Source organism: Pistacia vera, unplaced genomic scaffold, assembly GCF_008641045.1.
Source record: "Pistacia vera cultivar Batoury unplaced genomic scaffold, PisVer_v2 Contig1078, whole genome shotgun sequence".
Lineage (NCBI taxonomy): Eukaryota > Viridiplantae > Streptophyta > Magnoliopsida > Sapindales > Anacardiaceae > Pistacia > Pistacia vera.
Genome location: NW_022195113.1, coordinates 319305 through 391393, shown reverse-complemented (window position 1 = coordinate 391393; position 72089 = coordinate 319305). Strand labels below are relative to the sequence as shown.

The 72089-nt window shown below is 35.5% G+C and overlaps 5 protein-coding genes across 5 annotated transcripts; 3 read left to right on the top strand and 2 right to left on the bottom strand.

Annotated features, from left to right (window-relative positions):
* The first annotated feature begins 31338 nt into the window (after positions 1-31338).
* LOC116133202 lies at positions 31339-39017 on the top strand. Its single transcript, XM_031418889.1, has 16 exons — positions 31339-31458; positions 32109-32159; positions 32236-32472; positions 32877-32975; positions 33061-33116; positions 33748-33859; positions 34147-34314; positions 34557-34823; positions 35837-36049; positions 36128-36331; positions 36429-36551; positions 36644-36946; positions 37060-37158; positions 37240-37628; positions 37729-37761; positions 38628-39017. Coding segments are annotated over exons 1-16 (2475 nt in total). The 3' UTR covers positions 38629-39017.
* Positions 39018-39560: 543 nt separating this feature from the next.
* LOC116133299 (GRF1-interacting factor 2-like) lies at positions 39561-41929 on the bottom strand. Its single transcript, XM_031419015.1, has 4 exons — positions 41819-41929; positions 41348-41424; positions 40157-40241; positions 39561-40024 (listed from the first exon to the last, which is right to left on the bottom strand). Exons 1-4 carry the CDS (start codon positions 41861-41863, stop codon positions 39767-39769), a joined length of 465 nt encoding a protein of 154 aa, XP_031274875.1. The 5' UTR covers positions 41864-41929; the 3' UTR covers positions 39561-39766.
* Positions 41930-43962: 2033 nt separating this feature from the next.
* Positions 43963-45471, top strand: LOC116133267. The gene is made up of 2 exons (XM_031418976.1): positions 43963-44090; positions 45032-45471. Exons 1-2 carry the CDS (start codon positions 43968-43970, stop codon positions 45125-45127), a joined length of 219 nt encoding a protein of 72 aa, XP_031274836.1. The 5' UTR covers positions 43963-43967; the 3' UTR covers positions 45128-45471.
* Positions 45472-56015: 10544 nt separating this feature from the next.
* Positions 56016-58326, top strand: LOC116133192. The gene is made up of 5 exons (XM_031418879.1): positions 56016-56138; positions 56355-56483; positions 56981-57210; positions 57435-57527; positions 57927-58326. The coding sequence occupies exons 1-5, from the start codon at positions 56016-56018 to the stop codon at positions 58324-58326; spliced, it is 975 nt and encodes a 324-aa protein (XP_031274739.1).
* Positions 58327-68170: 9844 nt separating this feature from the next.
* Positions 68171-69415, bottom strand: LOC116133173 (leucine-rich repeat receptor-like protein kinase PEPR2). The gene is made up of 2 exons (XM_031418843.1): positions 69332-69415; positions 68171-69031 (listed from the first exon to the last, which is right to left on the bottom strand). The coding sequence occupies exons 1-2, from the start codon at positions 69413-69415 to the stop codon at positions 68171-68173; spliced, it is 945 nt and encodes a 314-aa protein (XP_031274703.1).
* Between the last annotated feature and the right edge of the window lie 2674 nt (positions 69416-72089).

Here is a 72089-nt window from a genome sequence, read left to right as displayed (position 1 = left end):
GTGTAGTTTGACACTAGCCTACCGCAGTTCTTTTCAGAGCTGTCAATATGGTGGTGTTGGCTGCATCAAGGAGGTATCAAGCTATGGTAGATTGACAGAGGATTCATCACTCCCGGTATGGGAAAAGTTATCCACGACGCAATTCAGTATATGGCAATAACACTAAAACTGTGGCCACAGTGGATGGAGTATTTGCTCTATCCAGTTTATATACAGGTTATCGGTCTAGGAACTGAATAAATAATATCGAGAGTAACCGAAGGTTGACACTATTTCTATGCCTTCTTCTCGTCGAGATAACGTATGATGAAAGGATCGAATTGCACGATCCATATTGTTGACAGGTAGCTACTTTGCTGAATCCGAATCTATCGGTGGCCTGATGTCTTGCTAGGGCCAATCTTGGTCTGTGTATTAGTAGATGATTAAGTGTGTTAATCGCGATACTATACATTGCCGATATGATCAGGACCTATGGGTCACACACATGAAGACAATTTAAGATCCAAGAAGAAAGAGGCATTTTCGTCTTTTAAGGCGAAAGGGTATTTTGGTAATTTCATAGTGCAATTAAATTTGCTGGGTCGTAGCCTTTATTTAATTTGTTAGAAAAATTAAATAAGTAAATTACGTTAAATGTGTATTCGCACATATTTAATACATTATCATTATTGTTAAATGTTAATATTATTTGAATATATATATTAATTGATTTTAATTGAGATAATGATGGAAAATAAAATAAATCAATTGGGAGTGTTTGCAACATGGGCGTTTGGGTTGGAGCCAAGCCTATTACGTATGGGATAGGGCAAATTGATTAACTATAAAGGAAAAGTGTGTGTGTTAATTATTGAGGAATTGATTTCTTTCTAAAAGAAAAACCACACGCAGACCCTTTTGAATACACCTACGGCAGAAATTTTTTTTGCCTAAAAATCATTCAATTGATTTCCTTTCTTCTTTAATCTTGAAGCCAAAGAGGACTAGCATCCCTCTTTGTTTCTTTTGAGATTGTCTTCGTGGTGACTACGTGGGTTCGATCCTACACTTGGATCGGTAGCAAAAACATTCGTTAACAAATTTGGTGGAGCCTCCAACGTGCGTTTGTTTCTCTTAACTCATGTTTAATATTTCTGCAATTTTTATTATGATAAAATTGTAAAATTATACCTTTGTTCTTGGCTCATGTAAACAATCCCTGTTATATTTTTTGTTTTCGCTGCGTATACGGGACCGTTTACTGACAGTTTTCACAATCTACAACCAAATGGATACAATAAAACAATTTCCATTCTCAAATAAAATGACTAGGGAAAATGTTAACATTTATTGACACGTAAACATCTTGTATAAAATAATCTAACTGATACTCTTCAAATTCTTCAACTATTTGTCTTTGACCCTATAAAGTTCATGTAGAATATGAGAAAAAAAAACAAGTATAATTAATGAATTAAGAAAGGTTTTAGTGATACCAGCCTGATTTTGATTCAAAGCTAGGTTGAGCAAGTCCTTCATATGGTTCATTTCCATTTTGATCTCCGTTTGCTGTTGTGCCATTTTAGCTATAGGCTGTCCCTTTGAGCTATTTTGGACATTGTGTAAGAGTTACACCCTTTCCAAGTCCCTTCACATGTCCACCTTTACCAGGACCTAATACCTTTGTTATAGCAGATTCTCTCAAGTTTGTAGGAGTTGGCAACTTGAACCATTACCCAGTTGTTGTAATTTTTTCTATAAATGAAATACACAACATCAAGATTTTTCTAATTATAATATACCTATATATACAAAGTACTTACAATTGCTTCTACAGTCTTGGTGTTGATTGGCTCACCTTTCTTTTTCTGTGAGCTTCAATCCACACCTCAACTCTAGACATGACCCGCTCCCGTTTTCTTTTTCTATCAAAAAATGAAAATAATCATAAATGTTCTACTATTTTTCAATTTAAAACTACAATCACATAACAAAGAATGAGACATTACTATATCCTCAGTCATGCAAGCATAACCCCTTCGACCACCTGTGTAGGAATTTTGTTTTTTCCTCCTATTTTTCATTTCTTCACTTTTACCCGAAATGACCATATGCACTACATCAACAAACCATATGCATATATAATATTGACCATATTTGTCACTGTCATAATTACCTTAAAATTTGGCCCTAATTTTTCTCACAAACTTTTTCCATTCACTAATACTCTTGATGTTATTAGGTTTGAGGCCATTCTTTCCTCTTCATTTTTGGCCATCTTAATGTTACTCACCAGTCTAGACTTTGAGTTCTCCAAAGACACCCATCTCCTTCAACACATAGTGTTCTTGCCATTCCTGATCCAACTATATCTTGCCTAAGAGATATAAGTAAATTGTTAAAACAATCACCAAATATATGTATATTAATATATATATATATATATATATTTATATATATATATATATTATATAATATATATATATATATATATATATATATATATTATATCTATAATTCATACATAACTTGAACACATTTCCATAATTTCTCTCTCATGTCAGAAGGAAGCTTTCTTCAATCAGGAATTTAAAATTTCTCTCCCAAGAGGTCCCAAGAATGAAGATAGCTTAACAGATCTTCATCAATAGGCTGACCTTTGTCTGAACTTGATCTCAATCCGATTATCACCATCCAAACAATGGTCTTCATTTTAGTTGACCTATTTTTTCTTAGCACAGTAGTGGAATCCATAAGTACTTATCTTTGCCTCAAACCTGCTAACACATCAAAGAAAGTTAATTATTAAGAATCTAAAATAAACTTTAAATTACAATTAATTATTAAAAAATTAATAAATGCAAAAAGCCCCATTACCTATAAACAAGGCGCAACTACAATCACCGATATACAATAGTAAATGAATAGATAACTAGCTTCAATCCACAAAAAAAAGTAATAAACAATGTACTTAAAAGAATTGTAGTTCCGTTTAACTTAAATTTACAAAAGTAACTAAATCACACCAATAACCTTAACAATCCTCTCTCACGTAACTACTTCCTCACTATCATCATAAATGTTCATATTGCGTGTTGTAATATTCCGGCCTACTATTCAAATCCTCATCCTCATTATACATTTCCAACTCATAGTAACCTCTCGGTGGTGCCTTCAACACAACGTACCACTGTGAATCGATTCTCTAGAGTAAAACACTTGTTTTGCTTGAGATGCTAGGATAAATGGCTCCCTTACATACTGATTCTGACTTTGGTGCAAATTGACAAGTGTAAACCATCTTCAAACTTAACTCCATGTCCAGCATCGCCCAATGACACTTGAATATTGGAAGCTGAATTGATAGTAATCCAATAGATAATTTCTTTTATCACTCCATAGTATGCAACTCACATCAACAACTTGTGAAGTATCTTTTGCACTTGCTCAACATATTGTTGTTGCCTCATTGAACACCACTATTTTGTGTTGATTTGTCAACACCTTTGTGTGAAACCTTTGTCCATTTATACATAACCATTATAACTCATGGCATGATTCCTTGGACCATTTGCAAGCCACTTTAGTGTTTCTCCTCCACCTTAAATATGGAGGTTAGACGAAACATATACAAACAATTTTAAAGAGGTGTAATATTATTTATGAGATCTTACAAAGTGTTTAGCAATCATTCAAGTATAAATACCTTTTCTTTCAACCATATTGCAAAATTATTTGCTGAGTCTTTTGGAGTTAGTTTGTGATTTCTCTCAAGATTCTTGTTGGATTGCTTAACTCTTCCAAATGCATCCTAACATGAAACCAAGTAGTGCAAAAGTCATATACAATGTAAATAGTTCTAAATTGGAATCTAGAGATAAATACTTACTATAGAAATGGTTCAATCACTGTTGTGTTAAATACATAATGATGTGCACGCTCTCACTTCATCACTTAATGACATTACTTTCCTCCCAAGATTGATGACCTTCTAATTACGTCGGAAAAGAAATCTTGATTACGAGCATTTGATAATTTCCTCCAAAATCATGTTTAAAATGCCCACTATAGAAAGTACAGTTTCACAACAAGATAACATTCTACAATACAACCTTCAGGTCGTGCACAATTTTAACATATCCTTTGAGAATCTTCATGTACCTAAATAAAAATATATCACATTAAATTAATGTCTTTAAATAATGACGAATTTAAACAGAGATGGTTTAACGATTGTCACCTCTCAAACGAATACTCCATCGATACTGAATGGGCCGCCGCCTAGTCATGCTTCTCTTCCTAAATGAATTGGAAGGTGGATCATGTATCAAAGAATGACAGGGGAAAGAATCGCTCAAACATCATATGGTTTCAACAACTTCATCTCTAGTGCAACCACAACTTCTCTATCAATAACTCGTTGGCAAATTTATTAAAAATGCACATAACACATAATTGCCATTCTTGGTCCCTTGGTAACAACCCTTTTAATGCTACCACCAATAATTTTTGTATTAGAACATGACAATCATGTGATTTAAGAACCTGTTATCTTGCATTCTTCAATTGATCACAATTCCTAATGTTTGAGCTATACCCGTCAGGTAACTTTAGATTAAATAATCTCTTACAAAATTTTTCTTTCTCCGTCATTGATAGCGTATGTGGAGCCGCTGGAAGGTACGTTTACGCCCATGATCTTTTGGATGCAACTCATGACGAATTCCCATATCTTCTAAGTCTTTTCGAGCATTGATTCCGTCTTTTGTTTTTCCACTGACGTCCATAATGTCCAATGATACTCTTATAATGTCTTTTCAATGTGCATAACATCCAATTATGGCGTAATGGCAACTCCTGAAAATAAAATTGCAAAAAGTTATAAGCAATAATACAAAAATCATATAAAATTGTGGATACACACATAAATAAATTCTACAAAACCAATAAGATGTACCTTCCAATATGGCAACTTGAAAAAGATAGATATTTTTTTCCATAATGGAGTAGCTTCGCAATCTCTCTTCCTTTTCTTCTTAGAACTCTTTCCCCAATCATCTCAAAATCCTTAAGAGCAGACAAAATTTTTGCACCATTCATGATCATAGGGCTTCTTCCCTTTTCTTCCTTTCCATCAAACCAAGCCTTTTTTCTCTAAATGGATGAGTAGGTGATAAAAATCTCCTATGACCCATATAACATAATTTCTTACTAAACTTTAACCATGAGCATTTGTCTTGTCACCGCACAATGGACATGCTTTTCCCTTTGTTGTACATCTAGAAAGTTTCCATAGGCTGGAAAATAATTTATGGTCCACATCAAAATAGCCCTTAAATTAAACAAGAATTAGTGTACAATCATAAACAGCTACACCATTATTCCACAATTCTTGTAGATCTTCTATCAAAGGTTTTAAATAAACTCAATATCCTTACCCGGTTGGTTTAGGTCCTGGAATTAATAAGTCAACATGATATTTTCTTTCTTTATGCATAACCAAGGCACAAATTGTATGTAACAAGCATTACAGACCAACAACTAAAGTTGTGCTCATGTTTGAAAAGGATTAAAGCCATCAGCAGCAAGCCAAGTCTAAGATTTCTAGGATCTTTTGCAAAAGCAGGCCATTTATAATTAACCAAGTCCCATGTTACAGAATCCACTGGGTGACAGCATCTTGCCATCTTCACTTTTGTGTTTGAATGCCACTGTAATTCTTCCGCCATTTTGGGTGACTTGAACACCTTCTAGACCTTGGTATTATAGGAAAGTATCTCAAATCTTTACCGGACACCCTTCCTAATTTTCTTTGTTCTTTCATCTACTTCCATCTCGAAGAGCCACACTTTGGACAACTTTGCAAGTTTTTCATTTCTTTCCTAAACAAGCAACAATCATTCGCACAAGCATGAATTTTGTCATACCCCAAATCAAACTGCTTAATAAATTTTCTCACAGAGAAACTGATTTAGAATCACATTATGCTCTGGTAACATGTCTCCAAGCATCTCTAAAAGCCATCAAAACTGTTGTCAGTCCAACCATTCGTAACTTTGTGTTTATATAAAGCTACAATGGTGGACATTTTTGTATACTTGCACAACCAGGATATAAGGAGTTTCAGCATCTTCCACTGATTGCGTGAATCATTACTCTCTCTCTCTGATGTTGATGCATAAGTATTGGCTCCCATATATACACTAGTAATTAAGTTAAAGCATCTGAACTCTTTACTTGAGTAACATTTTCTGTAATATCTCTATTTCACCATGATGGAACCAAATTGATATGTATGATCCATTCCTCTATAATCAGTGCTCATAAACAACGTATACCATGATGGGTCAAGTTGCGACAATCTTTACAAGGCATAAAATCTTTGCTTCGCGCCTGCATTCTTTTCAACCATCCTGACAAAGTCCCATGCACCTTGAATGTATGCATCCGTAGCTCTATCAAAAGAGAAAAAAAAAAAAAAAAAAAAACTCTAAAACATCTAAAACCTTGTTAAGGAAAATCATTATTACTTCATACACATATGGAAGTGTGTCTTTTATCTTTTTCTTACCTATTCAGATGCACCCAATCCTTATTCATCATCATCATTGCTTAATCTACACAATTATTAAAAGCCAAACAATAATAATAATTATAGGTAAACATGGCAAGAACATTATGAAAACAATGAAACATGAGTTGAATGTAACCAACATAATATGCAAATTCCATTGAACAACACAATAATGCTTACTCTCCGAATACTTAATGGTTGTAGTTTATTAACTCCAATCATTCTTGTTGCAATAATCTTTAATTCCCTCTTGATATTGGACAAATTTTGATCTGCACAAATGGAAACACTATTACAATTTGACAAATACAATAAATTCATATTCAAATATGCACATGCAAACTGTTTGAGACTTCGCTTTTTGCAAACTGTAGTCTACAATTTTTGCAAACTGCAGTTCGCATTTTTGCAAACTACAGTCTTTTTGCAAGCTGCAGTTTTGCAATCTGTAGTCTGCATTTTTGCAAGCTACAGTCTGTATTTTTGCAAGCTGTAGTTTTCAAACTGCAGTCTGTATTTTTGCAAGCTATAGTTTGCAAACTGTAGTCTGTAGTCAATAAGTACGATATCTAAATTCAAACATCTAAATTTATGATCTAGAAGTCCTATGATATCTTTATAATATATTAAAAAAAAAAAAAAAAAAAAAGAACACTCTTCTTGACAACAAACTTGAACAGCAGCCTGGTAGAAAAGTTCTTCTCCCATAGAGCTCGCAGCAACCATTAGTATAAACTGCAAATTTGAATTATAGTTATATCAATTCTTTTTGGTTCTATGAGAGATGGACAATATTAACAAGTATAAGCATTATGAAACTAAAGAAGATATACTTGTCAAGGTGACATTCCATAAAAGAAGCTCTGAAGCTCCTCATCCTCCACATCTCTAATGGCACGAGCATGAGGTGATAGTTTCATGACTTCATCCTACAAATATATAAGTTTGATCAGTAATTTGAAAACTTATAGCAAAGAAAACCCTTCCTCTGAAATTTGAACCCTAAAAAAAGGCTGAGAAGGCTCCATTTCAAATATTTCAGTATTCTTTCCGCCAAAGATGCAATAAGTCTCTCGAATAAGTAAATAACATAACATTTAAAAAGGCCAAAAGGAGTATACAAGAGGAGAACAACAGAAGAAAAAACTAAAAATAGAAAATACTCCTCAACTCTAAAGCAAAGCAAACATCATATATGCTTAATTAACCAATCAAAAAATTACTTGAATCATCATCATTGCTATGACCCCACCCTTTATCATCAATATTCTTATACTCAAAATCTTTAAGGTCATAACTGCATCTTCAGGATAGTACATATAAAATACTAGTTAACATCTATGTCAAGCTCCCAATGTCACTAAAATTGTCACTCCAAAAACCTTAAATCAACTACCATTAATTTTCTTTTGCGATCATAATTTTCTCAACCTTGCAACCAATAGCTCCCATTCCCCTGCTCCCAAAATGAAATACATAAGATAGAGAGAAGAAAATGAATATGATGACAATGATAACTGTAGTTGAGATAAACCGAATTTGACTAGCCATTGAGACGATTGCTTTAAGCTTAAAAGTTTCTACATTACCACTTTTGACACAATTTTAATTCTAGCAAACAACGCACAAAACAATAAACAGTAAATGCACAAAAAAAAAGTAACAAATGTGAGGAAGGAGTGCAAGAGTGAAAAGAAGAATGTGAAGCAACTAGAAATGACCTTTTTTACAAGCGGCCCTCCACCAGAGTTTGTGTACCCTGATGAACAACATACTCACTATCAAATAACCAAAAAACGCAAGCAAACAACTGACAAGATTAAAAAAATGAAGAAAATGATTCACCTGAACCGTAGCTTCATTGATTTGCCTCTTAAAGGATGGGGGCTTCGATTTAAGGTTCAATAGGTTATGGGTATTGGAGATTTTAAGCTAAAAATTCGATGAAACCAATGATTTTCACTAGATTTTTCTGAATGAAAATGATTAAGTGTAGGGTATTTTGTTTGAGTGAGTAGGTTGGAAGAGTTGAAAATGCTCTAAGTGTAGGGTGGCTTCATTGAGATAACGAAAAATTGTTATAGAGGGAAGTTTGCAGCTGAAATTTTAGTAAAGAAGTAAAATTGCAAAAGTGGCGTGAAGAAGATGAGTGAATGAGGTATTAGGGTTTTTTTTTTTTTTTTTTTTTTTTTGGGGGGGGGGGGGGGGAGGGGGGAGGGGGGTGGGGTTGGTGGGGAATTTTATTTGATGGGTATACAAGTTTTTTCCTGATAAAGTTTAAAAAAAATGGTAATACTTTTAAGTGTATTATATTTTGATTAGTAACACTTTTAAGTGTTACCAATTTTAATTTAGTAGAATCAATATATTTCAATACACGCAAATTGCCTACGGGCCGGGAGGCGCTGCCCGCTGCCACCCCTAATATGACCAACCAACGAGACTCCGAATGGTATGCGTGGACCCCTATTATTGAAGTGGTGGACAACTCCAACACTTGGGAGACGAAACGACACAAAAATGACGAAATCACACCGAGAATTAGGTGAAGATTCAAGACGGTGAAATGGCTTTTCAGGCGAGATTTTGAGTCAACCAAGCTTAGGGAAGGTGGATCTGACCTTAGGGATATGGACCAGCCCCTAGGATGTCTAGAACTTGCCGAAAAAACAGGAAATTAAAGTCATCGAGAGAAGAATGAATGTCACGATGGAGGAAGCTTAATGGTTGTTGGAATCCAGGAAAGTCTTATGTGATGACGGCTGGCAGTTGGAGAAGGAAAAATGTCGTCAAAGGTGGAAGTTGGACGGTCTTCGGAAAATGGATGAAGATGGGTGGACGTTTTGGCTTTGCATAACCTCCATCTTCTTTTATATATTGGTAAAAACATTTTAGTTTGGTCCCTACATGAATGAGATGTAACAAAGTAAAGCCCAAATAGTAAATTTGACCCTAAACAATAAAAAGAGACAAAATCAACTCATTCTATTGGCGGGAATAATATTGTTTTCCAGTAAATAATTGGGTTTATGGTAACACTTATAAAATGACTATATTTTGTTATATGGTAACTTAAAAAAAGTTACTATATTATAGGTCTATTGTAACACTTTAAAAATGCTACTGTAGATATTTTCCATAATATTGAAGAAAAAAAAAGTTACCATTGATATAAAATGTGTTACAAAAAGTTAAAGTGTTACATATAAAAATTGTTATCGTAACATTTTAACATCAAGTGTTACCATAGATAGTCTACGGTAACACTTTAAGGAAAAGTGCTACTGTCCAGTGTTACTGTATGTCATTTTTGTTGTAGTGGTGGAGGATAACGGGACTGTATCAACTCCAATAACTGAAGATGATACGCCATTGGCATTGGTAATGGTAGTTTTGGAACATTTAGGGGATAAGTAACTAAACCTATAACGATCACAAGTCATATGGTCCGTTGCATCAGAATCAATTATCCAATCATTATTTCTAGTAAAAGACATACTTGACTTAACAGTAAATCTAAGATTTGTGGCTAGATTCCCCTTCGGATTAATGTCTTGCTCCTTAGCGGTGGAAGACATATGAGACGCTTTCTTGCCCTTTGGATGCCGGTCCATATATCCATGGGTTCGAAAGCACGTATCCACCATATGACTAGTACCATTACAATGAGTACACTTCTTATCTTTCTTTGAGATAGACATTTTTTGAGAGGCCAGTATAGCCCCTTCTTTAATTTTTCCTCCAAGAATAGCATCTTGGTGATTAGCTTCTGCACAAACGATAATATAAACAACTTGTATATTTGGAAGTGGTTTGGTAGCAAGTACGCGACCTTGAACCCCATCTAATTGAGGGTCAAGACCAGCCAAAAACATATACACATGTTGGGAATTAACCTTAGTGGTATATTTCAGAATATCAATGGGACACTTTATAGTACAGTCGTCAAAATCATCAAGTTCCTGCCATATTTTTTATTGTTTGCCAAAATAAGAAATAATAGAAACTCTATTCTGGCAGACATAAATTACCTCTTAGTGTAGTTGATAGACTTTGGATGCATTCTGGTTGACCGAATATGTCCATTTGACAACCTCCCATATTTCCTTCGCCATAGCCAACCAAAGGCAAAGATATTTGATGTCCTTTGTCATTGCATTAGGGAGCCAAGATTTGACCAAACACTTTTCATCTTCCCATGCTTCATATTCCTCCGAATGAACATCTTTGGTGTAGCCTTAATACTCGAAATAAAACCCCAACGTTTCCTCCCACGAATCTTATTTTGAGCATTCAAAGATCACTCAGCATAGTTGGAACCATCAAGTTGTTTTGGAGTGATTAGAGAAGAAATTTCCTGCATATGGAATCTAGCCGATATAGTAGTAGATTCATTCTTCTTTAGAGAATCATTACTACTTTCTTCTAAATCACCCATAGTGGTAAAGAAAAAAAAAAATCATAGCAGAAAAGATAGTTTTGAAACAAAAAATAATTCCTTTCCCATGAATCTAGGTACTTAATAGTATTGTTTACATGTTAAAAAACATAAGAAAATAATCCAAACAAGGATTTAGGTTTCTCACCAACGTCGACGTCCCCTCCTCTTCAAATGAAAGGTTTCTTCGCAAACCGGATCAAAACAAAACCGCACGAATGGAATCCACACAAGAGCAGCCAAGAACAAACCAAGATAGTTCGATTGCTAGGTCAAACTATGATGTAATTAACATAATTTAGAGAGAGAGACGGTTAGGGTTTTGAGAGTATATTTTAATCAATAATGATTCACACTAATTAACCCTCACAAGTATGTTTATATACCCGCACTTAAAATTCTATTCCACTTAGAATTAAGACGCCATTCTATTCCAACTAAGAGTAAGAATGGATTTATATCTCTATTCCCATTTGGAATAAAAGAAACAATTATATTCCAATTATGAATAAAAACAATTATATTCCAAATATGAATATAATTAAAATTGGGTTATTTTATTTTATTTTGTATTTTACTAATTCCATTTCATAAATAGATAGAGGCAACAACCTCAGAGTTAAATAAACTTTTACATTTATTTAATTACATAGTAAAATTACCAAAATACACCTTTGGCAAAAATGACCAAAATGCCCCTCTACATTAAAACTCTCAAATCGTCATCTTGACTTATTTAAGGTTTTGGCAATCAGCTCTCTTATGTGTGTGACCCAAATGCTTCCTATCATACTAGCAATGAATTATATTGTGATTGACCACCAATCAATCCTCTCATTATTTACATACCAAGGTTGCTTTCTAGCAAGGTATCATGGCCACTCAACAAGTAGAAATTCAGCGAAGAGTTGCTACTTGTCAACAATATGGTTGTCGTTCAATCGAATCCCTCATCATCCGTTATCTCATCAAGGTTGAGGTATTGAAGTATTGTCTACCTCAAATATCTTCCTTGATATATTAGCATTCGGTTATTGGACCAACGACAAGAATCATAAATTGGATTGAGTGACAACTAATCTCACTATGGCTACAAATTCATTGTCGTTACCAATATAACTAAACTGCATGGTGAGGTAACTTCTCTCATATCTAGGAGTGATGAATCCTGTTAGAAATAGTGTAAATAGGCTAAGGGTAAATATGTAATTATGATAGAATAGATATATATTAGGGTTGTATATTATATTTTAATTAAGTGAAATGTGCAAGTTTTAAGGAGGTTACCAAGTGATTAAAACTTATGCAGAATGGGTTGCTCGTTTATTTTAGTGCAAATGAGTTGTGAGAGACATAAAGAAAACATCCATCAAAGCAAGAAAAGAACACACTCATTTTTACATAGTTTGGCAACATGCCTACATCCATGGGACCAAGTCTAGAAGAAGCAGATCCGCTATGTAAACTTATGAGTTCAAATACAAAGCAAGAAAAGCATAGTTGCAAAACACTCCTTGTTTTCAACACATCAATCTTCTCTTCTTCGATTGAACTTCAGGCCATCACACACAAGACCACCAGATCGCACTTGAGCTCCTCTCAAGTTTCAACAGCAAAGGATAAACTTCAAAATAATAGCTTGCCCACATCCAAGCATCAACATGGGGCCATGTTCCAGAATCATCACAACAAAGATAATGTAAGAGAGGGTACTTTTAAGCCTACCAAAGCATATGAGAAACCTTAGATGAATACAAAAAACTCAGGGGATATTCAGTGATGAATCAGAGGCAATTAGGTTTCTTAAAGAAGACACCATAAAAGTATGAATATATAGAGAACAAGGCTCCAAGGTTTAGGGGAAAAAAAAGTTAAAGTAAAACTTTTGTGTTTTGCTTTTTGCAAAAGAAACTTTGGGACCACCAACAAAGCAAAACAACTTTTCTAGTACATCAAATTGTATGAGGACGAGTGTAAATGGATCACAACAAATATCTTAAAAGAGAATATATTTGCCTCTTTGCAAATCAAGTGCGATATGTGTTTTGTAAAAAAAAAATCTGCCAGATGCGTTGTGACCACACAGACTCTGAAGTGCCCACACGAGGACATAAGTTGACAAAAATACTTACAAAATGAACAGTAGAGAAAACTCTTTTTTTGAACATGGTATCAGAGCAACGAGTGCTCTGATCATTTTGGCATTTTTGGCATTTTTGGCAACCGATGATCTTCGTTCGTGACAGTTTTCAACTTTTTGATGACTGATAATTGTCGATCTAGTCTCTCTTAGTTTTCCAGTGACTTATCTGTCCTTCCTTCTTTCCAATTTTTTCACTCTTTACTCCGATTTGGTTTCTCTCTGTTATTGTTGTTGTTCCTATCTAGTCTGTCCTTGTTTTTCATTATGATCTCGACGACTGACAACTCTATTCAGTGATTCCGACGATTTTTGGTGATCCAGTGAACTCTCCTAATCTCTTGTTTTTCCAGCAATTTGATTCTGGTCTGATTGTGTTATTTCTTTGGAATTTGATTTGTTGTGATTTCTAGTTAGATTATATGATGTTGTTTATTTATTCTATTATGCAGTTGTTTGACTTGGAAGTGTGGCTTTGGTGATTTGAGTTTTAAATAGAAATTGGTAATTTGGAAGTGTTTGTTGTTTGTTTGAATTGGAAGGGAATGAATTTGGTTAGTTGGGTTTATTAAGCTATGGTGTTTTAATAATAATATGGGAGATTCCAGTAAACATACGATGACTAAAATTTCAGTCACTTCTTCCACCAAAATTACAGATAGGAAATTGTTGGGAAAGCAGAATTATGTTCAATCGCAATGAACTGTTAGGCGATATGTTTCTAGCATTGACATGGGGGATCATTTAGCTGAGAATCCACCTTTAGAAATAGAGGTTGATAAGAAAACTAGGAAGAAATGGTTGATGAAGGATGATAAATTGCTCAATCAGATTCAGAACGCTCTGGATCCAATGGTAGATGATATTACTAATCACTATAATACAGTTAAAGAGTTATGGGAGTATCTTAAGTTTTTATACACTAGTAAACAAGATTTGTCCCATGTTCATGATTTGTTGTTAAGGATTTATCGAGTTAATATGCAGGAAAAGATGTTGCTTGAGTACTACACAAAAGTGAAACAAGCTTTTCAAGAAAAAAAGGGCTATATTTCCAGTGACTGTAGATGTTGTGAAGATGAAAGAACAAGAAGAGCAAGTGATGGTGTTATGTTTTCTAGTTCAACTGAGGCCAAAACATGATGTAGTTCGGACACAGCTCCTAACTGGTGACAAGTTTCCTTCTCTTACTGATGTGTATGCTCGTCTTCTTAAGGTCAGTGAAAGGGAAAATAGAGGAATCTCACAGGATCTTGTTACAGATCATGCTGGTTTAGTTGGCATGAAGACTAATAGTGGTAAAGGAAACAAAGGGGTGAGTCAGGATATAGGGAGTAGTCGTGGTTGTGGCACTCACACTTGTTTCCATTATGGTGTTAAGGGATATGTAAAAAGGAATTGTTGGAAACTTCATGGGAAGCCTCAAACTACACAAAGGAATCAGAAATATGCCCATTTAGCCACTCAAAGATGGTCTCTTACCTATTCCTTCCATGGTTGCAATTCTCGCAGATGAGTATGCTCATCTCACACCGGTTGTTAGTCCTCCGTCATCCATTCCATCGACTACCACTGCATTAACATAGTTAGATAATCCTACAGCTTGTGTGTCTGCTTCTAGTCACAATAGGGTCATTGATTCTGGTGCTACTCACCATATGGCAGGTGATACATATATCCTTTCATCATTCACATCATCTTCTAATTTGTCTTTGGTTGCATTATCTAATGGGTCTATTGTTTCTGTTATGGGTGTGGTATTGTTAATCCCACCAAATCTATATCTTTCTCCTCTGTTTTTTGTCTTCCTCACTTTTTCCTTTTAATTTATTATTTTTCAGTCAAATTACTAATACATTCAATTGTGGTGTTTATTTTTTCCCTACTCATTGTGTCTTTCAAGATCTTGTGACGAAGTAGATTATTGGTAGGGAGTCGTGTTTTAGGTGGCTTATATGTGCTTGATGATATTTCTCCTCCTCTCCCAACCTTGAAGAAATTGTGTCCCAGTTTAGAGTCAGTGTAAAATTTTGAGTGTAAGTCATGTCAGTTTGGTAAACACCATTAAGTCTCATACAATTCTTGGATAAATAAACAAGCTACGACTCCTTTTGATATTATACATTCGGATATTTGGGGTATGTGTCCTATTTTGTCTAAATTTGGGTATAGATACTTTGTTACTTTTGCCGATGATTTTTCACGTGTAACTTATCTATATTTTATGAAAAATCGTTCTGAGTTATTTTCCATCTTTTGTGACTTTTATGCTGAGATACAAAATCAATTTGCCTTCTTTATTAAAATTTTTGCAGAGTAATAGTGCCAAAGAATATTTTTCTACATCCTTTACTTCTTTTTTGTTCACTAGGGCTGTTATTCATCAGTCATCTTATGTGTATACACCCCAACAAAATGGGGTTGTTGAAAGGAAAAATCATCATTTGTTGGAGGTCGGTCGTACACTCCTTTTTCATATGAAAGTTTCCAAAGAATTTTGGACAGATGCAGTTTCTACTGCTTGTTATTTGATTAATCGGATGCCTTCCTCTATTTTGGGTGGTCAGATCCCTTATTCTATTCTTTTTTCGTCTTAGTCTTTATTTCGTGTCCCTCCTAAAGTCTTCAAGTTTACTTGTTTTGTTCAGGATGTTCGATCTCACCTTTCCAAATTAGATCCTAAGTCTCTTAAGTGTATGTTCTTAGGTTATACTCGTTACCAAAAGGGTTATCGTTGCTTTTCTCCTACATTGGGCAAGTATATTGTCTCAGCTGATGTTTCATTTTTTGAAAACACTCCTTATGTTGAGTCTTTTGTTTCATCAAACCTTGTTGTCCCTGATGATTTTCTCATTTATACCATTACCCAGCATCATTCCTCAACCCCTCCTCGTCTTATGGTTACTTAATTTTACTCTCGTCAGCCTATGCAACAAATAACACATGCCTGTGTTGGCATTTGGCTCATTGCCCCTACCGTTAGCCTCATCCCAAGATCTGAATCCTTCTAACCTTGATCTTCCCATTGCTTTTCATGCAGGTAAGCATTCTTTTGCTTTTCCTCTTTTGTCTCTTACGCCTCCTTGTCTCCATCCTCGAAGTCTTTGTTGCATCTTTAGATTGTATTTCTATTCCCAATTTTGTGTCTGAAGTGGTTGCCCATGATGGATGGTGGCAGGCTATGAAAGAAGAAATGTTAGCTTTTGAGCATAATAATACATGGGACCTTGTTGACTTACCAAGTTAGAAAAAGGCCATTGGATATAAGTGGCTGTTTGTAATGAAGGTTAATCTGAATGGATATGTGGCCTAGTTGAAAGCTCGGTTGGTTGTTAATGGTTACGCTTTCGGTTATTTATTTCTCTTTCAACTTCCTCTGGTTGGCCTCTTCACCAACTTGATGTTAAGAATGCATTTTTGCAAGATGATCTTCTTGAAGAGGTCTACATGGAGCAACCTCTGGGGTTTGTTGCTCAAGGGGAGTTCGGAAAGCTATGTAAACTCATAAAGTCTTTATATGGCTTGAAACAATCTCCACGTGCCTGGTTTAGGAGGTTTAGTAGTGTGGTATCTGAGTTTGGTTTACATAGAAGTGCTTATGATCATTTTGTCTTTTATACGCAATCTAGTTCAGGCATTCTTCTTCTTGTTGTTTATGTTGATGATACTGTGATCACGGGTAGTGATAGTGGTAGCATTCATAGTTTAAAGGGGTTTTTGGCTTCTAAATTTAACAAGAAGGATTTGAGCTCTTTAAAATACTTTCTAGGAGTTGAAGTTTCCAGAAGTAGAAAAGGAATTGTTTTGTCTCAATGCAAGTATGTGTTAGATTTGTTAGCTGAAACAGGACTTACTGGAGCTAACCTTGTGATACTCCTATGGTTCCTAATATGAAATTGAATGCTAAAGATGGAGAGGTGTTTGGTGATCCAGAGTGATCTAGACGAATTGTTGGGAAATTGAATTATCTTACAGTAACCCATCCATATAATACGTTCTCAGCAAGTTTGGTGAGTTAATTAATGTCATCCCTTATGACACCTCATTGGGATGTAGTTCTTCATATCTTCAAATATCTTAAGGGAGATCCTAGACATGGAATTTTTTACAGTAATCATGATCACAGTAAAGTAGAAGGATCTTCAAATGAGGGTTAGGCAAGATCATTAGTAGACAGGCATTCTGTGACTGGATTTTGTGTCTTTTGTTGGAGGAAATTTTGTTTCTTAAAGAAGTAAGAAACAACCTATTGTAGCTAGATCAAGTATAGAATCTACGTATCAAGCTATGGCACAAGCGATGTGTGAGCTTATATGGATAAGACATCTTCTTGGAGAAATTGGAGTTGGGGATCCAAGGACTGTAGACTTATGGTGTGACAACCAAGCAACAATACATATAACAAATAATCCAGTTTTTCATGAGCGAACAAAGCATATAGAGGTCGATTGTCATTTTGTATGGGAAAAGCTTGAACAAAGTTTGATTGCTACTAATCATGTTAGAATAGGGGAACAACTAACTAATATCTTTGCTAAGTCTCTAGTTGGAAAAAGTGTAACTTACATTTGTAACAAGCTGAGCATGATAGATATATATGCTCCAACTTGAGGGGGAGTGTTAGAAACAGTGTAAATAGGCTAAGGGTAAATATCCAATTATGATAGAATAAATATATATTAGGGTTGTATATTATTTTTTAATTAAGTGAAATGAATAGTAAAGAAAACTCTTTTTTCGAACAAATCCGATGTTGATCCATCATAGCCTCAATACATTTCTCGACGTAACTAATCACTACCATTCTGATAGCCCTAAATAGGATTACGTTGGGCTAGTGTTAAACCACATCGATTGGTGCACAAGGCGCTCTGGTGACCTCAAATCTAAGGATCACATGTACCACCATATGTTAGATTATTTTTTTTCCACAGACATTGGGGTTACCTTCTATGTGGAATCTACCAGTGGATCAGTCCAATGAACTTGCATATAGTAAGCATCCATGTGTTGCATGAGGTTATCACCAAACAACCTTGACAAGTGAGATCAGTCACCGCCTTTCGACAGGGTCGTTCAACACTATGATAGTCTTATCGTATTATTTGTGCCCTTGGTCAGAATAGTAATGGGGCTACAGACATTCTAGAATGGCTATCATATGTGATCATAGGGTTTTCACTGTTAAGATTTGAAACACTCGCCCTCGTCGTGATTTTACCATCCTAAGGACATATATCAAGATATACAATTATGAATTACTTGATATAGAAGAAAATTTATTTTATTGATAAATAAACATGATTTACAAAGACTCAATATTACAATAATTGATTGGCTCTAGAACACATATTTTAACAGAAACAATAATTGTGAACATAAGACCAAACTTCAATTCCTAGGGTAAAGAAAAGGAGATTGAAGGAGACTCTGATACCATATCAAGAAACACAATTCTGGAATAATATTTTTTGATGTTTTTGATTCATTATAATTCTACAATATAAAGGCTAGATACAAGAACATTTACAAGAAAAGAATAAAAGAAATATCCTATAATTATGAAAGAAATAATATCCTATAATTAAGAATATTGACTGTATCAATATCTTAATTATAGGATATTCTAGCGTCTAGGTCTACAGTTGAACTGTTGAGTTGTTTGATTCACAAAAACACTTTGAAAATAAGTTTAGAACACAACCTACTTCTATATCCTATGTACTTTTCACAAATAGTAGACTTTACAACATTTGGAAGGGCGATTAGAAAAGTCGACTAAGCGTTTATGTAGGTACGTAGTTAAACCATTGGGGACGTTCGCTCGTTAAGTTTCGAGATGGTTTGAGGAAACAATTGAGAAATAAGTTCACAACTCAACCTATGTTTATATCTTAGGTCTTTTACGCAAATAGTTGAGTTTACAACATCCGAAAATGCGATCGAAAAAGTCAACAAAATGTCTATCTAGCTTCATAATTGAACTGTTGGGACGTACGATCATTAGGTTTCAAGATTTTGTTAGTGAAAACAATTGAGGAATAAGTTCATAACTCAACCTACTTTTATATCCTTGCTCATTTTCAAAGAAAGTCAACTTTATGACATTCAGAAAGGCAATCAGAAAAGTCAACTAAACGTCTATCTATATCAAATTATGATTCCACATGATTATGGAATATATTTATTGGATTCTTTAATCAATATCACAATAAATATCTAATTTTCCGTATTATAATGTATGCTAAATTCAGGCACTACGTAACCTAATAAAAATATTTTAAAATTTATTAAAATATTCTTATTGTTAGTAAATTAATTTTTTCATTTTTTTTTTTTTTTTGTAATTTTCTAATGATCGACATAAATGTAAGGTAAAAGTAAAAAGAACTTAATTTTCAATTGAATTATTAAAATTTCAATGATATATTTTTTTTAATTTTGAATTGAAAAAATAAAGATAAATTACTACGATACAATAATGTACTAAACATCCTACTATATTCGTATATTATTAGTATTATGCAATGCAATGCAATACAATCAGTGGCGGACCCAGGATTTTTGTCCGGGGGGGGGGGGCCCTCACTTCACCACTGTTTGTCAATCAACTAGTGAAAACATAAGAAAATAACATCCAATTCACAAGGAAACACAAGAAAATTGTTACATGGAAAAACCTATTCAATGCGAAGAGATAAAAAAACCACAGGAATCTAACGATCCATTTAAATCCAATATAATCAAAAGAGTTTATTGATGCATATTTTTGACAAACATGCAAATGTAGCAAGTGCACTAGTTGCAAAAAGTAATAAAGTGATAAGTAGAGTATCGTTCCCACGAGTATAGTGTTACTAAGTACCGATTTCTCTAGTTTAAATCCTAATTGAAGCAACAATAAATTGGATTGATGGAAAATTAACGAACTAAATACAATTTAAGAAAATATAAATGAATGATAATGAAATTAAAGCAAAACCCAACAACTTAACTAATTAAACAAAATGCTAAAAAAAATGCTAGGATGTTGATTTCACCTAGATACGCTAACCCAAATCATAGAATCTATTACCCAAGTTCTAATTCCTTGATTGAAAATGGAATTCCCTAAGTTGTGAAACATACCTTCTCAGGCTATATTTTCCTACTTATCTCTATTAAGCTTCCGCACCCAACAAAATGAAGATTAATAGTTCAAAATCTGTTAAGCTTTATGAAATTCTATCTAGATTTCATAAATCTCTAAACCTATCTCTAGCGTTTGCTTAATCTACGGTATTTATCTCAAGAGGCACAATCACAAACCACTTCTCAGTCTCATTGTGAACAACACACATTTGAATGGTGATCAAACATCCAAAAGTCATTAAGCAAAGAGATAAATACTCAATCATGAAATTAAAACTCAAAGTAAATCAATTCATATAAATTTGAATCATTGTATTAAGGTTACATCAAACCCTAGCTAAACAACTCAGTTCATACTAAAAAACAAAATAAAATAACAAAAAAAAAACTGACTCAAGATTCATCATTGAAAAACAAGTAAAAGATGGAGAAATCTTCTCTAATTTGAAGCCCAAATCTTCAATAATCTTCTCCTTCCAAGAGCTGCCTTCCAAATGACAAACCAAGACATTTTTTCTTTTATTTTCATGCTAATTTATACCTCTTTCACTTAAGGAATAAGGACCAAGCCCTAGCAAGCCAAAACACGTCGTTTTATTTTTCACATCTGACGTAGTTTCGCCGCGGCGAAGCTTTTTCCTTGCCGCAGTGAAAACCTTTCGAGCCAAATTTGAGCATGAAAGAGACTGAATATGGAAAAGTGTTAAACATATGAATTTTAGCCTTTTAAATTATCTTTCTACTCGTTGAAGAATCAGCACAATCTAAGGTCTACAGCTCAAGTTATGGCAGAAATACTTAAGCATGTCCAAAGTTGTTTTTCTTCAGTTTCCAACATACTGTTCACGATTTCAAGCCAAGCTTTCACCCTTGTCCAGTCAGAATTAGGAAAAACCCAAAACGTGAAAGTTGTAGCTCTACTTCTTAACTTTCCAAAGCTTCTAAAATCAGGTCATTCTAGGTTTCCAAGCTCAAGTTACGCAATTTATGCTCAAAACTGTCATTTATGCTCAAAATCATCGTTTAGGCCTGCAAAGACAAATGAATAGAATTAGGTAGCAATTATGGCCTAAATTGTATGAGAAGTATCATAAATCCTATCGAAATTCAATGCAAAATCATAGGGCAAAATAGGATTATCATTTCAACAACCACAAATCCACAAAAAATATTCTACACAAATTTAGAGCTCAATCACAACTCTAACAAAAGTAAAATACATAAAGGTTTACAAAAATATGGATTACAATCACTCCAAATCCAAATCCGCATGTAAAAGGGAAGTTGGAAATTGGGTAATAAAAACTTGAATATTAAAAAAACGAAACCTAACTTTTTAATTTTTTAACTTTTAACTTTTTTTTTTTTTACCTTTTAAAAAAACTTTTCAAATTTTTTTTTAAAAGTTGAGGGCAGGCCTAGGCCTACCCTCAAGGGGCCTGGGTCCGCCCCTGAATACAATGTTATATTATACAATATCACACACCAAACATACCCGCAGGGTACTAAATTAATAAAGACTAGCACTAAATTAGTAGAAACCAATGTCTCTCTATAAAGCCACCATGCAACAATTGACATTTTCAAGATTTTCTGTCTGGTGCAAAATCCTACATCAACAATATTTATAATCTTTAACATTATATTTTTTTACATAATATTTATGTTACATTATCAGAAAATAATAGTTTAGTTTTATTTATAATTTATAATTTTAATCTAAGTATTGTATAAACAAATTATAAATTAGGGTGTGTATATTAAAATTATAAATTATAAATAAAACTAAACTATTATTTTCTGATAATGTAATATATATAAAGCTGAATACCCATATGGATTGATCGTTATGTGACACATTTTGGAAGCTCTAGAATTGCTCCATTTTGACATATTAGATTGATAAGCCAATCAAATTGCTCTATCTTGACATGTTGGATTGGTATTTATTGCTCCATCTATAATTATTAATTAATTAAAAAAATGGAATATGTATTAATAATTAATAATAATAATACAGGTGCATTGCATTAGCATTCTAAAAGTCTAACCATAATGACACTAGATTTGTAATTGCCATATGGTTAAATTTTATTGGTGATGATGTAGACAATATTAATTGCTGCATTGGTATTCCAAAATCTAAATAAATAGACATAAAGATTGGATTACATAGGTGCATTGCATTGGTTGTATTAATAATTAAAAATAATGCTAATTATATAGGTGCATTGCATTGACATTCTAAAGGTCTAACCATAATGACACCTTAGATTTGTGATTGTCATGTGGTTGAATTTTATTGGTGATGATGTAGATAACATTAATTGCTACATTGGTATTCCAAAGTCTAAACAAATAGACATAAAGATTGGATTACATAGGTGCATTGCATTGGTAGTAAAAGCATACTCGTTTATTAATAATTATATAGGTGTATTGTATTGACATTGCAAACATTTCTTCGTATTCAATTCATATTTAATTGTATTGGCATTCGAAAGGTCTAAATAAGGGGTTATAAAATGGGCGTATGTTTAGTTGTGTATTATCGCAATATGTTAGTTGGTGTCAACAATACGTCTAGTCTTTTGTTAATTGTTTATAGGTCATGTTAGTTTGTGTCAATAATATGTCTGTTCTTTATGATTTTGTTAATCAATGATTTTTTATTTATTTATGTTTTTGTTATTGTTCACAGGTCAAAGATTCATGAATTGACATGTAATAAAGAAAGGATGTCCAATTGACATTGTCAAATGAGTTGTTATTTTGATTTATTCTTCTGAATTGTAAGTATATTTTCTAACTATTTTAATACGAAATTGTAAGTATATTTCCTAACTATTTTAACGGTTATTATTTGGTTGAATGATTGTTTTTGTTCGGTCAATCTATTTGAATGATTAATTGTGTTAGTCCTGCCGAACGGTAAGCGTATTCCTTAACAATTTAAATTTGAAGATTAATTAACTTTTGTTGATTTCGTTTTCAAATAACAGTTGTTATATGGAAGAATAATTATTCCTTAACAATCTTAACATAAAGATTGATTAAATTTTGTTATGTTTGTTTTCAAGGAAATATTCATATATTTTACTAAGATCAAATTGAGGATGATCCTATTGTCAGTAGAACTATGAGTATGTGTCATATCTATATTAGTAGAAACAGTTCATTTGTGTTGAATATGTTTTCTATAAAAACATTCGTGTATTTTAATTTGTTATATGAATGATTAATTGTTTATGTTCTGTTGATGTATGAGTATATATGTTAAATGAATTAATTTTGCCTGATTCCATTTTCTAATTAATATGTGTTATTTGAAATATTTCTTATCACTCCTAATATGATAATCCCTTAAATTTGGGTCAAGTAAACCATTCATTTTATCATCACACGATTTCAATTTCCACAGAACAATCAGCAGTAAATTGACCATAACTTGCTCAATAAAAATCCAATTGATAGGAGGATTGAATCTTTAGAAACTAAACAGACAGTGCTTTAATTTGATATATTATACATTTAATTTGGACAACAGTAGCCCCACTGCCAAACCCTTCCTTTCATCATCACACACATTTTGGCTTCCACTGAACAGTCAGTAGTAAATTGACCATAACTTGCTCAATAAAAATCCAATTGATGAGAGGTTTTCATCTTTAGAAACTAGACAAACAGGGATTTAAATTGATATACTATACACTTAATTTGGATAAATTTAGCCCCACTGCCAAGCCATTCCTTTTATCATTACACACATTTCGGTTTCCCCTGTTTCTTGATTTTCACTAAACAGTCAGTAGTAAATTAGTCATAACTTGCTTAATAAAAATCCAATATATGAGCGGTTTGAATCTTTGAAAACTAGATAGATAGGGATTTAATTTTATATATTATACGCTTAATTTGGATAATTGTAGCCCTACAGACGAACCATTCCTTTTATCATCACAGACATTTTGGTTTCTACTGAACAGTCAGTATTAAATTGACCATAACTTGCTCAATAAAACTCAAATTGATGAGAGGTTTGAATATTTAGAAACTAGACAGATAGGGCTTTAATTTTTTATATGTTTAATTTGGATAACTATAGCCCCAATTCCGAACCATTCCTTTTATCATCATACACATTTCAGTTTCCACTGAACAATTAGTAGTAAATTGACCATAACTTACTCAATAAAAATTCAATTGATGAGCAGTTTGAATCTTTGGAAACTGGAAAGATAGAGCTTTAATATTATATATTATATGATGAATTTAGTGTTAGAGTAGATTCCCTAGAGCCAATCAATTATTGTAGAATTGACTCTTTGTAATAATGTTCATTAATCAATAAAAGGCATTTTATTCTATATCGCGTAAATCATTATTATTGCAATATGCATTGATATATGTCCTTAGAATGGTAGAACCGTGACGAGGGTATCAAGTGTTTCAAATCTTGATAGTGAGAACTCTATGAGCACATATGGTGGCTATTCTAGAAACGTCCGTAGCCTCAGTATTATTCTGAAGTAAGGGCATAGATAATACGGTAAGGTTATCATAGTGTTGAACGACCCTGTCGAAAGGCAGTGACTGATCTCACTTGTCAAGGTTGTTTGGTGACAACCTGGTGCAACACATGGGTGCTTGCTGTAGGCGATTACACCACAGCCAGTTCACTGGACTGACCCACCAGAGGATTCCATATGGATGGTAACCCCATTGTCTATGAAACAAATCCTCTAATGAATGGTGGTGCATGTGATCCTTAGACTTGAGATCATCGGAGCGCCTTGTGCACCGATTGGTGTAGTTTGACACTAGCCTAACGCAGTTCTTTTCAGAGCTATCAATACGGTGGTGATTGGCTGCATCAAGGAGTGTATCAAGACTATGGTGGATTGACAGAGGATTCATCACTCCCGGGTACGGGAGAAGTTATCGCACGGCACAATTCAGTATATGGCAATGATGTTACTGTGGCCACAGTGGGATTGAGTTGTTGCTCTATCCAGATTATAATACGGGTCATTGGTCTAGAAACTGAATATATAATATCGAGAGTAACCGAAGGTTGACACTATTTCTATGCCTTCGTCTCGTCGAGATAACGTATGATGAAAGGATCGAATTGTACGGTAACCATATCGTTGGCAGGTAGCTACTTTGCTGAATTCGAATCTATCGGGTAGCAATGATGCCTTGCTAGGGGCCAATCTTGGTCTGTGTATTAGTGAGACGATTAATTGGTATTAATCGCGATACTATACACTGCCGATATGATGAGGAGCCTATGGGTCACACACATAGAAGATAATTTAAGATCCAAGAAGAAAGAAGGGCGTTTTCGTCTTTTAAGGCGAAATGGTATTTTGGTAATTTCACAGTGCAATTAAATTTGCTGAGGTCATAGCCTTTATTTAATTTGTTAGAAAAATTAAATAAGCGAAATTACGTTTAAATGTGTGTCCCTACATATTTAAATATATTATCATTATTGTTAAATGTTAATATATATTAATTGATTTTAATTGAGAAAATAATGGAAAAATAAAAATATTAAATTGGGAGTGTTTGGCAACACGGGGCGTTTGGGTTGGAGCCCAAGCCTATTCCGTATGGGATTAGGGCAAATTGGTTTTACTATAAAAGAAAAATTAAATGTAAAAGAAAGGGTGTTAATTTATTTTAGTTGATTTTTCTTTGTAAAACCAAAAACACAGCAGCCCCAGTATTGACTCTCCCATGGCGGATTCATTTTGCCTAGAAATCAATTTAATTGATTTTCCTTTCTTCTTAATCTTGAAGCCAAAGAGGATCTAGCAAATCCCTCTTTGGTTCTTTTGAGATTGTCTTCGTGTGGACTACGTGGGTTCGATCCTACACTTGGATCGGTAGCAAAACATTTGTTAACAAATTTGGTAGAGCCTCTAACGTGCGTTTGTTTCTCTTAACTCATGTTTAATATTTCTGCAGATTCTTATTATGATAAAATTGTAAAATTATACCCTTGATCTTGGCTCATGTAAACGATCCCTGAATTATTTGTTTTTGTTTCCGCTGCGTATATGGGACCGTTTACTAACATTTAGATAACTATAGACCTGCAGCTGAACCATTCATTTTATCATCACACACATAAAACCAATTCAATTTTAGTGATGGCAAAGGAAAACAAATATTGATATGTAGTTTTAATTGTATTTTTTCTATCTTTTTTTGTTAATATTTTTTTATGTTACATACATATATCGAAAATAGGTTGTTGCTGGATATAACAAATTTTATTTGTATCACAAATATCATCTGATATTTGTTGCCGAACCATGTAGCTTTAGTAAACCATTTATAATATGCAGAATCATTATTATTATCCTTAAAGGAAAACAAATATTCATATGTAGTTTTAATTATAAGTGTTCTATCTCTTTTTGTTGATATCTTTTTATGTTACATACATATAACATGAAAAGAGGTTGTTGCTGAATATAACTAATTTCATTTATTTAACACACGCATTTTGGTTGCCATTGAACAATTAGTAGTAAATTGACCATAACTTGCTCGATAAAATCCAATTGATGAGAGAATTGAATTTTTAGAAACTAGACAGACAGTTTTTTTAATTTGATATATTATAAGCTTAATTTGGATAACCGTAGCACCACTGCCGAACCATTCATTTCATCATCACACACATTTCGACTTCCATTGAACAGTCAGTAGTAAATTGACCATAACTGGCTCAATAAAAATCCAATTGATGAGAGGTTTGCATCTTTAGAAACTAGACAGACAAGGCTTTAAATTGATATATTATACACTTAATTTGGATAACTTTAGCCCCACTTCCAAACCATTCTTTTTATCATCACACACGTTTCGGTTTCCCCTGTTTCTTGATTTCCACTGAACAGTTAGTAATAAATTAGCTATAACTTGCTTAACAAAAATCCAATATATGAGCGGTTTGAATCTTTGAAAACTAGACAGATAGGGCGTTAATTTGATATATCATACGCTTAATTTGGATAACTGTAGCCCCATTTCCAAACCATTCCTTTTATCATCACACACATTTTAATTTCCACTGAATAGTCAGTAGTAAATTGACCATAACTTGCTCAATAAAACTCCAATTAATGAGAGGTTTGAATATTTAGAAACTAGAAATATAGGGATTTAATTTGGTATATTATATACTTAATTTGGATAACTATAGCCCCACTACCGAACCATTCCTTTTATCATCACACATTTCAGTTTTCACTATACAGTTAGTAGTAAACTGACCATAACCTGCTCAATAAAACTCCAATTGATGAGAGGTTTGAATATTTAAAAACTACACAAATGGGTCTTTGATTTGATTATTATACACGTAATTTGGATAAATGTAACCCCACTTTCGAACCATTCTTTTTATCATCACACATATTTCGCTTTCCCCTATTTCTCGATTTCTATTGGACAATCAATAGTAAATTGACCATAACTTACTCAATAAAAATTCGATTGATGAGCGATTTGAATCTTTGAAAACTAGAAAGATAGAGCTTTAATTTGATATATTATGCGATGAATTTGAATAACTATAGACCTACGGTCGAACCATTCTTTTTTATCATCACACACATAAAACCAATTCAATTTAAGTGATGACAAAGGAAAACAAATATTGATATGTAGTTTTAATTGTATTTGTTTTATCTCTTTTTGTTGATATTTTTTTGTGTTAAATACATATATTGAAAATAGGTTATTGCTGAATATAACAAAATTTATTTGTATCACAAATATCATCTGATCTTTGTTGTTGAACCATGTAGCTTTAGTAAACCATATATAATATGCCGAACCATTATTATTATCCTTAAAAGAAAACAAATATTGATATATAGTTTTAATTGTAATTGTTCTATCTCTTTTTATTGATATCTTTTTATGTTACATACATATATCATGAAAAGAGTCTGTTGCTGAATATAAATAATTTCATTTATTTAACAAATATCAACTGATGTTTGATGTTGAACCATGTAGCTTTAGTAAACCATTCATTTTATCATCACACACATTTAGGTTTTCGCTGAACAATTAGTAGTAAATTGACTATAACTTGATCAATAAAACTCCAATTGATGAGAAGTTTGAATATTTAAATATCAACTGATGTTTGATGTTGAACCATGTAGCTTTAGTAAACCATTCATTTTATCATCACACACATTTAGGTTTCCACTGAATAATTAGTAGTAAATTCACCATAACTTGCTCAATAGAACTACAATTGATAAGAGGTTTGAATATTTAGAAACTAGACAGACAAGGCTTTAATTTGATATATTATACACTTAATTTGGATAACTGAAGCCCCACTATCGAACACTTCCTTTTATCGTCACACATATTTTAGTTTCCACTAAACAGTCAGTAGTAAATTAATCATAACTTTCTCAATAAAAATCCAATTAATGAGAGGTTTGAATCTTTAGAAACTCGACAGATAGGGCTTTAATTTGATATATTATATGCTTAATTTTGATAACTTTAGCCCCACTGCAGAATCATTCATTTTATCGTCATACACATTTCAGATTCTGCGTAACAGTCAGTAGTAGATTGACTATAACTTGCTTAATAACAATCAAATTGATGAGAGGTTTGAATCTTTAAAAACTAGACAGACAAGGCTTTAATTTGATATATTATACACTTAATTTGGATAGCTATAGCCACACTATAAAGTCATTCCTTTTATTATCACACACATTTTGGTTTTCCCTGTTTCTTGATTTCCATTGAACAATCAGTAGTAAATTAGTCATAACTTGCTTAATAAAAATCCAATTGATGAGCGGTTTGAATATTTGGAAACTAGAAAGATAGGGCTTTAATTTGATATATTATATGCTGAATTAGAATAACTATAGACCTACTGCTGAACCATTCATTTTATCATTACACACATAAAACAAATTCAATTTTAGTGATGACAAAGGAAAACAAATATTGATATGTAGTTTTAATTGTATTTGTTCTATCACTTTTTGTTGATTTTTGGATTGATTTTGTTGTTTGATTTGTGGGTTTTACAATTATCGTCTTTCTTTATGATGCTATCATCAAAGGCTTTTTTTGCTATAGGTGGTGGTCAATTTTAATTGCAACAAATAGATTTGTGTCACAAGACCTTTATCTTTATGGCTTCTTCAATGCTTCAATTAAGTTGCCTTCATATTATACTGTTGGAGTTGTTGTTGCTTTCTATGTGAGTTCTCTTCTCAACATTCTTAATTTTTTTTTTAATTTCTAAAATAAAAATAATTCATTTTCTCTTCTCAACAATCAAAATCAGTTTTTTCCTTTGGCTCTACAAGTCTCTTGTTTAAAAGTTCACAATTTATTAACAAGGTTTCTCTTTTTCTGATTGATTTATAGACTTATCAATATTACCCAGTGGGTTATCCTGCAAATTTTTTTGCTTTTCTTGACAAAGTTTTAAACTTTGGTTACAGACTTCAAATGGTGACATATTTGAGAAGAACTATGATGATATAGACTTTGAGTTCAATTTGTGGATATTTTATTTATTGATTTTTTAATTATCAATTCAATATAAAATCAACTTCAATATAAAAAATATATATTTAAAAGACAAAAAACCAACAATAATGTAAAAACAAATATATATAATAAACATACTCGCACAACGCAACTTGAAAATGAATATAAGTTACAGAAATTGCAGAAGATTGGTATAAATTTTAAGTGTAAATAGTTGATCTTGATAATATTCAGGTGATCTTAAATATTATATACGATTCACTACAAAATACTGACATCGAATATCAAAGACATGTCTACAAAAATAATATCAATTGTACAAGGTGATGATCCTGAAAATATAATTAGACCATATAAAATTAAGGAGATATTCTCAAGTTAAATGAATGATTTAATGACATCTACCTATAATTGATATTAATAATTATACAGGTACAATTATTAATTTTATCTTAACACAACTATGTATATATATAAAATTTATATTTACTTTAAAATTTGGATAATTTAACAATTATTATGTTTTAATCCAATTAGTTTATTTTATTAGAATAAATTTGACTACAATCTATTTAAAAAAACATTGAATGTTGCACAGGCCCCATGTCTAGAGTATATATAAAGCTTAATAGCCTTTTGGTTGTTCGACACGTAAGACATTTTGGAACCCATCTTGGGGTTGGAAAATTGTTCCATCTTGACACCTTGAATTGACAAGTAGGATTTATGATTTAATAAGTCCAATCAAATTGCTTCATCTTGACACGTTGATTTGTAGTTATTGCTCCATCTTATTTGTAATAGATTTGATTGTTAAAGTAAACATAAAATCTCAACTTAAGGATATTTTTATCGATATATTAGTGTATTTCATTTCATTTTATTCTCTTAATATTCAATTTTTTTTAAAATATTAATCCCATTTCTCCTTCATTTATTCATATTTCTATTCTCGTTCATTTCCCCTTTTCCTATCTAGTAATGTTATACCTATAATCTCTTTTTACAAACTTTTTTTATAATTTAGATATAGTGGCTCATAATTGATTAGTCCTAATTAATTGGATAGAACATATTATAAATTGACCAATTATAAATAACTACGTTAAGATTACCAGAGAAAATTTGATAGAAAAGTTAGCATCCATGCCATTTTCCTTTCGTACCATTCATTTCACACATGATACACCTTTCGATGTCTTGACTTAGAAAGCGTACAATAGACGCTCAAAGGAAAAGCGTGAGTGCAGAGTGTTTTGGTGATTGAGTTGCCCTATAAATGGCGGGAGCGTGCCCAGTATTGAAATTTCACACGCCGAGTCACCTCTCTGTGTCTGTCAACTTTTTCACTAATTACACTCCAATCCCCCCCAAAACCCATCCCTAATTCTTCACTTCCTTGTTTTTTACACTCTCTTTCCCTCAATCTCTATAAAATTCTCGGATTCTTCAGAAATTAGGGTTTTTTGCTGGGACAAAATCAGAGTATCAGGAGTTTCTGATTCAATGGAGGCCACGGCCGGAGTCGCTGCCACACGCGGCGGTGGTTCTTTGCCGATGCCGTCATCACGCAAGGAGTGGCGTGCCGTTTCTGACCATCATCCCGTTCGAAATGTCAGTGATGAGGTGGTGATATCTCACAATCAATCTTCACATTTGTGTTTTGCTTGGTTGCCAGGAAAATGTATTAAGTTTTGAAAGAAATTGACGTTCTCAAATGTTGTTTTTCCCTTCTAAGAACTAGTATTTGGGTATTAGGAGGATTAGGGTTTATCGCATTTTCTTTATATTTTGTGTTTGCTTGATTTCTATGTGTGTGACAATTTTCGTGGTCATTGAATCAAAATGCACATGATGCAGTAACTAAGAGTTAGAGTTTAATGTGCTTATATGGTTAAGATTTTTGAGGCATGGGTAGCAAGTAAATTTATGTTCACTTTGATGGAAATGTGACTATTCGTTTGGTTGCTGATAAATTGGGGCTATCGAAATGAAAATTTAATAAATTGGGATTTATGGTTTCTTCTTGTGTTTCTTTATAATTAATTCTAATGAATAATTATTTGACATAATTATGTCAAATAAGCGCCGATTGAGGTTTTTGTTTTCTAGGGTTCTAATTGAAGGCTTTAATATATTTGGAGAACATGCGTTTGCTGGTTATTATGAAAGTTTTGAATTTTTCCATCTTTCCTATCTATTAAGTGAGGCACTAGTTTTTTTGAATTTTTTGCTGATTTTTTCTTTTTCATTCATTGGGTAATTGTTGCACAAAGGAACTGGAACAATCAAAATTGGGGCAATCTGATGAGAGAACAATATATGAGGTAAGGATTTTGATATTAGTTTCAACTTTAATTACAAGAATCATGGAAAGTGAACATAAATTGATGTTTGTTTAAGGTGCAGCAAGGAAGAGAGCCAGCTGATGTTGACTTCTGTTCCATCACGGTGGATGGAAATTTGGGTAACGACTTATTACAGCAGCGGCTTCATAGTGTTGCTAGACAAAGAGAAGAGTTGCAACATCTGGAGATTGAGCTTAGAGCTCAAATGATTGCAAGAACTGAGATCATGGAAATGCAAAACAGCTTTGAATCTCAAATTAAGGAGCATTCTAATGCTGCTGCCAAGCTACAGGTTTGTATTTATATTAAAAAAAATCTTTATCATAAATGGGACTTGTTCAGAGTGCAACTTTTGAAGAAGAATTCTTCTTTTAATTTGTGTTCATAAATCATATTTGCAATGTGCCATTTAAAATGGTGCTTTTACAAATAAACTGGCATAATTTGTTTTTCTTGTTGGATGAGACAATTTTTATCTTAAAAGGTGGCTATTTATTTAGGAGTAGATATTAACCTTTACTTCAAACCTTTAATAAATGATGTCTGAAATAGGCTACAAATGACCATTTAGTTTCAGTTCTTATTGCTTCCTTTTTTTTTTTTTTTTTTTTTGTTGGAATGCACTTTAAAATGACAGTTACAAATTTTGATTGCTTCTGAGTTCTGACCTAAATGTGGCTTAACTTGCTTGTGAAGGAGCAACTTCTTGAAAGGGAACAAAACATACATGAATTGGAGAGGAAAATGGAAGAAAAAGAAAGAGAGCTACATGCAATCAAATTAGATAGTGAAGCGGTTTGTTGATTTGGTTTTTTTGCTATTTCATCTTTCTACTTTTGTTGATTTTATGATAACCATTATCTCTTAACTTATATTATAGGCTTGGGCTAAAGAGGACCTTTTCAGGGAACAGACAAAAGAACTGGCAACTTTCAGGTGTTCTTGTCATTAAGATCTTTGTTTATTCATTCAAGTCTTTTTCTTTTATTTTGGTATATCTTTTGTCTTATCTTGAGTCATAGCTGCCTGAGCATAAGTGGGGAAATGGTTGAATAATTGAAAAATTAGATTATTCAGGAATACACATTCAATATTAAGATTACGCAGAGGTTCTATCTGTGTGGGATAAAGTAAAATTTTGGGCTTCTCTTTGGGCATTCTACTACTTCAGAGTTCCAGGAAGATTTTATGCAAATTTGGATTAGGGATTTTTTTATTTTTAGTGGTGATTGTTTTGGAATTGGAGATTTGTTTTTCATTTTGTCTAGTGTTTTCTAACCTTTGGGTTCGTGGGACAGCTTGTCATTTTTTTTGTGAACAACTTATCCATTCTTGTATACCTTTTATTTAATAAAATCGTTGTTCCCTAGCAAAAAAATAAAAAAATTCATTGCTGCCTGAGCAATAAGTTCTTGAATAAAGAACTTCATTTTTTAATGTTATAGTCTTACAGGAAGTTACTTGATTCTTGTTGCCCCATCAATTTATTAGCATTCTTAATAGATTGTAGTAGGTGTTTGATATTTGAACCTTTTAAGCAAATTTGGATGGTTATTTCCTTTTGCAGAAGAGAGCGTGATCATTCTGAAGCTGAAAGAGCCCAACACATAAAACAAATACATGATCTTCAAGAACATATACAAGAAAAAGAGAGACAGCTTATTGAATTGCAGGAGCAGGTCTTTACATTGTCATTTTTCTTATGTGCATGTAACATGTTATTAAAATGGAAATTAAGGCAACAATTTTCTGGTGCATATGCTAGGAGTATAAATCTGTAATAAGTTATGGTCAGTTGTTATCATTCACAATTATTTAATTTGTGACAAAAAAAAGCCACAATATTCGTAATATGGTATCCCCAAAACTCAAGTTTACATTTAGTTTGCTACAACAAAGTTCTCTTTGAAGTTGCAATATAACTATGGCTAAATGTCCATTACCTGACAGTTATCTGATTTTCCAGAATAGGGCCGCTCAAGAAACTATTATTTACAAGGATGAACAACTGAGGGAGGCACAAGCATGGGTTGCACGTGTTCAGTTACAATCAACTACAAACCAGTCATTACAGGCTGAACTGCGTGAGCGTACAGAGCAATTTAACCATCTTTGGTTAGGTTGTCAAAGACAGGTTGATTATCCTGGGATGTTTTTCTTTATCATTTTTTGGGGTTTTTGGTCTATCTCTTGTTTACTTTTTAATTTTCATATTTTTTTGGCAGGATGTTTTTGTGTTTGACATCAACTTTTTGTATTTGAATGTTGGAATTTATTTCTTCACATTGGATATTATGTTTTCTTGTTTTTCCCAACTTAATAGGAGCTATATCATTTCACTCAAGATTGACTTGTTTTTTGGGTTATTGATGCTAGTTTGCGGAGATGGAGAGACTGCATTTGCATACAATACAACAACTTCAACATGAGCTGGCTGATGCGAGAGAAAGGAGTGGGACTTTCACGGATGAGTCACATATATCACAAAAAAATTCCAAGGATGTACCTCAATTTGGTCAGAACAATGGGAGCCAACTAGATGCAAATGGAGGTGGCACAATGAATTCTAGTGCTGGCCCCCTTCCAAATGGAAATTCAGATAATGCTGCCTCTTTTGCTTCATCCGGCAATGCATCAACTCAGGTAGGTGTGCTTGTAGTTTTGACAATGTTTTACTGCTTTTCAAATTGTCAGAGCACTACATGTGCTCTATTGTTTAATTTTTGTAGAAAAAATCTGGTTTGGAGATGAAGGTGAAACAATAAATGAACATAGAGTAAAGTTGCAAAAGGTGTATGAAATTCATTGATGCTATTTCTAGAAGCAAATGATATGTTTTTCGCCTTGAACTACAAGAATATTTTTTTTCCTTGAACAACAATTGTTGTTTTGTGTTAACTGTGATCCGTGATATTTTTTATCAGCAACTTGGACTAGGTGAAGTGTGGTTGTTTCTTTAGAAAAAGAAAAAGAAACAACTTAGATCTTATGTTCCACTATTGCTGTATTGATTCGTGAAAGGGAAGCGTTAATATGTTTCAATAATCATTCAAATTAAATGAAAAACTGTTCCTTTAAGTGTGTGCATGGCTATTTTGGGTTTGGGGGTGGATAGCCAATGAGAACTGATTTCTAAACTACTGTAATGCATTTATTCTTTTACCAAACTATGCTTGGGGAAGTTGTAAGGTGAACTAAGAAACATAGGAGATATTAAGGTTCATACATATTGAATCTTGAAGTATTAATGATTAATGTTGACATTAATGTTGAATCTGTTCATTTTTTTGTTTATCCATCTTAATTGGTTAGGGATTTTAGGTTGATTATGGTTTTCTAGGATTGGTTCAAACTGTAGTAATCTCTCCTGTTTTGTTCTTTCTGAACAGGCCACACAGGTTCATGATAATCTTTGTAAAAGCCTTATACCCTAGTTAAATAGTTTGTTTTTTTATGCACAACTCTAAATCTCCTATAAAAGAAAATGTTGATGTCACTGAAATAGTTATGTAGATTAAACTTTGTTATTTTCTACCATTCCTTTTCTCCTTCTTTTTTTTTTTTTTTCTTTTTTTGGTTCCTAGCAAATATTGTTGTGTTTGCATTGTGTACATAAATCTAATTTCAAACATTTTCTTGTTTTTGCTCATTATTAGACCGACCGTGTTCCTGGCGTACCAATTGCTCCATCATCTCTGCTTGGGTTGCCTCCCTACCTTCCACCTGGACAAGTGCCTGCTCTTCATTCCTTCATCATGCATCAGCAGGGGGTTCCCCATTCTCTGCCTTCACATGTCCCTCAATCTCATGTTGGGCATTTTCACTCGATGCCAGCAATGTCATCCCTGCAACAGTGGCAGAACCAACAGGTATCATCCAATGAAAACCTCATATTTATCTCCATTTTGGAAAATTGTTGTGTGATGTTTGTTCGTTCTCTTCTTCAGGCTGTACCAGAGGGTTCACAGATTTCTGCATCAAGTCAACAGCCACCATCTCAAACTGATCAACACCTTCTGAGGTCAGGTGCCAAGTATGAATATGACATGTCTATAAATGAACAAACTCTTCGTTCTGGCTATCTGGATGTTCATATCAGCCAAGGCACAGAGCCAGACTCAGTGATCTCGTCATCAACTGCAGAAGCACAGGTTCTCTGTTTTTTAAATGTTTCTGTTCTCACTATTGTTGTGTCGCCTTCTCGTTTCCGTATGCAGTATTGACAGAAGTACAATGCTTCTTTTACAGGTTCTTGAATCAATGGATAGAAGCTACCTTGTTGCCCCTCAAACTGATCAGAACTTGCAACAAGTTTCTTCCCAATTTTGTGATGTCTTGAGACTAGACAGCATCGAACAGAACAGTTCTAAGGTTTATGTTTATTTGTGTTATGTGGTTATTTTTCAAAGCTGTAGGTATATGGAACAGAGAATAAGCTTATTTTTTAACTTTAACTGTTGCAGGAGCAGCATGATGTGAATTTAACTGATAATGGACTACAGGATGAAGTTGTAAAAGAAGAAGATCAAAGTTCTGCAGCAAGTGCATCTCCATCTGATACTACGATCAGTTCAATCAATCCTGGTGAAACTTCAATCAAGAATGACAATGGTGCAACTTTGCCTGAAGCATTGATCTCAAAAGCACATATGAATACACTAATGGCAGGAAAGACTTCAGACTCTACTCTCCTAGATGAAAGATCTTTATTGGCATGCATAGTCCGCACAATTCCTGCTGGTGGTAAAATTCGAATCAGTTCAACGGTAAATGAATTTCAATTGAAAACTTGTTAAGCCATCACAGTTAGCCTGGCCCTTGCTACACGCCCATACTTGGTTTTGATTTGTCAGTTTTATTGTGTTTGTGTTGACTACAGCTCCCTAATAGGCTTGGCAAAATGCTTGCACCACTACACTGGCATGATTACAAGAAACAATATGGAAAGCTTGATGACTTTGTTGCCAGCCACCCAGAGGTGAGTAACTTGGACGTTCAGATTATATGTTTATGAATTTAGTGTTTACCATGTTTTCTGACCCCATATTTTTTATTTTAGTTATTTGTCATTGAGGGTGACCATATTCAGCTCAGAGAAGGTGCACAAGAAATGATAGCAGCTACAGCAGCTTTTGCCAAGGTTGCTGCAGCAGCTGCAGCATCTTCTCCTTACTCCTCATTTTTGCCCTCTGTGGCTGTTACCCCAGTGGCTCGACCAAAAAAGGTTCCATCAATTGATTCCAACTCAGTTATTAAGACTCAGCATCTTAATGGTGTTAATTTTGGTATGGCTGGAGGTCTCTCAAACATAAAGATTTTAACCAAATCTAGAGACCCATTTGAACTAAAACTAAATGGAGCGAGTTTTGAGAGGTCAAGTGTGATAAGTAATCAAAACAAGGGATCAACTCAAGGAAGGTCTAATTTTGTTGGCAAACAGCAGGGCAGGTATTGCTCAAAAGGCTACAGAATATTAATTTTTGAGTACGAACTTGTTTCTATTATTAGATGAAAAGCTCATTGGGAATAATGTTTTGTTCTCTGGCAGGGCAACTGGTGCTGCACTAACCTCCCGCAGATAGTAAGTACGGTTATAACAATTTTGAACTTTGGCTAGTTGTTTTATGTCTGCGTTGAGGCTTCTAGGTTATGCTTGCTATATTCAAGTTGAATTTTTTTTGCAGTGATTGTATCTTGAAATAAACTTTTTTTGAATTATCATATATGATATGATCTCAGGGTAAGATAATCTATTAGTTTGCTACCTGAATTTTCTGGTATAAATAGTTTCCAATCAAATGACAAATCAAAATGGGCTAAAAGTTTTTGACAAAATTTTGAGAAAAGTAGCATTGCTATTATTTAACCTGATTTCACTGGTGTAAGGAGTGCTTACATATGATAGTTGATCAGAGCTGGACCTTAAACAAGCTGGTACTATCCTGCAACAACTCTAATTTAAAACGCTGTTAGGTATGATATGATCTCAAGAATTGCAGGCTGCAAACTGAAAAATTATCTAATTTGAAAGTTGGAAAGCACATCTTTCTTATCATATTTTTGCCAACCTGTTGTTTCAAGAGTCATCAACGAAGGAGCTCCCCTTGGGATGAAATGATGTGATAAATGATACAATAGTGTTACCTCAATTGATAGTATTACAACAGTGCCTGTGATGAGCGAATGACGAAAGATATATATTTTCTTTTACTTTTATGAATTGGAATATGATAGGCTCAATTAAGTACTTCAATTCCTGTAATTCTGTCATGGAAGACCTATAATCCCATACTTTTGACTGGATGTGACAATAATATTTTGGTTGATTAACAAAGGTTTTTGAACATGCTCTTTAGATCCTCAAAGCACCGCATACTTATTAACTTTGATAATGTGTCATTACATTGTAACTGCATGGTGTAATCTAAATGTATTTTATTTTGGCAGGATGGATGGAATCAAATGGATAATATTTTGATTATGGAGGTGGACTAGCGCAGATCTGAGAACATATTGGGAATGAGTTGTAGAATGTCTTTCTAGATTGGAATTACTGGCAATTTTTTGCATATAATATGAATCAATCAATCTCAGAATGAAACAGCCAGCTGACTTTGATTCTGTTTTCATTGTTTTTGCACCCTGCTCTGTTGGAAAATTGTCTAAATTTACTTTGTTATGATGTACTCAAGATCGCAGTCATCGTGCAGTGATATTCTTGCCCACAGTTTGCATTTTTGCATTGGATTGGATTGCAAATCTTATTTGGCTATGATTTCCCCAACAGCTGGTAACTGATGTGTTTGAAAAACCCTAACTAAAGCTCCACTTAGCTCACTTATTTTGCTTTTATTATTGGAGAGTATGTGATGATATAAGAGACATCAGTAGAATTGCTTAACGATGGCAAATGAAACTCTATCCACTACAAAGTGGAGGTGTTGGAATGATACGAGAGACATCAGTAAAATTAGTGTTGTTTGATAAAAAGATCATTTTTTCATGGATGAAGATTGATTTATAACTTATTTTCACAATCTCAACATAGCAGTTCTTAATTTATCAGTTTACTATTGATCAAATGAAAAAAATTATCAAAAACTAATTGTGAGTTTTTATACCGGTTGTGAAAGAAAGTTTGTGAAATTATGTTGTAAGTTTAATATTATTATTTTATACAAGTAGTGGAACTCTACCTTCCTCGCCATCAGTAATAACAACTTGGTTAGAGAGAAACCTTGTGAACATGTAATTTTTGTTGGTATACCGAGTAAAATTTTCAGAGTTGGAAATCATCATTAACTGGGTAAGGTTTTGGCTCACCTGAAAATGATTGCTAACAAAATATCATTTTCATACTAAATATCATATAATTAATGATGGCTAAACATTGCCTATCAAGCATTCTTCGTAACAATAGAAAACTATGCCCAAACGAAAGAATGCAGTAATCAAGCTTAAAATGCAATTAGATGATTAGACAAAAAGTTGCACACATGGAATTGCCCATATAGCGAACATTCAGATACAGTATCTCCTCCGTTACATGTAGTTGCTGATTTACTAAGATCATCTCCAGTACCAGCCTACAAGTTATCTTGCTCGCTTCCTTGTACATTCATGAAGCTGCTTCTGGGTCCTTGATACCTGCCAGTTGAAGTTGAGGCACCAGATCTCATGCCAATTTGACCCGGGATGAATTGCTGTTGTTGTACATTAGGAAGCTGATGATGATCATTCAATGAGAGCGGGAACTTTGAAGCTAAAAGAACTTCTTGTTGCGACATTGCAGTCTGAGAGGGGTGCTTGTAGTGCTCTTGTTGATCTGAAGAATGTGAGGGCATCTGCAGATTTATCAGAGCAGAGTTAGGTTCTACTTTCGGAGAAGTTTCTGGCAGGGCAACCGACAGGCTCTCACGCATATAAAGATGCAGAGATCTAGTTAGTTATTGGAAGGCACTAATCGGCCAACATACCTGATTAGGAATTTTTGGTGCCTCAGGTTGGGCATCAGCTATCTTAGCTAGATACATCAAGTTCTGTTGCAGCTGGTTTTGATACCTGAATATTGATTTTAGATGTCATTTTCTGGTCAAACATTAAATAGTTTATACACTCCCTGGAGCATAAACCCATTTTTTACACTCTATAAGCCAAAATCATCTTTCACCCTTCTTAACCTAGAAACATCAATAAAGCCAAACAAGGAAAGTAGTGACCCTATCGAAAAAAGTACATATAATGACCACAAAACAGTCAGTTCAAATTTCAATTATGATGCAAATCACTTCTGAGAAATATTAAAAATGTCAAGGATGACAAATGCCCAACAACAAACTGAATGGGTACTGCCAAACCATGATGACTTTGAGAAACTGAGAGTTGTAAGTGATCATAGATTTCAGTTCTCTTGTTGTCCCTGATGCCTAAGTACCGGCAAGAAAGGATAACAAGCAAAAAAAACAGAGTAAAAAAGATAGGAGACTTAATTTAAAACCATTCATAGGCAAATTCTTGTTGTAACTACAGTCTGTCTCTCAATTGTTCTGATGTTTTTGCTATAGAAATTTGAACTCCAGTTCTTAGTTCTAATAGTGTAAGCAAGAAAATGAGTTATTCTTCACTAATCCAACTCCATGAAGGCTAACTACTCTGATGACTTTGTTCTCATCTACCTTTATTTCTTCTCAATTGTTCTCTCCCATTCTTTTATTGAGAAAAAAAAAAAAAGTTTCAACAATGATAATAAGAGAAATTTTTTTTTATTTGGAGTTACCATGAGTGAGAAGTGATCCAACACAACTCTGAATACCAAATTGAAGTTTTCTTACAATACAGGCATCTGCTTGAATTGTATGAATTGGGCACATTTCACTCTCTCTATAAAGAGAAGATAGTTATCATTTAAATACCTATATATATATATGGAGAGAGAGAGAGAGAGTTTAGGGTTTAGGGATTTTTTTTTTTTCCTTCGATTTTGCAGTTCTACTAGATATACTTTCCCAGTAAGGTCCATCCAATAAAAGAAGTTGCAAGCTAAAAAAGATAAACATACATAAGAGATAGCATAAGAAAAAAAGAAAACTAATCTAATTCCAATTTCCAATATTCAGAAAAAATAATTATTAAAAGAAAGAGAAAGAGCATATTTAATTGTGACTCACGAGGCACACTCGGCAGACTTTCCCAGATTCTGATTTTCCAGAATGGCCATAATCAACTGCTTATTCTCCTCCAGGTACTGCATTTTCTCCTCAATTTCAGTTTATAGCGATGCTCCGTACTTTTCATAACAAATCATAAAATTTATGCAGATTTAGTCAATCAAGTTTATACCCATGTTCTTGAATTGTAATTACTGTTTTTTGGCATACAATCTAATTCATTTGATTGATTATTGAGTATATGATCTTAAACCACAATCACAAAGGCAAATTTGTTAAAATATGCACACATTAAGATCTGGAAAGCCGTGCGAGATGAAAGTCTCATGTTTCTTTTATAATAAAAGAAATAGAAATAAATAAATAAGAAGAGAAACACTCATGAACAAAGTGATATGGTCCACTAATTATATATAAAGAAATCAAATAAGAATGAATCCATTACAATAGTTGATAAAGAAATAATAGTACCTTTTGAATCTGTTCAGTAGTGATGTTTTGGGGAGGAGTGAACATCTCGGCTGGTTGCTGCGTTCAATCTTTTGTTAATATGCCACAAAAACTGACCCCGTTCTTGTATGTATCAATATATATGACCGTAAAACGTTGGGGATTCATCCATTTTCACTTTTTTTTTCTTCGAGTATCTGACAACGGAGTATTATCGATTAGAGGTAATCTAGTGGGAAATTATATTAATCTTTTTAATATAGTGTTGTTTAGTTAAATGTACTAAATCTATTAATGGAATTTTGTTATGGGATATATTTTAAGGGACAATATCATAGACTATTTTCTATGTTTCTAAATTCGTTATTTGGATGACAAGTTCACAATTTTTATTAAATGAATTCTCAAAACCCTCTTGTCCTAACTCTGTTATATTGTAGTTTGGGGTAGATGAGTAAAATATTAATTTTGATTTTATAATATAGTGTTTTATAAACCTAGGATAATTTAATAGGGTTAGGATAAAGGGTATTTTTGATAAAGTTTTTAAAATTTGAGTGTCTTTTTTATGACAAAAAAAAAGGGTATTACTGATAATTTTTTTAAACTTTGAGAATCCATTGGATCAAAAGGTACGAAAATTGTCATCAAAATGTTTAGGGCACATACCCAAGGTTTGCCTAAATGACAAGTAGGTACCCAAAAAGTTTTAAAACGACAAATAGGTACCTTCTGTCATGTTCGGTTAGTGATTTTCATTTGATAATAGTGAAAAGACTAAAATGCCCTTGAAAGTTTAATATTTTAGTTTTTTATAAATTTAAAAATATCTAAAAAACCCCCTAGGTTTGCTAATTTGACTAAATACCCCAATATATAAAAATTTTATAAAATAACAGAAACAACCATGCCACCCGCAGTGCCAGATTTCGGCTACCACCGCCGGAATCTGGCCGAAAAATTGCGTTATGACACAGACCCGTCGGATCTGTGTCATAACGCGTAGATCTGACATTTTCCGGCCAGATTAGTAGCTGATTTGGCTGGAAAAGGCCAGATTTATGTCTGGCCTTTTTCGGCCTCGACGGCCAGATCTGGCCTTTTCCGGCCAAATCCTCCACTGATCTGGCTGGAAAATGCCAGATCGACGTGTTACGACACAGATCAGTCGGATCTGTGTCGTAACACGATTTTTCGGCCAGATTCCGGCCTCGACGGCCAAATCTAGCCGTAGATCTGGCATTTTTCGGTCAGATCAGCCACGGATCTTGCCGAAAAATGTTAGATCTACGCGTTACGACACAGATCCGATGGGTCTGTGTCGTAACACAATTTTTCGGCCAGATTCCGGAGGTGGTGGCCAGAATCTGGCACTGCGGGTGGTGGGGGTGTTTTTGTTATTTTATAAATTTTTTATATATTGGGGTATTTAGTCAAATTAGCAAACCTAGGGTGTTTTTTTAGATATTTTTAAATTTATAAAAAACTAAAATATTAAACTTTCAAGGGCATTTTAGTCTTTTCACTATTATCAAACGAAAATCACTAACAAAACATGACAGAAGGTATCTATTTGTCGTTTCAAAACCTTTGGGTATCAACTTGTCGTTTTGGAAAACTTTGGGTATGCGTAAGTCGTTCGGCCAAATGTTAAATTAACAAAACCTTAAAAATAGTCTATAATATTCTCTCTCTCTCGCTCTTTTTGGGACTGTTTGATTCAGTGTTTTAAACGAATACCCTTTAATTTATAATAGGAAATTATACCAATTAATCACATTTTTTGGATTTTAATGAAAAATAACCAACCCCAAATCCCTTACCATATCAACCATAGTGTTAGTAAGATGACCACACTGCCCATAATTTTTTATTTATTTTATAAATAAAATAAGGCCGTGATTTAAATATTCATAAAGGGTATTTCGGTCATTTATGGTTCACCTAACATCTTGTTAGATATTATTGATAGCTAATTCAAATAGTTACACAGTGGTGGTTTTTGATAATTTTCGAAATATGTTGGAGTGGTGGGTGATAAAAAAAAATAACAAAGTTGGTATTGGAAATAAGCCAAAAAGATAGGGGTAGTATTGGAAATAAAGCTCGTTAAAATTATCAAAGCGGAGTAGAGAGAGAGAGAGAGCAAAGGAAGGGGAAGAAGAGGAAGATGGGTTACGTATTGAGAGTGAGACTGGCATCATTCTTCGCAGGCGTTGCAACGGCGTCGTCTGTGGGTCTCTACATCCTCTACAATGACTACAAAGCTGCCTATGAATCCATCTCCCATCAGGTACGTCTCAAACTCTTAAGATTCGTATAAAGTAATTTGGGTAATTTAATTCTTCACTATTAATTTAATTGGTTTTGTGAGCCATGATTTCTTTGTTATTTCTTCATCAAACAGTGTCTAATTCCAATTTCTAGGCTTTTCTCATTAGGTTATATAGCCATATTTGTCTATTTCCTTTGGAAATATATGTAGTTACAATGTCGAAGCCATTCAAGATATCCGAAATTTCCAACCCTTAGCTCCAGAAAAGCACTCTTTTTTTAGCACTGAATAAGGACCTGAAGAAAACGAAATTCCCCATATTATATTTCAAGAAAAACGAGAAGAAACTACGGGTATGTTGAATTTCAAGTATTCAGGTATAAGATACGAAAACTCACTTCACATTTGGAATTGCACAGAAAAGAATATTTACCTCAGAGAGTTCTGGCGGAAAATTCTGGAAAAACGCCAATGGTTATAAATAATTAATTAGTCAGTTGAATATTCGTGAGTCAAAAAATTGTTAATTTGAAACACAATTTGAAATATTTGATTTATTAGGTTTTGAATACTGATGAACTTGTTTTTGTTTCCAACAGTTCATGCTAAGAATGAATCTGATAGAAATGAGGAGGAATAGAATTAAGGAGAACCAGCAAGAAAGAATGAGAAATGGTGGAGAAAGCCATTTGTCAATTCACAAAACTACTAAATAGGGAATGAAGTCACTGAAAATAGATCAACCCATATAAGGAAATTCTCTTTTATTCAACTAAGAGAGAGTATAAAATTAAATCGTTTAGAAATTACATTAAATTGTCTCTTTTTATGCCCAGGGACGCAGTTCTGATTATGGTTTGTAAAAACATATTTGAAGAGATTAAAAAAAAAAAAAAAAAAAAAAAAATATTCAAAGAATAAAAATTTTGTTCTTTTTGTTTTTGTCTTTGTCTCTCCAGGTGAAAGGCTTCCATGAGTCATTGGACAGACGAATCTCTGGTTTAGAAAGTATGAAACAAACTGAAGCTTCACAACACGTGGAGGCTATAGAGTAGGGGCTGTGAGGCTTGCTCCAGCAATTTCTTTCATGTTGTGGCTCTATAATTTCTTTAGTTTGCCCCCTTAACATGGCTTTTGTACTCTCTTTGGTTTTGTTTCTGTCCTTTTTATAAAATAATTACAACTTGACTTTTCTGTATCACCGAGGAATGCTCAATCATTTGACAGATTTTCATGAAGAATTTGTGTTTTCTGCATTTTACATTGGTTGCCATTTACATTTGATGTTGAAGTTTGGAGGCTTAAAAATAGTGCTGTGCTGTGGTTCTAGTTGCTTTCAGCATTTTGGGTTTATATTATTCATCTGTGGCTTTGTAGTTTTGTATGAATAATGAAATTCCACCCATATGTTTAATTTATATTCTTAAATTAGAATTCGCCTTAAAAATAGATACATTGACATTTTGGTATTGAGTAGACTATACAGTCATACCCAGAAAATTTCTTTTATTGTTGCTCTCAAACAAGTGGTACATGGAGTGTTTATATTTTGTGGAAGCATTACTCAGTATTGTTATTCACATGATGGTAACTCTGTGACAGATCTGAGGTATTAACATGTCTGGGGAATTCTTTATACTTTAAATAGCTTTGGTGAATTGATAAGCAAATGCTGAAAAAAACCTACCTTTATAGCCATTCATTCGTATTCACTAGTTAGGTCATCTCCTGGGCAAGACCTAAGACACCTCTTGGTAAGGTAGGAATGGTTGGAAGAAGCAGAGATTATTGATTTTGATGATTCATTGGAGTTTTCTAGCAAGAGCTGGTGCCTAAACCCTAAACCCTAAACCCTAAACCCTGGTGACCTATGTTAGTCGTGAAAGTTTTGCATGCAGAATGAATAGGGATAGTGAGGGGTTGCTTTGTTACTCTGTATTTATTCATGCAGTTGTAGACGTAACCAACCAACATTGCCTTGAAGTTTCAGAAATATAAACTAGTATTTTCTTCAGAGATTTGGGGACATTATTGTTAATGCTGATGCTGATTCTGATACTAATTCTGAGACTTGTAACTTTGGTCCATACTTGGCTCGCATTCAGCCTGTCAAACAACACTCTAAAGCCTCCGACATAACATTCTTTTTAACTCTGATTAGCCCTTCTTACTGTACAGCGTTTGTAGAAGTTATTTCTAATCCAGGGAACATGTAGTTTTAAACAATGAGAACCTTCAAGGTTTTATAGTAACTCTTCTGCTGGAAATCCAACCCTTCTGCTGGAAATCCAACTAAAATGACCAAAAATGTATAGTTGTATTGGGGCAAGAAAAGCGGTAGGTAACTGCCTTTTGGCCATGTCTTTACGGTGCATTTTTCTGCAGAATACATAAAAAACCACACAATTAAGTGCAATAAAACATTATGCATTAAGTTCTATAACCTTGCATTTGGCCTATTATTTACACTGATTTCATGTTTATCATTCAACTTCATCAGAAATCCTACTACATCTCTCATGGAGGGCCTCATATCAGCCACTTCTTGGTGCATTCAAGTGCCAAGTCTAATAGTCTTAGTGCCTTTCTTTGATCATGGCTAGCTATCCCAGAAATTGATTTCCTCGTCAAGGATGCAAATGCATTCTTCATTTTCCTGTAGCTTTTTTGTTGTCCAACAGACAATGTCCATGCCGCCTTCAAAGCAGGGGTCTACTGGCAGTTTTCGAAAAAGAAGCTCCAACAAAATAATTCCATAACTGTACACATCCGTCTTCTCAGTCAGCTGGATCGAGTATGCATTTTCGGGGGTAGACAAAAATGCCAGACACTCAAGTTTAGAAAGTGACCTTCTAATATGAACTGAAAGAAAGAATGCATAACAATATGCAGCTAACCTGGGGCAATATAGCCTAGTGTTCCTACAACTGCTGATCTTGTTGAGCTCAAATAAGAATCAGATATTAATTTTGCCATTCCAAAATCTCCTATCTTTGGTACCAATTCAGAGTCCAACAATATGTTATCTGATTTGATATCCCTATGAATAATTTGTGGCACACAATTATGGTGAAGGTAAGAAAGGCCTTGAGCAATACCAAAAGCAATCTGATATCTGGTGTCCCAAGCCAGAACCAAGCGAGGTTCACTGTTGTGCAATATATCAAAAAGCGTCCCACCAGGCATGTACTCAGTTTCAGTGAATCCATATCCATCTTTTATGCAGTAACCTGCCATTCTTACAACATTCCGATGCCTAACCAAGCGCAAAGTTGTCATCTCAACACAGAAGTTTGTCTCCGACAAATTTATTTTCTTCACCGCCCACAGTTTTCTGGAGTTGCTTGATTCTGTTAGGTACACAGTTCCATGGTTGCCTCTTCCTATTACAAACTTGTCACTCCAGCCTTCAGTAGCTCGCATAATATCTTCGAATTTTAAATCCTCCAGGTAAATTTTCAGTTCTTAACTGACTTTCTTGTAGAAGAGATCGATCAATCAAATATTTCTTTTGCAGGTTTCGAACAACTAATATGTATATCAAAGCACATAGCAATGCCACAGAGATAACCACTCCAATAATTGCTCCAGCCAGCACCTTTCCTGTATTATGGCCGCCTCCAGTTTCCCCACAATATCTTGCTTCACTACCCTGCAAGCAAAGTTCTGGATTTCCAAGAAAAGACCCTGGATATGAAGCCATTAATCTAGTCCAAGTAGTGGGGAGTTTTCCTGAGAGAAGATTGAACGATTTGTTCACAAAGTAAAGCGAAATCATGTTTTTCACTTCTGTTGGTATCTTATCAGAGAAGCTGTTGCTTGAGAGATCAAGAATTTGTAACTTGCTACATTACCAAGGCATCTTGGGATTTGACCTGAGAGCCTATTGTGACTTATATTTAAAACTGAACTGAAATGGTGAAGATTACTCATGGTGCAGGGGATAGGACCATCAAGCATATTGCTCCCAAGCTGCAACTCAAAGAGACTTTGTGTGGAAGAGAGAGTCAGGAATAGCTCCACTAAGTTTGTTCTCTTGAAGGAAAATGCTCTGCAATTTCGCCAATGATATTATTCCTGAAGGAATTCTACCTGAAAGATAATTCCAGCTGAGGTCCAATTTGATCATTTTTGTGTGCAATTACCAAACTAAGCGGGAATGTTTCCTGTTAGTCTATTGCTAGACAGTCTCAATATCTGAAGATTCTCAAGCTTTCCAAGTTCATAAGGTATAGAGCCAGATAGCCTATTTTCTGAAAAATCAAGCATTGTCAGATTACTCCAAAACCCAAATAATGGAGGTATATTTCCTTGAAGCAAGTTTCTGCGAACATCAAGAAAAGATACCCCAAAGTTCCTATTTGATGGGACTCTATAAATGAATGAAGATTACAATGGTTTCAATGAATAATTTTTCCACACTTTATTGATGTAATATGTGCTGAGTTATATACACAGCTAGGAAACACTATTTACGGCAATGTATATCAATTTAGCTAAAATTATGCAGCAGTTACAGATATGCAGCAATCACAAAAATACACAGACTTGATTGTGAATGATCTTGCTTGATCGTAGGCTAGATGTGCTCTGTTCAATCTTGACCTTGATTCTTGCAATCTGTCTTTATACGCCCCCGCAAGATTGAGCTTCCATCAGCAAGCCCAATCTTGTTTCTCAAAATTTCTGTTCTTTGTCTGGACAATGGTTTTGTCAACAAGTCTGTCAATTGATCTTGGGTATGAACATGTCTAACTTGGAGAGAGCCACGTTGAACAAGATCACGCACAAAATGAAGATCGATTTGTATATGTTTCATGCGTGAATGTTGAACCGGATTAAAGCTTAGGTGTGTAGCACCAAGATTATCACACAGTAGCAAGGGGGCAGCTTTTAGTTAAAACCCAGCTCATGAAGAAGGGCAAGAAGCCACATTGTCTCGGATGCCGCATTTGCAAGAGCTCGATATTCAGCTTCGGTGGTAGATCTTGCAATTTCTCTTTGTTTCTTTGAGCTCCATGAAATGGGATTTGAGCCTAAGAAGCTGAAATAGGCAGATGTGGAGGTACGATCATCAACATTTCCAGCCCAATCGGCATCGGAATAGGTAACTAAAGCTGGAGGTCCAGATTTTGTGAGCTGTATACCATGGAAAAGAGTTTGCTTTAAGTAGCGTAGGAGCCTTTTTGTTGCTGCAAAGTGAGTGGAGGTAGGTTTGTGCATGAATTGAGACAATTTATTGACTGTGAATGAAATATCTGGACGGGTCAAAGAAAGATACTATAGGCTGCCAATAATTCTTCTATATTCCGTGCTGTCCACATTGGCTGTGCCATCAAGTAACTTGAGCGACTGAGTTGTGGAAAGAGGAGTGGAGACATCTTTGGTGCTGCTCATGTTGGTATTGGACAATAGCTCTCGAATGTACTTGTGTTCTGAGAGAAAAAGGCCTGCCTGAGTAGGTACAACTTCCACACCTAGGAAGTAATGAAGTAGACCCATATCCTTAAGAGAAAAACGATCTCCCAGTTGCTTGATAATTGAAGCCACAAAAATTTTGTTATTCCCTGTAATCACAAGATCATCGACATATACCAAGAAATAACAAATTACAGAGTCCTTTCTATAAATAAATAAGGACGAATCAGCTCTAGAATTTTCAAACCCAAGCTCAAGTACTGCATGTTTCAGTGTATTGTACCAAGCCTGAGGGGCTTGTTTAAACCCATATATGGCTTTTTGGAGTCTACAAACATGATTGGGTTTAGATGGATCTTTGAACCCCGGGGGTTGCATCATAAATATCGTTTCAGACAATACACCATGTAAAAAGGCATTATTAACATCCATTTGCCTTAACTCCTAACCATTCAAAACAGCAATAGACAGAACTGTTCTAATTGTGGCTAGTTTAACCACTGGACTGAAGGTTTCTTTGTAATCAAGCTCAGGACGTTGATTATAGCCCTTTGCAACTAAGCGGGCTTTGAATCGATCCACTAACCCATCAGATTTCCTCTTTACCCGGAACACCCACTTGCAACCCACTGGATTACAATTCAGAGGAGGTGGCACTAAATCCCAAGTGCCATGTTTCATGAGAGCTGTAAGCTCATTTGACATAGCATCACGCCATTGTGGTTGAGACAAAGCCTGACTCACACAAGTTGGTTCAATGGACTCGGGGAGTGGATGTTTAGACATTGAATTAAGTTGTTTGGGTTTAAAAATTTTGTTCATAGACCAAGTGGTCATTTGGTGAAGTCGTTGAACTGGTGGTGGATATGGGTTTTGAGAAGTCAGATTTTGTAAAGTTTCGACTTGTCCTAGTGATTGTGAAACAGATGAGGGATGAGGAACCAGTGGGTTTGAATCATTCACACAAGGATGCGGACTAGAACTAGGAGATGATGAATTCAAATTCAAGGAATTATGATTTAGATTTTTAGATGAAATCTGAAGCGAAGAAGAAGAAGAGTTGAGCAGATTACCTGAGGAGACTGCGTCAATGGCAGCTACACCTTCCGGAGTCGTGGATGAAGGCAGTAGAGCAGACGACATCGACAAGGACACGGGCGTGACATGGGCATCGAAGAACAGAGAAGTATTTGGGGTTGGTAGTGTGTGGGTTTTCGAGTTTGAAGAAGACACAGTGGGAGTGTTTGGTTCATCAAATATAACATGCCTAAAAGTGTAAATCTTTTGAGTTTTGAGGTCAAGGCATTTGTAGGCACTTTGGACTTGAGAGTATCCAAGGAACACACAAGGTGATGATTTTGGCTGCATTTTGTGGGTGTTATAGGGCCGAGTAAGTGGGTAACAAAGACATCCAAATTTTCTCAATTTGAGATAATTTGGTTTTTGACCAAAAAGAGCTTCAAAAGGAGAAATATTTTGAAGAAGAGGAGTGGGCTGCCTATTGATTAGATATGATGCTGTTTGAAAAGCATGAGGCCAATAGGAAAGAGATAACGATGCATCATGGAGAAGAGTGAGACCTGTTTCAACTAGATGACGATGACGACGCTCAGAAACACCATTTTGTTGTGGGGTGTGTGGGGCGGTGGTATAATGACCAATACCATTGGTCAATAAAAATGATTTTAAAGCAATGAATTCGCCACCATTATCAGAGTACAAATTTTTTATTTTGGTTTGGAAGCGTGTTTCGACAAATTTTTTAAAGTGAGGAAAAATAGTAGATACCCCAGATTTGGTAGCCATTGGATAGAACCACATGTATTTGTCAAATGGTAACCAATATAAGATAATAACGAGATCCGTCAATTCCAGTATAATGTGCGGGTCCCAAACATCAGTGTAAATAAGTTCAAGTGGTGCATGACTTTGAAGACTATTTGAATGAAAGGTTGTTGATGTGCTTATTGATGGAACATGAATTACATAGGTGAGAAATTTTATTTGTTTTGGCAGCAGGAAGAGAAAAAGTTTTAACAAGATGTCGAAGAGATGGATGCCCAAGACGTTTGTGCTACCATCAATGGAGGTCCGTTCATGCACATTAGAAACCATTTTGGAGGGGGAAGATGATGAGAATGCAAAATGTCATATTTACCCCCTTAATGCCTAGTCTTTTATACCTATTTGCTGCCTAAAATGTACTGATTTTTATTCTATTTTGACTTAGGAAGCAAATGGGAGCGTTACTTGCAAAACGGAACTAATTAAGGAATTCGGACAGTTTTGACGTTGTTTCATATTTTGGGCATAACTCTCTCATCTGAGCTCCGATTGAGATGATTCAAAATTCTGTAGAACGCTAAGAAATATATCTACAACTTTTATGTTTTTATTTTGGAGAGATAATTGCTGCATCAAGGTTGTAATTGGGCTTGAAGTTGACGCATCTGCACTGCCGATGTTCTGGACATTCTGCCTTGTAATGCAAGTCCAAGAGACAGTTTATTATTGGAAGATTTGAAGACATGTGGCACACGAGTTACAGCTGGACACATCACTTTCCTATTTTATTTTTAAGACTTTATTGTTTTTCAATTAATTAGAATCAGATTAGGATAATTGATTTTAGGATATTGAATATTTTAGGAGATTGAGTTGAATTCAAACACTGTGATTAGATTTTTGAGAAGGGGGATCAGATTAGGTTTTGGTGGACACACGCCTCTCTCTGGTCTTCTCTGAATTTTTCCTCTGTAATCGGCGATGGCCATGAGAGGCTGATTTTGATAACTTGGTCGAAGTAAACGGAAGCTTGGAATCGATAAACTGTGAGATCTAATATATTTTTCTTTGTGTTCAATTTTCGTGTTTGAGTATGGATGTTTTTCTATGCCTAATTTATGATTGTTTCGTTAATACTAGGGAGGCCTACTAGTTATTAATTGTCGCAATCTACTGCTAAGTTAGACATCAAATCCGTAATTGTTTGATCCCTCCAACTTGCGAAGCAATTAGGGTAGTAATTTGCTGCGTCAGGAATTAATACACTTACGAAGAACATTCAACTAAATTAATACAACCGCTTGTGTTTGTGTTATTTAGCTTCATCGATCTCTCTAATTCTTAAGGCTGCCACTAGATTAAATCTTGAGCGCTTGTCTAGGTGGTTTAGTGGTAAGATTAATTAAGAGCTCTTGTTTCCTAATTAATAAAATTAAGGAGAGATAGGAAAATAGTTCCAACGGTGAATATTCAATGTATGAATTGATTATTTTTGCATCAATGATCAGTTGTGAGATTCCGATGGTGGATGTTGAGGAGACCAAGTTTCGTTATATTAATTGATTTCGAATTGAACTGTTTTTGTTTTTGGTTTTTGCTAAGAACGTTTCCTGTTTTACACAGAACCCCCCAGCCTTGTTACATAACAGCAAATTCAGCTAGAACATCTTCGGGATCGACCCTGACTTACACTACTACGTGTATTTTTAGGTCTTATTCTGGGTGCCTACGACAGCACACCAGATTTTGGCGCCGTTGCCGGGGAGTGATTCTAGTTGATTTTTTGTTTTTTTTTGTTTTTGTTTTGTGTTTGTTGTGATTTTTTATCTTGTTTTTGTTATTTTATTTTTATTTTCCAGAAAAAAAAAAATTTTTTTTTGCAGTACTGTTCACGGCAGGAATTTGGTGGAATTAGGATGGTGCGAGTACCCGTTTCGAAGAAAACGAAATTCTGCACAAGACTAGTCATCCATTAAGGATTTACTAGCCCCACCCTCTCGAGGCCAAAAAACGTTGTTTGATAGGGTTTTGGCTGTTTTTGTTGTTTCTGGTCAATTTTTTTTTTTTATTTTATTTTTTTTAGTAGGTTTTCATTATTTTTCCTTTTTCTTTTATGGGATTTTTTGTTTATGACCAGGTCCTCTCATCTTGGTGATTTAACATTCGATCCGGAAATAGAGACCACTTTGCGCAAGTAAGAAAGGAAGTTCGGAGAGATTTCGAGGAAGCAATTCTGATTTAGAAGGAAGACGTCATGGCTGGAAATCGGACTTTGAAAGAGCTTGCTGCCCCTGATTTGAATCAAGCACCTTTATGCATAACTTTTCCTGTTTTAGATGCTGCTACTACTTTTGAATTGAAATCTGGACTAATACATCTCTTGCCCACTTTTCATGGTCTTGCAGGTGAAGACCCTCACAAGCATCTAAAGGAGCTTCATGTGGTTTGCACGAGTATGAAACCTACGGGGTGACCGAGGAGCAAATAAATTAAGAGCCTTCCCGTTTTCTTTGAGGATGCGGCTAAGGATTGGCTCTATTATCTACCCTCCGGAACTATAACACATGGAACGAGATGAAGAGATTATTTTGGAGAATACTTCCCAGCTTCGAGGGCAGCAAACATTCGGAAAGAAATTTGTGGTATAGGCAGCACAACGGAGAGTCCTTACATGAATACGGGAGCGTTTTAAGAAATTGTGTGCAAGCTGCCCTATCATCAGATTAGTGAGCAGTTACTTATAATATTTCTATGAGGGCCTACATATACTGATAGGAGCATGATTGATGCTGCAAGTGGAGGAGTGGTGGATAAGACTCCCGAGGCCGCGGAGAACTTTGATTGCAAATAGGCAGCCAATTCTCAACAGTTTGGCAGTAGGTTGACCTTCCATCTAGGCGTGATATAGAGGTAAATATTTCTTCCCTAGAACAACAAATCTCGAGTCTAACTTCTCTTGTTCATCAAATGGCTGTAGGTAACATACAAACAGTGAAGGCTTGCGGGATTTGTTCGGTAGTAGGGCATCCAACTGACATGTGCCCAACTCTTCAAGAGGAGCCTGTTGAGCAACTGAATGCAGCAGGTGGTTTCCCTGGACAACCGCAAAGGAAGTATGATCCTTATTCGAGCACATATAACCCTGGATGGAGGGATCACCCTAATCTTGGCTATGGGAATCAACAAATGAGTCAGCCCTACCCTCAAAACCGCCAAATTACCAGCAGTATAAGCAGCCAACCCCCCTAGACAACAACCGGACCAAACTGCTAATTCTGGTATGTCTTTAGAAGATATTGTTAAGTCTCTTGCTACTAACACTTTGCAATTTCAACAGGAGACGAGAGCTAGTGTTCAAAGTTTAGAGATCAAATGGGGCAGATGGCAACCGCAATCAGTAAGCTGGAGGCACAAAGTTCAGGGAAATTATCCTCTCAAACAGTGGTCAACCCAAAAGAAAATGCAAGTGCGATTGTCTTGAGAAGTGGTAAAGGGTTGAGATTCCAACAAAGGCAGCCCTGCATCGTCGAAGGAAGAAAAGGAGAAAGATGTAGTTGTAGACAACAACGTTCCAATGCGATGGTGTTCCTAAGCGTAAGTTTCCACCTTTGTCGAGTATAAACCAATACCACCTTTTCCTCAAGCTTTAGCAGAATCCAGAAAAGATGAGCAAAACAGAGATGTATGAGACTTTTCGTAGATGCGAGGTAATATTCCACTTTTAGATGCTATCAAACAAGTACCTCGTTATGCTAAATTTTTGAAGGAATTGTGTACACTTAAGAGGAACAGAAACTTAAGGGGTGTGAAAAGGAGAGTGGGAGAGAATGTTCTGCTGTGATTCAGAGAAAACTCAGCGAAGTGCAAGGATCCAGGTATGTTTACTATCCCTTGTACGATAGGTAACACTAGGTTTGAGAAGGCCATGATAGACTTAGGAGCTTCATAAATGTCATGCCATACTCTATTTATGCTTCTTTGAAACTTGAACCTTTGAAAAACTGGTGTGGTGATTCAATTAGCTGATAGATCTAATGCCTATCCTAAGGGAGTAGTTGAAGATATTTTGGTTCAAGTTAATGGCTTAGTCTTCCCTACTGATTTCTATGTGCTTGATATGGAAAATGGTGATCAAACTGCCCCTATTTTGTTAGGAAGACCATTCTTAAAAACATCCAAGACTAAGATAGATGTTCATAGTGGTATACTTACCATGGAATTTGATGGTGAATTGTCAAGTTTAATATTTATGATGCCATGAAATATCCTGATGATGTGATAATCATGTTATCTATTGATGTGATTGATCTTTAGCACAGGAAGTTTTTGAACTTGACAGAGAAGATGGATTGGAAGTTGCCATTAGTGAGCATCTCGAGGAAAAGGATGAGGAATTAGCTTGGAGTTCTGATTTGCAGGAAACTGTTGCAGCTTTGAACGATCTCCAAAGTTACAGCAGTCAGGTAATGTTTCTTTTATGGCATTACCAATTTCTGATGAGAGGCCTTTACCTCTGTTTTGCAGGCCCCCATTCCAGAATTGAAGCCCCTCCCCAGCTACCTCAAGTACGTGTTCCTTGGAGACAAGAAACATTATCGGTGATCATCTCCAGCAAACTTAGTGCATCGCAAGAAGAGAAACTTGTGCAGGTCCTTAAGGAGCATAAGACGGCTATTGGTTGGAAATTACAGATATTAAGGAATTAGTCCGTCTACATGCATGCAGTATCCTACTTGAAGAATGAGCAAAACTTTCCGTCAACCGCAAAGAGAGTTGAATCCGCCTATGATGGATGTTGTGAAGAAGGAGATCCTGAAACTTCTTGAAGTTGGAGTGATTTATCCCATTTCAGATAGCAATTGGGTTAGCCCTGTTCAAGTGTTCCTAAAAAGACCGGAATAACTGTTGTGAAAAATCAGTGAGGAGTTCCTACCGTGTTGAAAATGGGTGGCGGGTTTGTATAGATTACAGGAAATTAAATGCTGTAACGCGAAGGAACATTTCCTTTACCTTTTATTGATCAAATGCTTGAAAGGTTAGCTGGTCATTCTTACTACTGTTTCCTTGATGGTTATTCAGGTTATTTTCAGATTGCGATTGCCCCGGAGGATCAAGAAGATGACTTTTACATGCCCATTTGGAACTTTTGCATACCGCCGTATGCCCTTTGGCCTTTGCAACGCCCCTGCCACTTTCCAAAGGTGTATGGTTAGCATATTTTCAGATTATGTTGAGCATATCATAGAAGTTTTTATGGATGATTTCACAGTTTATGGAAACTCTTTCGATAATTGTTTACATAACCTTACACTTGTTCTTCAAAGATGCATAGAAACTAGCCTTGTGTAAATTCTGAAAATGTCATTTTATGGTAGATCAAGGTCTAGTTTGGGTCATGTTGTTTCATCTAGGGGCATGAGGTAGAAGCCAAAGTTGACATTATTCAATCTTTACCTTATCCCACTAGTGTGCGGGAAGTTCGTTCTTTCTTGGACATGCAGGTTTTTATCGAAGATTCATCAAAGACTTTCCAAAATAGCATTACCCCTATGTAAGTTGCTGCAAAGGATGTGGTTTTGAGCTCGATGAGGCATGTAAGTGGCGTTTGACAAGCTGAAGGAACTGCTGACTTCTACCCCAATTATCCACCCCCTGACTGGAATGTTCCTTTTGAGATAAGTGCGATGCAAATGATTATGCAGTAGGCGCTGTTTGGGTCAAAGGATTGGAAAAGCATCTCAGCCATTTATGCTTCCAGGATTTTGAATGATGCCCAGAAAAATTATTCCACCACTGAGAAAGAACTTTTAGCTGTTGTTTTTGCTTTAGAAAAGTTTCGATCTTATTTGCTTGGTACTAAAATAGTTGTTTTTTCTGATCATGCAGCTTTGCGTTATTTGATGACGAAGAAAAAGGCAAAACCGAGATTAATAAGGTGGATACTTCTCTTGAGTGAATTCAATTTGGAGATCAAAGCAAAGAGAGAGGACAGAAAATCGTGTCGGATCATTTGAGTCGTCTAGTTCACGTGGAGGATGAACTTCATTTGCAAGAAACGTTCCCTGACGAGCAATTGTTCTCCACAGAGCGTGACATTACTTGGTATGCAAACCTTGTAAATTATTTGGTTACTAACATTTTTCCTCCTGGTTTGTCTAGGGCTCAAAGAGATAAGATGAAGAGTGATGCCAAATACTATGTGTGGGATGACCCCTACTTATGGAAGCATTGTGCAGATCAAGTAATAAGAAGGTGCGTTCAAGAAACTGAAATTTTTTCCATTCTCACCTTTTGTATTCTTATGCATGTGGAGGTCACTTTGGAGCTAAGAGGACAGCGAGAAAAGTGCTAGAATGTGGTTTCTTTTGGCCATCTTTATTTCGAGATTCATACTCTTTTTGTAAGTCATGCGATAATTGTCAACGGACAGGTAATATATCCCAAAAAAATGAGATGCCCAAACCCCCATTCTATTTTGCGAAATTTTTGATGTTTGGGGCATCGACTTCAGGGACCGTTTCCTTTATCTTTTGGTTATGTTTATATTTTGCTTGCTGTTGATTATGTCTCGAAATGGGTGGAAGCTAAAGCCACTAGGACTGATGATTCTAAAGTTGTTGCAGATTTTATCAAGTCTAACATTTTCTGCAGGTTTGGAATTCCAAGAGCTCTAATCAGTGATCGAGGCACTCACTTTTGCAATCGAACTGTGGAGGCTTTGCTGCGAAAGTATCATGTAACCCACAAAGTGTCTACTGCCTATCATCCGCAAACTAGTGGACAAGCGGAAGTGTCAAATCGAGAGATCAAGTCCATCATTGAGAAGACGGTCACAAGTAGAAAAGACTGGAGTTTGCGTTTGGATGATGCCTTGTGGGCATATAGGACTGCATATAAGACGCCCATTGGTATGTCACCTTTTCGTTTGGTGTTTGGGAAAGCATGCCATCTTCCAGTTGAGTTAGAACACAAGGCTTATTGGGCGATCAAGAGTTTTAACATGAAGTGGATGAAAGTGGAGAACATAGGAAGTTGCAAGTGCAAGAGTTAGAGGAAATTCGCAATGAGGCCTATGAGAATGCAAGGATTTACAAGGAAAAGACGAAGGCTTTTCATGACAGGATAGCTCTAGGAAAGAGTTTAAAGTTGGTCAAAAGTCCTTCTATACAATTCACGACTTCGTTGTTTCCAGGTAAGTTGCGTTCTGGATTGGACCTTTTGTTGTTACTAATATTTTCCTCATGGTGCAGTTGAAATTCAAAGTTTAGGAACTTAGAAAGTGTTCAAGGTGAATGGCCATAGACTTAAGACTTTCTATGAAGGTCTCCAAGAAGAAAATGTGGCAGGATTGGACCTTGAGGATCCGACTTATTCAGATTGAAGACGACAGCTTTGAGTCGAGCCAACGACAATAAACAAAGGCGCTGCTTGGAAGGCAACCCAAGGGGAGTTTGTTTCTTTTCTTGCATTTTAATTTTGGTTATTTTTGCCCTTTTCTTTGCATTTCATCTTCCATTGGGGACAATGTCAGTTTAAGTGGGGGAGGATTTAGGTTTTGTTTAGGTTGTGTTTTAAGTTACGTTAAAAAAAAAAAAAAAAAAAAAAATCTGCCTAGTTTAAGGGTATATCGGCTGGAAACCAGAACCCGCCTTAAAACTGCCTAGCAGTACTTGGCAACCTCGGGTATAACAACGCCACGTACACCTTAAACGAAATTCCCCCGCATTTGTTTTTAGGAAGGTTTATGCTTTAAGTCATGTCTTTGAACGTCTAGTGATGCATGAAATAGTAACTTGATGTTGTTGAGCATATTCCTTGACTTAGAATGTTAGCATATTTCATAAAATAGAGTTAATCAGATTTGAATCTTTGTAGTCTTGAAACAATATGTCTTGAGAAGTTGTGTGAACTTGGTGACGAAGCATGATGAGGAGTGTATAACAACCCTTAAAGGAAAAAGAAAAAATTGTTTCTCTTAAGCTAGTCCTAAATTGGGTTTATGCAAATAGGAAAAAGAAAAGAAAGGTATGTGGTGAGTCGAGATGGAGCGTAAAACGCACTCACTCATAACACAACCATGAATGAGATGGAGCATAAAATGCACTCATGTTTTTTTTTCTTTACAGAAAAAAAAAGAAAAAAAAAAACAGAAAAAAATTTATCCCTAGTTTGCTACCCAGTTTGTAGTAGTAAAGAGAAACAGTTGAGAAAAATTGAGAGTGAGTTGTACACGATTGGTTGTGATTAGTTTCCTTGTTTGCATTGACTAATTGAGAGTAATTGTGGAAAATGATGAAGAGAGATGAATGTCATAACTATAACTTTATTTTATTTTGCTGCTTCCTAAGTTAGGTATGAATATGCATGGATTAAATACTGTTTCTTATGCATCATGTTAATGTTCTGGATATGACTTGAGATGATGGTGTTCTGGATTTGACTGGAGTGTAGTGTTTGTTTGAATTAGTTTGCCCGAGGACGTGCAAAAGCTAAGTGGGGGGAATTTGATGAGAATGCAAAATGTCATATTTACCCCCTTAATGCCTAGTCTTTTATACCTATTTGCTTCCTAAAATGTACTGATTTTATTCTATTTTGACTTAGGAAGCAAATGGGAGCGTTACTTGCAAAACGGAACTAATTAAGAATTCGGACAGTTTTGACGTTGTTTCTTATTTTGGGCATAACTCTCTCATCTGAGCTCCGCTTGAGATGATTCAAAATTCTGTAGAACGCTAAAAATAATCTACAACTTTATGTTTTTATTTTGGAGAGATAATTGCTGCATCAAGGTTGTAATGGGCTTGAAGTTGACGCATCTGCACTGCCGATGTTCCGGAACATTCTGCCTTGTAATGCAAGTCCAGAGGCAGTTTATATTGGAAGATTTGAAGACATGTGGCACACAGTTACAGCTGGACACATCACTTTCCTATTTTTATTTTTAAGACTTTATTGTATTTTCATTAATTAGAATCAGATTAGGATAATTGATTTTAGGATATTAGAATATTTTAGGAGTTGAGTTGAATTCAAACACTTGAATTAGATTTTTGAGAAGGGGGATCAGATAGGTTTTGGTGGACACACGCCTCTCTCTGGTCTTCTCTGAATTTTTCCTCTGTAATCCGGTGATGGCCATGAGAGGCTGATTTTGATAACCTGGTCGAAGTAAACGGAAGCCTCGGAATCGATAAACTGTGAGATCTAATATATTTTCTTTGTGTTCAATTTTCGTGTTTGAGTATTGGATGTTTTTCTATGCCTAATTTTATGATTGTTTCGTTTAATTACTAGGGAGGCCTACTAGTTATTAATTGTCGCAATCTACTGCTAAGTTAGACATCAAATCCGTAATTGTTTGATCCCTCCAACTTGCGAAGCAATTAGGGTTAGTAATTTGTTGCGTCAGGAATTAATAACCTTACGAAGAACATTCAACTAAATTAAATACAACCGCTTGTGTTTTGTGTTGTTTAGCTTCATCGTCTCTCTAATTCTTAAGGCTGCCACTAGATTAAATCTTGAGCGCTTGTCTAGGGTTGTTTAGTGGTAAGATTAATTAAGAGCGCTTGTTTCCTAATTAATTAAAATTAAGGAGAGATAGGAAAATAGTTCCAACGGTGAATATTCAATGTATGAATTGATTATTTTTGCATCAATGATCAGTTGTGGAGATTCCGATGGTGGATGTTGACGGAGACCAAGTTTCGTTATATTAATTGATTTCGAATTGAACTGTTTTTGTTTTTGGTTTTTGCTAAGAACGTTTCCTGTTTTACACAGAACCCCCCAGCTTGTTCACATAACAGCAAATTCAGCTAGACACTCTTGGGGATCGACCCTGACTTACACTACTACGTGTATTTTTAGGTTTTAATTCTGGGTGCCTACGACAGCACACCAGAAGACATCATTGATTCCGGGAAGGTGTAAACACCATTTTCACATGCTCCTCGAAGTAGAATCGCCCCCGTGATCTTGTCCTTCACAAAGAAATGAAACGGGTGAAATTCAACAAAAACATTATTTTGTTTGGTGAGATGATGAACGGAAATTAAATTTTTAGAAAGATTTGGAACGCAAAGAGTATCACTTAAGATAAAGGTGCGTTTGGGTGAGTGTAATTTCAAAGAACCAATGTGAGAGACAGTCAAACCTGAACCATCACCAAGAATTGCTTCATCAGTACCATCATATTCAGAGTGAATGGACAAATTTGCAAGATCACTCGTTATATTGTGAGAGGCTGCTGAGTCCATGAGCCATGTTTTGTCTTTGCCATTAGAAGAAGTGACACAGTTGGCTGTAAATTCATTGGACTGTAGCTGAGGACAGTATTTTGCAGTATGACCCATTTTCTCACACAACTGACAGCGGGGCGTGTAACGTTTCTGAGTGTTGTTGTGCTTACCAGATCCATTATTAGGACGTCAGCCATCACGTTGGTGACTATTAAATAGACGGGCTGGGCTTTGGCCTTGGTTACGTTGATACCCATTGGGTGTATAAGAAGTCTTTGAAAAGTCACCTCCAGAAGAAGACTTGCCCTTAGTTGTGTAATTAGCCATCATCACCATTTGCTGAGTAGCTGTCTCCAAACGCCGAAGATAAGATTCATGACCAACCAAGAGATCGTGCAGCTCTTCAAACACCAGGGACTTCTCTCTTGCTCGGATCGGTGCAACAATCTCCTGGAAATCTGATCCTAACTCGTTCAAGACATAGAGAGTTAAATCATCATTGGAAATAGGATGATCAATAATGGCGATTTCATCAGCCAAGGCCTTCACAGCATGAAGATAGTCTGTGATCGATCGATTGTCGCGCTGGATTAAGGTGAGCTCCTCCTTTAACTGCATGGCACGAGTGCGTGATCGACTAGCATATAAGGTTTTTAGTTTTTTCCAGGCTTCATGAGAGGTCTTTGCCGTAGCAATGAGTGGTGTGATTGACGGAGAGGTGGAGGCGAGAAAGGCACTCAAGAGAAGTTTATCCTGTCGGATCCAGTGGGTCTTGCGTAGCTTTTCAACGGCAGTTCCAGTGGAAGAGGGGCACAAAGAGGTGCCTTCGACATAGTTGAGTAAATCATAACCGATGAGGAGTGCTTCAAATTGAGCATGCCATTGAGGGAAGGTGGAGGGAGTTAATTTTTCATTGATTTGGGCAGTGATATTGAGAGCAATGAGTTGTTTGTCTGTTGCGGAAGGAGGTTGGGTGTTGAGGGTAAAGGTTGGATTTTGATCAGAGGAGGAAGACATAGTGGAGATTTGGATCGTTGACTCGTTAGGGATCGGCTCTTCTGATACCATATAAATTAATGAAGATTACAATGGTTTCAATGAATAATTTTTCCACACTTTATTGATGTAATATGTGCTGAGTTATATACACAGCTAGAAAAACTATTTACGGCAATGTATATCAATTTAGCTAAAATTATGCAGCAATTACAGATATGCAGCAGTTACAAAAATACACAGACTTGATTGTGAATGATCTTGCTTGATTGTAGGCTAGATGTGCTCTGTTCAATCTTGACCTTGATTCTTGCAATCTGTCTTTATAGACTCCCTGCAACAATTACCACAAAAATAGCACAAACAACCCAAAATAGCAGAGAAAAGAGTTCACCAAATCAAGGCTAAACTGGATTATATTTCTAGAGAATGAAATTAGAGAAAAACTACACAGTAAGAACTCAAAACAGATAGTTCCCAGCAATTCGAGGAGCTGGGGGCCTCCCTCAATGACTCTAAAATAGTGTCGTGTCCTTTCCTAAAATTGACCTCTCTATTTATACTATTTCCTTAACTAAAATATTCCCTCCACTAACAACTTGATTCCCCACCAACACGTGAGAGTAATAACCAATTCTCTCAACAAACATGCACCTCACACTCCCAACAACTTACTGCCCCAAATGCCCCAAATGCCCTTTGTATTGATAGACATTTTTAATGGGAGGTCTATCAATACCCCTCCATGAAGAGCTACCTTGTCCTCAAGGTGGAAATGAGAAAATTGCATCTTGATAACATCGTAAGCCTCCCAAGAAGCTTCAAATGAAGCCAGGTCCTTCCATTTTATAAGAACTTCCCAAGAGCCATCCAATAAAGTGCGGACTGCCAACATCGATTCTAGTTGAACAAGAAGTTCCATGTCCTCGGTGAGGAAAGTTGGAAGTGGCTGGATGGGTACAGAGGTGTGTAGACTTCGTTTAAGCTGAGAGATGTGAAAGACTGGATGAATTTTTGCCATAGAGGGCAGCTCCAACCTGTAAGCAACCTGCCGAATCTTCTCCAATATAGGAAAAGGGCCATCAAACCGAGGACTCAGCTTTTCATTCAGCTTTTTGGCCAATGACTTGAAACGATATGGTTGGAGCTTCAAATACACCTGGTCTCCAAGTTGAAAACTAATATCCCGACAGCGTAGGTCAACTGTTTCCTTCATCTGCCCTTGAGCAACAGACAAGTTATGCTTTAGGTCATCCAAGATGGAATTTCCTGCAGCCATTTGCTGGTTTACTTTTTCCACTGAGGAGGGGTAATCTATGAATTTGAGAAGAGTGGGTGGATCCCTGCCATATAGAGCTTTGAAGGGGGTCATTTTAGTGGAGCTGTGATATATGGTATTGTACTAATATTCTGCCCAGGGCAACCACCGATGCCATTGTTTGGGATGCGAGCTACAAAAACATCGCAAGTAAGTTTCCAAACAACGATTGACCACCTCTATCTGGCCATTGGTTTGATGGTGGTATGCCGAACTAAACTTCAAAGAGATGCCAGCGACCTTGAACAGTTCCTGCCAAAAGTGACTGACAAAGAACCTATCTCGGTCTGAAACAATGAACTTTGGAAAACCATGGAGCTTCATAATGTTGGAGATAAAAATAGTAGCGACATCCTTAGCGCTGTAGGGGTGGCACAGGGAAATGAAATGGTCGTATTTGGTGAGTCTATCCACCACTACCATTATGGTATCCTGCCTTTTTGCTTTGGGTAACCCTCCCATGAAGTCCATGCTAATATCTTCAAAAACCTGGGAGGGAATGCGTAAGGGCTGAAGGAGGCCTGCTAGTTTTAAAGCAGAATATTTATTTAATTGACAAATGGAACACCGCTGGACATAATCCTGCACATCCTTCTTAATACCGTCCCAAAACACTATATTCATCAGTTTTTTATAGGTTCTGAAAAAACCTGAATGACCCCCTCTTGGGCTGCAGAGAAATTCGTCTAACAGCTTCGGAATGAACTTTGAATTTTTTGGTAAGACCAACCTGTTTTTGTAGATGAGGCAGCCATGGCGAAAGCCATAATAGGGTCGATTGGAGGGGTAAAAAAGAAGTTCTTGGATGATTGCTTAGAGCTTAGGATCTTGTTGTGCTTCAGCTGCTAAGTCATCAAATTCTGAAAATTGGACCACCAAAATGGCCTCCAATTCAGTCCCTTCTCCTCTTCTAGACAAGGCATTAGCCACTTGGTTGGAGCTTCCAGGTTGGTAATGGATTTCGAAAGAGGACCCTAGGAGCTTAGAAATCCACTTTTGCTGCTCGGGTATCTTAACTCGTTGATCTGTTAAAAACTACAGGCTTCATTGGTCAAATTTAATGATAAATTTTTGCCCACGAAGGTAGTGGCTCCATTTGTGGACAGAAAACACAATTGCCATCAGTTCCCTTTCGTACACCGATTTTTGTCGGGACTGGCTAGAGAAGGCTTGGCTAAGGAATGCAATAAGGCGCTGATTCTGTACCAAGACAGCTCCAATAACTTGTCCCGAAGCGTCCGTGTGAACTTCAAATGGAAGGGTAAAATCAGGGACTGCCAGAACAGGGACTAATATCATTGCTATTTTAAGGGCTTCAAAAGCTCGCTGTAATTGGTCATTCCATGCAAAAGAGTCCTTTCGCAACAACTGTGTTAAAGGTTGCGCGATTGAACCATAATTCTGTACAAAGCGGCGATAGTAGCCAGTTAGCCCCAAGAATCCCCTTAATCCTTTGATTGTGCGTGGAATTGGCCAAGATAACATTGATTCAATCTTTTGTGGGTCAACCTCTACCCCCTTTAATGAAATTAAGTGACCCAAATACTTAAATCTCCGATGGGCAAACATACACTTCTTGTAATTTACTACTAATTCATGCTTGGTGAGGATTTGAAAGGCTTGTCTCATGTGGAGCAGGTAAGTCTTCAAATCAGGGCTGTAAATGAGGATATTGTCAAAAAACACGAGTGTGAACTTCCTCAAAACCGGTTTAAACATGGTATTCATTAAAGCTTGAAAGGTGGAAGAGGCGTTGGTTAATCCAAAAGGCATGACCAAGAATTCATAATGCCCTTCATGAGTCCGAAAGGCTGTTTTGGGTACATCCTCCTCCTTAATCCTAATCTGGTGGTAACCTGATTTTAGATACAGTTTTGTAAAAATTGCTGCCCTTGACAGCTCATCCAGCAATTCATCAATTGAGGGGATGGGGAACTTGTCTGGGATAGTGAGGTTATTGAGTGCCCTGTAATCTACACAAAAACGCCAACTACCATCTTTCTTCTTAACCAACAACATAGGGTTAGCAAAGGGACTGGTACTGGGTTGTATAATTTCTGCCACCAACATCTCACCCACCAACTTTTCGATTTCATTTTTTTGGGAATATGAGTATTTATAGGGGTGAATGTTAGAGGGTTTGGCATTAGTTTCTAAGACTATTGCGTGGTCAATGGGTCTCTTAGGTGGTAGCTTAGTAGGCTGTTCAAACAAGTGGCTAAATCCATCTACAACTTCAACAGCTGCAGGATCAATGGGTTCCTCTGTTTCCTCTCCCTTAATACGGATGGAACAAAATTCAATCACATAACCAGCATCCTCCCTCTGCAGAGATGTTAGCATTTCCTTAAGTGACCAACCGTCTTGACTAAAGAAGGATCCCCTTGTAAAACTACCCTCTTCCCTTCACTGATAAATGCCATTGTTAGATTTCTCCAATTGGCACACACATCGCCCAATGTACTGAGCCAAGAAAGTCCCAACACCATATCTGCCCCTCCTAATTCAAATGGAAAATATTCTTGCCTCAATTCAATCCCTTGTATCCTCAATTTCACTCCTCTACAAATACCCTCCCCTTTAACTGTAAAGCCATTCCCTACCATAACCCCAAATGATTTCCCTCTCTCAACTGCCAGACCTAATTTTCGCACCAAATCATGCGAAATAAAATTGTGGGAAGCCCCACTGTCAACCAGTTTAATCACCTCCTCCCCTCCAACCATCCCTTTGAGTTTTAGGGTTTTATCTGTGGTTACCCCTACAATTGAATGCATAGATAAAGCCAAAGGGTTACCTTCGTCGGAAGCTTCCGAGATGGGTTCAGGACTGACTTCGTCTTTTTCCGTTTCGTTGTCATTGGTCACTAACAGGATCTGGATCAACTTGCTCCTGCATCTATGATTTGGCCCAAATTTCTCATCATAGCAGAAATAGAGGCCTTTGTCACGCTTATGCTGCAATTCGGCGTCGGACATTTGCCGAAAAGTTTCCCTGCGAAAGTTCGGCGTCATGGATTCGACAAATCGATTTCTGTCATGAAATCGATTTGGGAACAAATTCTAACCTAACTCTGGGTTTCGTGGTGGATTGACCCATGAGTTTGGGTGCCCAGGTTCTGGGCTTGGGGTGACCCGAGTATAATTATCCATTCTATTCACTTGGGCCTTAGCAAACCTGGGTCTGTTTTTTTTTTTTTTTTTTTTTTTTTTTTTTCTAGAACCCATTTTCTTTCCTCCACGCAATGGGCCTGATCCATCAGCGCAAAAAGGGAAGTGGGCTGAGTTAAACATAATTCAGCTCTGACTTCCTCCTTTAGCCCATTCGTAAAAACCCCCATCAGGATATCTTCTCCTACCTTGTGTAAGGGGGCTGCGTGAGCTTCAAAATTCTCCCTGTATTCTATCACTATACCAGTCTGCTTCAGCGCTACAAAAGCTTCATAAGCTGATCCTTTAAAAGTAGGTCTGAATCTCTCAACCACGGCGGTCTTAAAGTCTTTCCAAGAACTAATTGGTGCTCTAGACTCCACCCACTAATACCAGTTCAGGGCACGACCCTCCATACACACGGCGGCCGCTATGACCTTTTCTCCATCTTCGTATTGGTTCATCAAGAAATATCGGTCAACTCTGAATGTCCAACCATAAGGATCTTCCCCGTTAAATATCGGTAGCTCCAACTTTTTCCCCTTCCTCTCATCCTTCGAGTTCTCTGCTTTCTTGTTCCTATCGACTCCCCGGCTGTCACTATTGTTGGAGGGCTCAGAGTGAGATGTCTTTCCCCTATCACGGCTCAGATTTATATCTCTTTCTTCCTTTACCCTCATCCGTTCGCAAAGCTCCAGTAGGTAGCCTTTGATGCTCCCTAGCTCTTCCCTCACATTTCCCATTTCCTTCTCTACGTTCCCCATTTCCTTTTCCAACCCTTCAACTCTGTTATCCATCTTCGATTTAACCATCACCCAAACGAGGCTCTAATACCAATTTGATGGGACTCCCTGCTACAATTACCACAAAAACAGCACAAACAACCCAAAATAGTAGAGAAAAGAGTTCACCAAATCAAGGCTAAACTGGATTATATTTCTAGAGAATGAAATTAAAGAAAAACTACACAATAAGAACTCAAAACAGATAGTTCCCAGCAATTCGAGGAGCTGGGGGCCTCCCTTAATGACTCTAAAATATTATCGTTTCCTTTCGTAAAACTAACCTCTCTATTTATACTATTTCCTTAACTAAAATATTCCCTCCACTAACAACTTGATTCCCCACCAACACGTGACAGTAATAACCAATTCTCCCAACAAACATGCACCTCACACTCCCAACGACTTACTGCCCCAAATGCCCCTTATGCCCTTTGTATTGATAGACATTTTTAATGGGAGGTCTATCACTATCCAAGTTAGTAGGAATACTTCCTTGGAGAAGATTGTTCCTTAGAATTACTCTACTGAGAGATGAACATTTTCCGATTTCAATTGGGAAGCTCCCATTAAAATGATTGTTTCCGAGGGATAAAACAGAAAGTTTATTGCCAGTACATATGCTAGAAGGAATTGCCCCATAAAAACTGTTCCCAGTTAAATCCAATTTTTCTAGATATGGATAATTTTTCCCAAGCTCAGATGGAACCTCGCCAATGAGATTATTGTGAGCTACGGATAGAAATTTAAGTTTCTTCAAATCAGTTATTGCTGATGGGATTCTACCTGTCAAACTGTTGTTATACACAGCCAACTGCACTAGGTTGTTCATATTACCAATCTCAATCGGAATATAACCTTCGATACAATTATTGAATAGATAAAGAACCTCAAGTTTCTCAAGATTGCAAATTTCTGGAGGGATAGTTCCTCCAATAAAGTTATTCTGACGCCTGAGTTCTACAAGTGAATTGCAGTTTCCAAGTTCAGCAGGTAATGAGCTCTCAAGCATGTTATCAAAGAGAAACAAACTGTTTAAGCCGCTTAGATTTCCTACTGATTTATGAATGTAACCCACCAAATTATTACCTGAGAGAGCAACAACAACCAACTGCTTGCAATTACCAGTCTTATCAGATATAGTTCCATTGATTTTGTTCCCTGAAAGAACAAGCTCTTGCAGATTTTCAAGACTCCACAGAGTCTCAGGAATGGGCCCTTCAAGGTTTTTTTCCTCAAGGTAAAGAACTTGAAGCTGTAAAAGACCCTTAAATATCCCTGGTTGCAAAATTATTAAAAGATGCTATTAACATAGTAAGATTGTGGCAATTGGTGAGTGTAAGAGGTAAAGATCCATAATATGCATTCTCATGAATCCAAAGATGGGAAATTGCACATGAAGTTGAGAATTCTGGTAATGAAGCAGTGAAGTTATTTGTGTTCAAATACAAAAACTTCAACTTTGGAAGAGAATATATTTCACTTGGAACCTCGCCACTTAAATAATTGTTGTAAACTCCAATGTACTCAAGACTCTGGCAGAGGCTTACCTCAGGAGGAATATTACCTGAGAGGAAATTATAGCCCAAGTCAAGCTTTGAAAGTTGATTTGATTGGAAAAGTTGAGGAGGGATGGGGCCTTGAAAGCCATTGTCGTTCAGAAGAATAGTAGTGAGTTGGCCACATTTCCCAAGCTGCAGAGGTATGTTACCAGTAAAATTGTTGCCACTAAGGTCAAGAGAGAGTAGATACTTATTTTGGCAGATATAAGAAATGGAGTTGTTTAAAACACCAGAGATTCCAAAGCCTGAGAGGTTTAAGGCCTTGGTGTGAAAAGTATTGTTGTTGTAACAAGAAACGCCTGGCCATTAGCAAGCTGAAATGGAGTGGTTCCAGAACAATATATGTTGGGATTGTTGTGGGAGGCTGTCAATAAACTGGAGAAGGGAAATGGCAGATGGAGGTAAAGATGCAGATGAAACAAGAACTTGAAAGAGAGACAAGAGAAATATCAAAAACATGATGCTACAGTTTAGAGGTTTTCTTTGAATGTTTTGTGTAGGTAAGTGAATGCATGGAAATGGTAGCACATGCAAATGAACATAGTCCAACATGTTAGTTTGGTCTTTTTCTGCAACTATAATAATTAAATAGTGAGATATTGTAACTCTTTGATTCGAAGAAAAGATACCATAGTGAAGCAAAGTTGGGATGATAACAGATATGCTTTTTAAAGGGTGTAACAAAAAGCAAAATCATGGTGTTTCCTACGAAATAATAATAATAGCAATAATCATAATAAATAATAAATAATAAACCAGAAACCAGAAACATAGATGGAAGTATACAAAAGAGCGATGGTTATCGTTGATATAAATGAACAACTCTAGAAGAGGATTAGAAATAAAGAAAGACCTCAATCTCACTCTCACACTTTTTTTTTTTTTAATACTAAGGGACTTTCAAAATTAACCAAAAACATAGAGGGTTAAACAAAAATAACAACCTTTCCAAACCCTAAAAAACTATATCATTTAACCCCCAAAAAATTTGATTAATTTAATTAATATCTACTCACAAAATGTCTTTAGGAAATAAAAATATTTTTGGAGGGCAAAATGTCACTATAGGAAAGAAGTAGCATTAGACTTGACTAGTTGCTAGGGCTATAGATTTTCCTTGGAAATCCACTCGATGAATAGATTTTAAGGGTGGATATGTAAATAGTGTAAAGCTTAAACAAATTACAAGGTTAAACATGTAGTAATTAAAAGTATTAGGAATTTGATATTTAATTAGGATGAAAATGTAAATCTAAGATCATAGACAGGACTCTTAAAATATTCACCACTCATATAACTTAGAAACGAGAACAGACAACGCCGTGTAACCGAACACATGCCTTCGAATTCAATCTATATCTATATATTTATATAATCCTGAAACATAACCTATTTGATTGGCATGTAGGATTTTTAAAGCTCTAAAATTGGTAGATTTTGATATGTTAGATGATTGTTCGACATATAACTACATTTAATTAGTGATGATATAGGATATGTACATTTGACTGCATGTAATTGGTGATAATGTAGGATATATGGATGTGTAGAATTTTTTGTTACACATGGCTTAATGTAATTGGTGTTTGATATTTGTTAGTATTAATGACACATATTATTACTCAAAAGAAAACTCAAGAGTCAAATTTAAGAACATCTAATGCTATCCATGTTCATTGGACGTTTTACACACCAAAAGACACACAATTAACGTTTTACACACCAAAAGACACACAATTAACGTTTTACACACCAAAAGACACAAACATTTCGTTTTCCTCTGTTTCTCGGTTTCTACTAAACAGTTAGTAATAAATTGTTTATAACTTGCTCAATAAAAGTACAATCGATGAACGGATTGAAGCATTAGAAACTAGATAGACAAGACTTTAATTTCATATACTATATGCTGAATTTGGATAACTGTAGGCCCTTCACATTTTGGTTGAAAAGATATGATATCAAATAGTGGCATCGTAAAGGTCTACTTAAAAGTTTGTTTATTCAAACAAGAAGATCTATCGATTCATGTTTGTCCTTTCATATTCACATAAATACAGAAGTTTCACATTCTTATTAAATATCTATCTATATTTATGTGATATGATACCATTCCACCATGACATCGTCGGTCGCCTATTGCTGCATTATGTTATAGCTTGGTTTCAACAATACAGTTGGTCTCAACAATTCGATAAGAATATCTCTTCACAATGTTAATATCAAAATCAATTAATTTTTGTTGTTGTTGTTGTTTACAGATAAAAGATTCATGTAGCGGAATGGAAGCAAGCCAAGGATGTTTCTATCACCAAAATTCAAAACATTTCGCTTTCCTCTGTTTCTCGGTTTCCACTGAACAATTAGTAGTAAATTAAACATAACGTGCTCAATAAAGGTCCAATTGATGAATGGATTGAAGAATTGAAAACTAAATAGACAGGGCTTTAATTTGATATATTATATGTTGCCTTTGATATGGAATCTGCCTTGCTGCCAAACCATTTATCTGAATAAGTTTTGCTTTCCTCTGTTGCTTGGTTTCCATTGAACAGTCAATAGTAAATTGGTCATAACTTGCTCAATAAAAGTCCAATTGATGAATGGATTGAAGCATTGGAAACTAGACAGATAGGGTGCTAATTTGATATATTGAAAAGAAAGATGAGTTATACAGAGGCTAGGTCGATGGTGGAAAAAGGCTTGAAACAAACACTACAAGTGTCTTCGAAAGAATTGTCAACAACATCAGAAGACAAAGCT

Excerpts from the sequence above, each read along its gene's own strand:
- LOC116133173 (XM_031418843.1), bottom strand. The coding sequence starts at position 69,415 with ATGGCTTTCAAGGCCCCATCCCTCCTCAACTTTTCCAATCAAATCAAC. Across the intron at positions 69,032-69,331 it reads GGGCTATAATTTCCTCTCAG|GGTCTTTTACAGCTTCAAGT; the intron begins GTAATATTCCTC and ends GGGATATTTAAG.
- LOC116133299 (XM_031419015.1), bottom strand. The coding sequence starts at position 41,863 with ATGTTCACTCCTCCCCAAAACATCACTACTGAACAGATTCAAAAG. Across the intron at positions 41,425-41,818 it reads CTACTGAACAGATTCAAAAG|TACCTGGAGGAGAATAAGCA; the intron begins GTACTATTATTT and ends GAGAAAATGCAG. Across the intron at positions 40,025-40,156 it reads CACCAAAAATTCCTAATCAG|ATGCCCTCACATTCTTCAGA; the intron begins GTATGTTGGCCG and ends ATAAATCTGCAG.
- LOC116133267 (XM_031418976.1), top strand. The coding sequence starts at position 43,968 with ATGGGTTACGTATTGAGAGTGAGACTGGCATCATTCTTCGCAGGCGTT. Across the intron at positions 44,091-45,031 it reads ATGAATCCATCTCCCATCAG|GTGAAAGGCTTCCATGAGTC; the intron begins GTACGTCTCAAA and ends TTGTCTCTCCAG.
- LOC116133192 (XM_031418879.1), top strand. The coding sequence starts at position 56,016 with ATGAGCAAAACTTTCCGTCAACCGCAAAGAGAGTTGAATCCGCCTATG. Across the intron at positions 57,211-57,434 it reads GCAAAACCGAGATTAATAAG|GGCTCAAAGAGATAAGATGA; the intron begins GTGGATACTTCT and ends TGGTTTGTCTAG. Across the intron at positions 57,528-57,926 it reads GCAGATCAAGTAATAAGAAG|GTTTGGAATTCCAAGAGCTC; the intron begins GTGCGTTCAAGA and ends CATTTTCTGCAG.
- LOC116133202 (XM_031418889.1), top strand. The coding sequence starts at position 31,339 with ATGGAGGCCACGGCCGGAGTCGCTGCCACACGCGGCGGTGGTTCTTTG. Across the intron at positions 36,050-36,127 it reads AACAGTGGCAGAACCAACAG|GCTGTACCAGAGGGTTCACA; the intron begins GTATCATCCAAT and ends TCTCTTCTTCAG. Across the intron at positions 37,159-37,239 it reads TTGTTGCCAGCCACCCAGAG|TTATTTGTCATTGAGGGTGA; the intron begins GTGAGTAACTTG and ends TTTTTATTTTAG.